Genomic DNA, 70,432 nt, shown 5'->3' with positions numbered 1-70,432 from the left:
GTCCCGTCTTGGCTCTGCAACTGTGCCTTGTCATGCTGCTTATCGGTTGGGCTGGCGGGCGCAGGGACCTCGCGCTGGGTCGTGAGACAGTGCACGTTCCTCTGACCAGGCACGAAGTCCCGCTCTATGTTGCGCGCCGTCTGCTGGTTGCCGTAGATCGTAATAGCGCCTAGCGGACCTGGTATCTTCATACATAGGTACAGTCCGTGGATGGCAGCTTCGAACTTATTGATGGAGCCCCGGCCCATGATGGCGTTGTATGGATATACCATGTCGACAATGTCGAAGGTTACTTGCTCGCTTCGGGCATTGGGTGCTACACCGAAGGAGAGGGGCAACTCTATTTTGCCAACGGGAAAGGTGCCCTTGCCGCCGAAGCCATACAACGGGTTGTCCGAAGGCTTGAGCAGGCTGTGGCTTATACCCATGCGGTCGAAGGCGTGGAGGAAGATGATGTCCGCCTGACTGCCGTTGTCGACTAGGACTTTGTGTAAGTCCCAGCCTGCCACGCTGCAATTGATGACCATGGCGTCGATGTGGGGGGCGCTGCGCAGGTCGACGTCTCGTGCGTTTAAGGTTAGCGGTATGTGGGACCACTTTGTCTGCACGACTGGGCCAGTGACGGCGACATGGTTGATGCTGCGGTAGTGGTCCCGCTTCTGCCGCTTGGTGTCGAAGTCAGTGCTTGACCCCCTGTTATCATGTGAATGACTCCGCGATATGGTTGATCGGCGAAGTCTTCCTGCTTTGGGGCATGGGGGATGTTTTGATGTTGCTGGTGTGGAGGTGGGGGTGGAGGAGGTACGATTTGTACTTCCTGATGGTGTTGGTAAGCGTGGTGCGGTGGATGCGGAGCGGGGGCGTGGATATATGGTGGAGGGGGTTGCTGGTAGTTGTGCGCGACAATTCTGGGGTTGTCGGCTGGCTGCGCCCGTGCCATTCTGTCTCTGGTGGCCTTCGTTTCGGGGCAGTCTTTGGTCTGGTGGGCGCAGTCTTCGCCGTGAAAAAGGCAGTAGAATCGGCGCGGCGGCTGTGTGCGCACTCGGCCCCTGCCGCGAGTTCCATTTCCGCGGCCTTGGGGGGGATATTCCTGGCGGCGAGGGGGGTCAGCAGCGGGATGCTGGTTGGCGATGTTGTGCACTTGCTGCTGACTGCGGCCGTCTCGACCGGAGTCTGGCTGCGGAGTCCTCGTCCATGTGCGGCTGGACTGCGGGGCATCTTTGGGCTTCCGCTGTGACTCGATCTTGCACTGGTGGAGCTCTTCGGATTTGGCATATTTTTCAAAGAGCTGATATAGCTCCTGGAGGTTTTTGGGTGGATCTCTGATACAATGACTGTAGAGGACGCCGGCACGAAGGCCACTGATGGCGTAGTGGATAGCGATCTGATCATCGACGGAGGGCAGCTGTGACTTGAGTGTTAAGAATTTGCGGTAGTACTCCCGCAGAGTCTCCTTTTCCAGCTGCTTGCAAAGCGAGAGCTCGGCCAAGGCGTCGGTGTCTAGACGGTACCCTTGGAAGTTGAGCAGGAACTTGTCCCTGAGACTTCTCCATGAATCAATGGACAGCGGAGGCAATCTGGTGAACCAGGTGAGTGCTGGGCCCTCTAGGGCGATGATGAAAGACTTCGCCATTGTGGCGTCGTCCCCTCCGGCGGATGCAACGGCTACCTGATAACTCATTATGTATTGCGCCGGGTCGGTGCTGCCGTTGTACTTGGGATAGGTCCCTGCTCGGAAGTTTGCTGGCCAAGGTGTCACTTGCAGGTGTGGCGCCAGGGGACTTCGCTCGTCGAGGTAGTTGACCCCTTGGAATGGCGCGCCGTGCTGGAAGGTGTAGTCATGCTGGGGGAAACGCGGGTTCTCTGGCTGCGCTCGGTGTTGCAGGGGTGGGCCATGCTGCAGGCCGAGGTGGCCTTCGCGCGTGTCTTCCGGTTGTGCGCGCTGCTGGAGGGGTGGCTCTTGCTGTAGACCGAGGTGGCCTTCGCGCTGCATCAGCGCGATCTCGCGCTCGAGGTCTTGGGCCTTCTGCTCCTCGTCGCGTATCATTTGCCGCACCTTGGCTAGTGCGGACACACGCTGGCGCTTGGCCTCCAGTATCTCTTTCTGCCTCTGGAGATTGCGGTTCTTGAGGCGCAGGGTGCGCAGCTGTAGCTGTTCTTCTGTTAAGACGCCGAGGACCTCGCCGTCCTCGGTGATATCCGCGCCTTCCAGTGGGGCGAAGCCTGGGGGCGGCTGCGATTGTCCTTCGGGCCCGCAGGTGCGGAAGGTGTCGTCTTCGCGGGTGCGGGGAACATTGTCTTCAGTGGGCTCTTGGTGGGTGGATTGGGTGAGGATGAGGGCCTTGCCCTTTCTTGCGGCAAGCAGTGCTGCCTTCGCAGCCTCGTCAGCCTTCGGGTTAGCTCTCTTGGGTGCCATCGCGGGTGGTTTTGTCGTAGCACGAACGGTGGGCGCCAAATGTTGGTACTTGCTATCAGTCGCAAGAAAGCCAACAGGGGTGAACAGTGTGGACAGTAGGGTTACGCGTGAGATGGCCAACAACTCTCTTAACCCGGGCTCTCACGGGCACTGTGTGGGGGTATTTATAGGTACCTGAACGCCCAGCGCCTTGTGTTAAGGACGCATGTGCCCTCAGCTACCTAGGTTATCCCCAGAATATTCCCATAAAGCAGGGTTACAGACTGTAATTATAGGGATGCCTTTACAAATTAGGCCCGTAACACGGGGCGGCCACGCAGGGCCCGTTACAATGGGCCGGATCGCACGTGGGCCTCTGAGCTGGACGAGGCCGCACTGTGGGATGCCTTCGTCGCCGGTCTTCGTCTGGTGTCGATCGAAGCGAAGGGTGTCCCTGCCTGCTTTGTCTCTGTCAGAGCAGCGGCTAAGCAGCGGAGACTTCGAGCGAAGGGTGGCGTTTCTGCCTTCGCTCCAACAACAACCAATGAGGCAACAACTACAGTTATGTGGTGTAAGTCATAAGGCTCAAGACCAAGCTCTAAGAGGGAGATCAAGGTCACTAGAAGGAGAACAAGTGTCAAAACCAGAACTGGAAGCAGCCCAAAAGAGCTAAGTTCACCTTGATCTTTAGTTTGGGTTGTTCCTATGTTTGGAGATGTTCTATGTGACCTTTGCAGGATGTTGGAGCCAAGTAATGTCAATCTAGATCAAGTCAAGCCGACTTGATGATTTATGAGTCCAACATCAAAGCTCAAGCATGTGAAATGCTATAGATGTAATAATTAAGAGAAGGTATGTTTCTAGACTTAGTACATTGGTTTTTGTGTACTAATATACTTGTCTAAGTGTTAGAAACAGAAGGAAGAAGAAAAGGAAAGAGGTGCAAATGGCTTGGCTGTGTACAGCCAAGACTCAGTTCAGTCTGGCACACCGGACTGTCCGGTGGTGCACCGGACAATGTCCGGTGCGCCAGGTTGAACCCCGGTGAACAGGCCGCTCTCGGGAAAAACCGGCGGCGTACGACTATAATTCACCGAACTGTCCGGTGTGCACCGGACTATCCGGTGAGCCAACGGTCGGCCGGGCCAACGGTTGGCCGCGCGATCTGCGCGGGACACGTGGCCGAGCCAACGGCTAGATGGAGGCACCGGACTGTCCGGTGTGCACCGGACATGTCCGGTGCGCCAACGGCTCCAAGTCGGCCAACGGTCGACTTCGTCATAAAAGGAAAGAAATCGGGCACCGGACAGTGTCCGGTGTGCACCGGACTGTCTGGTGCGCCACCCGACAGAAGGCAAGATTTGCCTTCCTGGATTGCTTCCAACGGCTCCTAGGCCCCTTGTGCCTATAGAAGGGACCCCTAGGCGCCTCAAGCAATATACAAGCGCAGCCAACAAGTGTAGACTTCACTCGAATCAATTCTCACTCTCCCTCCTATGTGTAACTCTATAGTTTGTGTAGAAGGCACAGCTATAAGCCTTTAGAGAGAGGAGAAGTGCTGCTAAGAGCTAGAGCAAGGTCTTGAGCGTATCGTTACTCTACCGAGGTGCTGCCGAGAAGTTTGTAAGCAGCCACGGTGTTGTTGTAACCCATCTTAATAGTGAAAGGCTCTATCTGTCATACTGACAGATCTGAGCAAACGGAGGAAGGAGTTGAAATAGACTCCAAGCCCAGGTGTGGCTAACTCTAACGAGGACTAGGCAAGCATTTCAGGCTTGGCCGAACCTCGGGATAAATCCTTGCGTCTGTGTGCTCTATTCTGTATTGTATCCTGACTCTCTGTCTTACTCGTCTTTATATCTGCACTTCAATACTTATCTGTGGTATAAGCTTTATTTGAAGTGCAGGACATTTTGAGACAGGATCTTCTATTCCGCTGCAACCTACTCGAAGAGTCTTCTCACTCCACTGCGTACTAAGTCTTTGAGTAGAGTAAGAATTTAAGTTTTAAAGTAATAAGTTTTATTCGCCTATTCACCCCCCCTCTAGGCGACATCCAGATCCTGTTCCCGGGTCAAAGGGAACTTTCAAATGTGCCCTTGGGCCATTTCTAAGTGTTTTGGTGATTTAGTGTCCAACACAAGTGCCTAAGTGTCAAATGATGGACAAAGTACAAATCAAGCATAAAGGTATGTTTCTCAGACTTAGTACATTGTTTTAGTGACTAATGTATTGTGTCTAAGTGCTGGAAACAGGAGAAATCGAATTGGAGAAGAGATGGCCTTGTTCAGCCAAAGCCAGCTCTGTCTGGGTGCACCGGACTGTCCGGTGGTGCACCGGACAGTGTCCGGTGTGCCAGGCTGGCTCAGGCGAACTTGCCGCTCTCGGGAATAAATTAACGACGCACGACTATAATTCACCGGACTGTCCGGTGTGCACCGGACTGTCCGGTGAGCCAACGGTCGGCCGGGCCAACGGTCGGCTGCGCGATCTGCACGAGACACGTGGTCGAGCCAACAGTCGGAAGGGGGCACCGGACTGTCCGGTGTGCACCGGACAGTGTCCGGTGCGCCAACGGCTCCAAGGCTGCCAACGGTCGGCTTCGCCAAATAAGGAAGGAAATCCGCACCGGACAGTGTCCGGTGCGCCAAGCGACAGAAGGCAAGAATTGCCTTCCCGGATTGCTCTCAACGGCTCCTAGCTGCCTTGGGGCTATAAAAGGGACCCCTAGGCGCATGGAGGAGTACACCAAGCATTCCTTGAGCACTCTTGATCACTCACACTCCATTCTTGCGCACTTGTTCGACATTCTAGTGATTTGAGCTCCGTTCTAGTGTGCTAGTCTTTTGAGCTTAAGTCTGGGTCTTGTGTGTGCGTATTTGCTGTGATCTTTGTGTCTTGTGTGAGTTGCTAATCCCTCCCTTACTCCGTGCTTCTTTGTGAACATCTTTGTAAGGGCGAGAGACTCCAAGTTGTGGAGATTCCTCGCGAACGGGATATAGAAAAGAAAAGCAAACACCATGGTATTCAAGTGGGTCTTTGGACCACTTGAGAGGGGTTGATTGCAACCCTCGTCCGTTGGGACGCCACAACGTGGAAGTAGGCAAGTGTTGTACTTGGCCAAACCACGGGATAAACCACTGTGTCTACCTGTGTTGATTCTCTTGTGGTTATTGTGTTTCGCTAAGACTCTTCTTTAGCCACTTGGCAATACTGTGCTAACGCTTAACCAAGTTTTTGTGGCATTAAGTTCAAGTTTTACAGGATCACCTATTCACCCCCCCTCTAGGTGCTCTCAATTGGTATCAGAGCCGTTCTCTTCAAGAAAGGGACTAACCGCCCGAAGAGATGGATCCCAAGGGGAAGGGAATCGTGATCAATGATAAGGAGAAGGAGTCCTTCGTCAACGAGCCAAAGGATGACAATCCTACCGACTCGGGCTCGGGCCACAAACGAAAGGATGGGAAGAAGAAGAAGACAAGGCACATCAAGGAGATCGTCTACTACGACGACAACGACGAGTCCACTTCTTCCCAAAAGGACAACGACGACAACGACTACGAGAGAAGGAAACCGGTTAATTCGAACTTTTCTTTTGACTACTCTCGTATTCCGCAAAGTACAAATGCTCATTTGCTCTCCATTCCACTTGGCAAACCTCCTCACTTTGATGGAGAGGACTACAGATTTTGGAGCCACAAAATGCGTAGTCACCTGTTCTCTCTCCATCCGAGCATATGGGAGATTGTGGAAAGTGGAATGAAATTTGATAGCTCGGATAGTCCTATGTTTATCAATGAACAGATTCATAGAAATGCACAAGCTACTACTGTGTTGTTAGCCCCTTTGTGCAGGGACGAGTATCATAAGGTGAGCGGCTTGGACAATGCCAAGCAGATCTGGGACACCCTCAGGATCTCACATGAGGGGAACGACGTCACCTTACTCACCAAAATGGAGTTGGTGGAGGGCGAGCTTGGAAGATTCGCAATGATGAGGGGAGAGGAGCCAACCCAAACATACAACCGGCTCAAGACCCTCATCAACAAGATAAGGAGCTACGAAAGCACACGATGGACGGACCACGACGTCGTTCGTCTAATGCTAAGGTTCTTTACTGTACTTGATCCACATTTGGTGAACAATATCCATGAAAATCCTAGGTACACCAAGATGTCGCCCGAAGAAGTTCTTGGGAAATTTGTAAGCGGGCGAATGATGATCAAGGAGGCGAGATATGTCGACGACGCGTTGAACGGTCCAATCCATGAGCCTCAACCCATTGCTCTCAAGGCAACAAGGAGCAAGGAGGCGCTACCTAGCAAGGTGGCGCAAGTTGAGGCGGCCGGGCTCAATGATGAAGAGATGGCCCTCATCATTAAGCGCTTCAAGACGGCGCTAAAGGGTCGCAAGGGGCAGCCAAGCAAGACCAAGAAAAGGGGAAGCGCTCATGCTTCAAATGTGGTAAGGTTGGTCATTTTATTGCTAACTGTCCCGACAATGATAGTGACCAGGAACAAGGGAACAAGAGGGAGAAGAAGAAGAACTATAAGAAGGCAAAAGGCGAGGTACATCTTGGCAAGGAGTGGGACTCGGATTGTTCGTCGTCCGACTCCGACAACGAAGGATTCGCCGCCACTGCCTTCAACAAGTCATCCCTCTTCCCCAACGAGCATCACACTTGCCTCATGGCAAGGGAAAAGAAGGTAAGTGCTCGTAACACTAGTACTTATGCTTCTTCAAGTGAGGATGAGTCTAGTGATGATGATGAAATAGATTATTCATGTTTATTTAAGGGTCTAGATAGAACCAAGGTGGATAAAATAAATGAATTGATTGATGCTTTGAATGATAAGAATAGATTGCTAGAAAAGCAAGAGGATCTCTTATATGATGAACATGATAAGTTTGTAGAAGCTCAAAAATCTCTTGCTTTAGAAATAAAGAGGAATGAAATGCTTTCTTGTGAATTGTCTACATGCCATGACTCTATTTCTAGTTTAAAAAGCATAAACGATGACTTGAATGCTAAGTTAGAAATAGCTAATAAATCAACATCTTGTGTAGAACATGTTGTGGTTTGCACTAGGTGTAAAGATTTTAATGTTGATGCTTGTAGTGAACACCTAGTTTCAATTTCTAAATTGAATGATGAAGTGGCTAGTCTTAATGCCCAACTTAAGACTAGCAAAAGCGAATTTGATAAGTTAAAATTTGCAAGGGATGCATACACGGTTGGTAGACACCCCTCAATTAAGGATGGACTTGGTTTCAAGAGAGAAGCCAAGAACTTAACAAGCCATAAGGCTCCCATCCCCGCCAAGGAGAAAGGGAAGGCCCCTATGGCTAGTAGTGCTAAAAAGAACCATGCTTTTATGTATCATGATAGGAGACATGCTAGAAATGCAAATAGAAGTTATGATGCTTTTGATTCACATGCTTATGATTCATATGCTATGATTGCTTCTAGTTCTTCCTGTATGCATGGTAGAAATGTGCCTAGGATAAATGGTGTTAATGTTCCTAAGAAAATTAATGAACCTTCTACCATATATCATACGTTAAATGCTTCCTTTGCCATTTGTAGAAAGGATAGGAAGATAGTTGCTAGAAAATTAGGGGCAAAATGCAAGGGAGACAAAACTTGCATTTGGGTCCCTAAGACAATTATGACTAACCTTGTAGGACCCAACAAGAGTTGGGTACCTAAGACCCAAGCCTAAATTTGCCTTGAAGGTTTATGCATCCGGGGGTTCAAGCTGGATTATCGACAGCGGATGCACAAACCATATGACGGGGGAGAAGAAGATGTTCACCTCCTACGTCAAAAACGAGGATTCCCAAGATTCAATAATATTCGGTGATGGGAATCAAGGCAAAGTAAAAGGGTTAGGTAAAATTGATATTTCATCCGAGCACTCTATATCTAATGTGTTTTTAGTTGAGTCTCTTGGATATAATTTGTTATCTGTTAGTCAATTATGCAATATGGGATATAATTGTCTATTCACAAATGTAGATGTGTCTGTCTTTAGAAGAAGTGATGGTTCACTAGCTTTTAAGGGTGCATTAGACGACAAACTTTACTTAGTTGATTTTGCAAAAGAGGAGGCCGGTCTAGATGCATGCTTAATTGCTAAGACTAGCATGGGCTGGCTGTGGCATCGCCGCTTAGCACATGTGGGAATGAAGAACCTTCACAAGCTTCTAAAGGGAGAACACGTGATAGGTTTAACTAATGTGCAATTCGAAAAAGATAGACCTTGTGCAGCTTGTCAAGCAGGCAAACAGGTGGGAAGCTCTCATCACACCAAAAATGTGATGACCACATCAAGACCTTTGGAGATGCTTCACATGGACCTCTTCGGACCCGTCGCCTATCTAAGTATAGGAGGAAGTAAGTATGGTCTTGTTATAGTTGATGATTTTTCCCGCTTCACTTGGGTATTCTTTTTGCAGGATAAATCTGAAACCCAAGGGACTCTCAAGCGCTTCCTAAGGAGAGCTCAAAACGAGTTTGAGCTCAAGGTGAAAAAGATAAGGAGCGACAACGGGTCCGAATTCAAGAACCTTCAAGTGGAGGAGTACCTTGAGGAGGAAGGGATCAAGCACGAGTTCTCCGCTCCCTACACACCACAGCAAAATGGTGTGGTAGAGAGGAAGAACAGGACGCTTATAGACATGGCGAGGACGATGCTTGGAGAGTTCAAGACCCCCGAGCGCTTTTGGTCGGAAGCCGTGAACACGGCTTGCCACGCCATCAACAGGTCTACCTTCATCGCCTCCTCAAGAAGACGTCGTATGAGCTACTAACCGGTAACAAACCCAATGTTTCGTATTTTCGAGTTTTTGGGAGTAAATGCTACATTCTAGTGAAGAAGGGTAGGAATTCCAAATTTGCTCCCAAAGCCGTAGAAGGGTTTTTGTTAGGTTATGACTCAAATACAAAGGCATATAGAGTCTTCAACAAATCATCGGGTTTGGTTGAAGTCTCTAGCGACGTTGTATTTGATGAGACTAATGGCTCTCCAAGAGAACAAGTTGTTGATTTTGATGATGTAGATGAAGAAGAAGTTCCAACGACCGCAATACGCACCATGGCAATTGGAGATGTGCGACCACAGGAACAAGATGAGCAAGATCAACCTTCTTCCTCAACAATGGTGCAACCCCCAACTCAAGATGATGAACAGGAGGCGTGTGATCAAGGGGGAGCACAAGATGATCATGTAATGGAGGAAGAAGCACAACCGGCACCTCCAGCCCAAGTTCGAGCAATGATTCAAAGGGATCATCCCGTCGACCAAATTTTGGGTGATATTAGCAAGGGAGTAACTACTCGATCTCGATTAGTTAATTTTTGTGAGCATTACTCCTTTGTCTCTTCTATTGAGCCTTTCAGGGTAGAGGAGGCCTTGCTAGATCCGGACTGGGTGTTGGCCATGCAGGAGGAGCTCAACAACTTCAAAAGAAATGAAGTTTGGACACTAGTGCCTCATCCCAAGCAAAATGTTGTGAGAACCAAGTGGGTGTTCCGCAACAAACAAGACGAGCACGGGGTGGTGACAAGGAACAAGGCATGACTTGTGGCAAAAGGTTATGCCCAAGTCGCAGGTTTGGACTTTGAGGAGACTTTTGCTCCTGTGGCTAGGCTAGAGTCCATTCGTATCTTCCTAGCATATGCCGCTCACCATTCCTTCAGGTTGTTCCAAATGGATGTGAAGAGCGCTTTCCTCAACGGGCCAATCAAGGAGGAGGTGTACGTGGAGCAACCCCCTGGCTTCGAGGATGAACGGTACCCCGACCACGTGTGTAAGCTCTCTAAGGCGCTCTATGGACTTAAGCAAGCCCCAAGAGCATGGTATGAATGCCTTAGAGACTTTTTAATTGCTAATGCTTTCAAGGTTGGGAAAGCCGATCCAACTCTTTTTACTAAGACTTGTGATGGTGATCTTTTTGTGTGCCAAATTTATGTCGATGACATAATATTTGGTTCTACTAACCAAAAGTCTTGTGAAGAGTTTAGCAGGGTGATGACTCAGAAATTCGAGATGTCGATGATGGGCGAGTTAAGCTACTTCCTTGGGTTCCAAGTGAGGCAACTCAAGGATGGAACCTTCATCTCCCAAATGAAGTACACACAAGATTTGATCAAGAGGTTTGGGATGAAGGACGCCAAGCCCGCAAAGACACCGATGGGAACCGACGGACACACCGACCTCAACAAAGGAGGTAAGTCCGTTGATCAAAAAGCATACCGGTCTATGATAGGGTCTTTACTTTATTTATGTGCTAGTAGACCGGATATTATGCTTAGCGTATGCATGTGTGCTAGATTTCAATCCGATCCTAAGGAGTGTCACTTAGTGGCTGTGAAGCGAATTCTTAGATATTTAGTCGCTACACCTTGTTTCGGGATCTGGTATCCAAAGGGTCTACCTTTGACTTGATTGGGTATTCAGACTCCGACTATACTGGGTGTAAGGTCGATAGGAAGAGTACATCGGGGACGTGCCAATTCTTAGGAAGGTCCCTGGTGTCATGGAGTTCTAAGAAACAAACCTCTGTTGCCCTATCCACCGCTGAGGCCGAGTACGTTGCCGCAGAACAGTGTTGCGCGCAACTACTTTGGATGAGGCAAACCCTCAGGGACTTTGGCTACAATCTGAGCAAAGTCCCACTCCTATGTGATAATGAGAGTGCTATCCGCATGGCGGATAATCCTGTTGAACACAGCCACACAAAGCACATTGACATCCGGCATCACTTTTTGGGAGACCACCGGCAAAAGGGAGATATCAAAGTGTTTCATGTTAGCTCCGAGAAACAGCTAGCCGATATCTTTACCAAGCCTTTAGATGAGCAGACCTTTTGCAAGTTGTGTAGTGAGCTCAATGTCTTAGATTCGCGGAACTTGGATTGATTTATAGCATACATGTGCTTATGCCTTTGATCATGTTCCTTTTGCATTGTGTTGTTTATTTATGGTACTCGAGTTGTACAAGCACTCCCCGGACCTTACAAGTCCATTTGCAAGTGATGCACAAATTTAGGGGGAGATTTGCTACAACTTGACCCTTTGAGACTAACGATGTGCTTGAGTTTGCTTAATTTAGTCTCAAAGGAGGATTGAAAGGGAAAAGGTGGACTTGGACCATGCAAGACTTCCACTGCACTCCGATGAACGAGTAACTTCTTCCAAGTTCATCTTCGTACTCTTATTGCCTTTTACTCTTAGTTGAAGATTTTTGGTGAGGCAATGGGGTTAAAGGGCCAAAATTGATCCCGTTTTGGTGCTTGATGCCAAAGGGGGAGAAAATAAGGCCAAAGCAATAAATGGATCAGCTACCACTTGTGAATTTTGAAAATTAGAGTTAGAGTTTTTGTTTGTCAAAATACTCTTAATTGCTCTTATTGTCAAAAGTTGGTCTCCTGTGGGGAGAAGGTTTAATTATGGTAAAAAGGGGGAGTTTTTGAATCCTTGATCAATTTTTCGTGAAATATCTCTCTTTATGTTTCAACATGTGCGTTTGACTTAGAGATAGGAAATTGAGTTTGATTTGCAAAAACAAACCAAGTGGTGGCAAAGAATGATCCATATATGCCAAATTTGATTCAAAACAAATTTGAGTTCTTATTTGAATTGATTCTGTACTTGTTCTACTTGCTTTATGTTATGTTGGCATTAATCACCAAAAAGGGGAGATTGAAAGGGAAATGTGCCCTTGGGCCATTTCTAAGTGTTTTGGTGATTTAGTGTCCAACACAAGTGCCTAAGTGTCAAATGGTGGACAAAGTACAAATCAAGCGTAAAGGTATGTTTCTCAGACTTAGTACATTGTTTTAGTGACTAATGTATTGTGTCTAAGTGCTGGAAACAGGAGAAATCGAATTGGAGAAGAGATGGCCTTGTTCAGCCAAAGCCAACTCTGTCTGGGTGCACCGGACTGTCCGGTGGTGCACCAGACAGTGTCCGGTGTGCCAGGCTGGCTCAGGCGAACTTGCCGCTCTCAGGAATAAATTAACGGCGCACGACTATAATTCACCGGACTGTCCGGTGTGCACCACCGGACTGTCCGGTGTGCACCGGACTGTCCGGTCAGCCAACGGTCGGCCGGGCCAACGGTCGGCTGCGCGATCTGCGCGAGACACGTGGCCGAGCCAATGGTCGGAAGGGGGCACCGGACTGTCCGGTGCGCCAACGGCTCCAAGGCTGCCAACGGTCGGCTTCGCCAAATAAGGAAGGAAATCTGCACCGGACAGTGTCCGGTGGTGCACCGGACTGTCCGGTGCGCCAAGCGACAGAAGGCAAGAATTGCCTTCCCGGATTGCTCTCAACGACTCCTAGCTGCCTTGAGGCTATAAAAGGGACCCCTAGGCGCATGGAGGAGTACACCAAGCATTCCTTGAGCACCCTTGATCACTCACACTCCATTCTTGCGCACTTGTTCGACATTCTAGTGATTTGAGCTCCGTTCTAGTGTGCTAGTCTTTTGAGCTTAAGTCTGGGTCTTGTGTGTGCGTATTTGCTGTGATCTTTGTGTCTTGTGTGAGTTGCTAATCCCTCCCTTACTCCTTGCTTCTTTGTGAACATCTTTGTAAGGGCGAGAGACTCTAAGTTGTGGAGATTCCTCGCGAACGGGATATAGAAAAGAAAAGCAAACACCGTGGTATTCAAGTGCGTCTTTGGACCGCTTGAGAGGGGTTGATTGCAACCCTCGTCCGTTGGAACGCCACAACGTGGAAGTAGGCAAGTGTTGTACTTGGCCGAACCACAGGATAAACCACTGTGTCTACCTGTGTTGATTCTCTTGTGGTTATTGTGTTTCGCTAAGACTCTTCTTTAGCCACTTGGCAATACTGTGCTAACGCTTAACCAAGTTTTTGTGGCATTAAGTTCAAGTTTTACAGGATCACCTATTAACCCCCCCTCTAGGTGCTCTCACAAAGGGCTCTATCCTTTGCCATTGACATCATCCAAGCAAGCATATGGAGCCACTAGACCATCTATTGAAAGATGGCATAGTCGTCTAGGTCATCCCTCTGTTCCTATAGTAGAAAAAGTTATTCGTCGTTTTAATCTCCCTTGTTCTAGTGAGAAGAATAAACAGTCTGTTTGTGACGCCTGTCAAAAGGCTAAGAGTCATCAGTTACCTTATCCCAAGTCAAGTCATGTGTCGAGTCATCCCTTAGAACTCGTTTTCTCTGATGTTTGGGGTCATGCACCCAACTCTATAGGAGGCAATAAATATTATGTCAGTTTTATCGATGATTACAGTAAATTTACTTGGATTTATCCTCTCAAATTCAAATCCGAAGTCTTTCAAAAGTTTGTTGAATTTCAGACTCTCGTTGAGCGTCTTTTCGATCGCAAAATAATAACCATGCAAACCGATTGGGGCGGAGAATATCAAAAACTTCATTCCTTCTTTGCTAAAGTTGGAATTAGCCATCATATCTCTTGTCCTTATGCACATCAACAGAATGGGTCGGCAGAGAGAAAACACCGCCATATTGTTGAAGTTGGTCTAGCCCTTCTTGCTCATGCTTCTATGCCCCTGAAATACTGGGATGACGCCTTCCTTGCAGCTGTTTATTTGATCAACCGTACTCCTAGCAAAACCATAAATTATGAAACACCTTTGGAGCGTCTTTTTCACCAAAAACCAAATTACTCCTTTTTGCGCATTTTTGGTTGTGCTTGCTGGCCTAACCTTCGTCCCTATAATTCTCATAAGCTTCAATTCCGCTCCCGTCAATGTGTCTTTCTAGGATACAGTAATTTTCACAAAGGTTTCAAATGTCTTGATCTTTCTTCAGGACGAGTCTATATTTCAAGGGATGTCATCTTTGATGAAACAATTTTTCCCTTCTCTCTCCGCCCCAATGCTGGTCGTCGTCTCCAACAAGAAATTTCCCTTCTTCCTCCATCCCTTCAACATTCTGATATTATCACCGGTTATGGGGGCCAACATGTGGATAATCATGTGCCTACATGTTCTACTAACACTACTAATCCATGTGCTTTGAGCTCTCCACCTGTGCAGGACACAACCGGGTCAAATGATGCTTCCGGCCCAAGTACTGAGGCCGAGTCACCTATGCCAGCTCCTGTTGACGATGCTGCCCTGCCCGCCATGCAGTTGGATGAGAGCGCCATACACGATCCGCCTGCAGCCACGGACGCCCCGCCTCTTGGATCCTCTGCACCCGGGGGGGACCAACAGCAGTCGCAGCATATGGAACAGCGGCGCCCGAGTACACGTCTCCAACATGGAATCCGTAAGCCCAAAGTTTATACTGATGGCACTATCAAGTACAATTTTCTTACAACTTCTGGTGAACCACGAAACTTAGAAGACGCCTTGAGTGATAAAAACTGGAAAAATGCTATGGATGCTGAATTTATGGCACTAGAAAAGAATAGAACCTGGCACTTAGTTCCACCTCAAAAAGGCAGGAATATAATTGACTGTAAATGGGTTTATAAAATTAAAAGAAAACCAGATGAAAGCTTAGATAGATATAAAGCTCGCCTAGTTGCAAAAGGATTTAAACAAAGGTATGGTATTGATTATGAGGACACTTTTAGCCCTGTGGTCAAGCCAACTACTATCAGGATTGTTCTCTCTATTGCTATCTCTAGGGGGTGGTCTCTTCGTCAATTGGATGTGCAAAATGCTTTTCTTCATGGAATCCTTGAAGAGGAAGTGTACATGAAACAACCTCCTGGATATGAGGACAAAGAGAAGCCAAGTTATGTTTGCAAACTAGACAAAGCTCTTTATGGTCTAAAACAAGCTCCTCGGGCCTGGTATGCAAGGTTGAGTAAGAAACTTTTTGATCTTGGTTTTAGAAATTCCAAGGCCGACACTTCCCTATTTTTCTATAATAGCAAAGATGTGTCTATGTTTATCCTTATATATGTAGATGACATAATTGTGGCAAGCTCAAAGCAAGAAGCTGTTTCAGCACTACTGAAAAATCTGCAGGAAGAGTTTGCTCTAAAGGACTTAGGGAATCTTCACTACTTCCTTGGTATAGAGGTAAACAAGACACAAAACGGTATACTGTTAACACAGGAAAAATATGCAACTGATTTACTATGGAGGACAAACATGGCGAATTGTAAACCTGAGAGTACTCCGTTATCCACAAGTGAAAAATTACAGGCCTGTTTGGTTTGTGACTAAATGTGCCACACTTTGCCTAAGGTTAGTCGTTCGAATTGAATAACTAATCTTAGGCAGAAAAGTTAGGCAAAGTGTGGCAACTAAGGTAGTGAACCAAACATGCCTTACATCTTCATGAAGGTTCTCTGCTTGGGCCAAATGATGTTACTCACTATCGAAGTGTAGTTGGGGCCTGCAGTATTTGACCTTAACAAGACCAGATATTGCATTTCCAGTAAACAAAGTGTGCCAATTTCTACATGCTCCAACCACATCTCACTGGATAGCAGTAAAAAGAATTTTGAGATATGTTAAATCTAGTATTAGTCTTGGGCTAAGCTTGTGCAAATCTTCCTCCTTTCTAGTGAGCGGATTTTTAGATGCAGACTGGGCAGGATGCCTCGATGACATGAGATCCACCGGAGTTTTGCTATCTTTCTTGGAAATAATTTAGTGTCATGGAATGCAAAGAAGCAAGCTACAGTATCTCGATCCAGCACCGAAGCAGAATATAAAGCTCTAGCTAATGCCACAGCTGAGATCATGTGGATTCAAACTCTCTTGAATGAACTGAAAGTTTCAAGCCCCTCAGTCGCAAAACTTTGGGTAGACAATATGGGTGCCAAGTATTTATCATTTAATCCTGTCTTTCATGCCAGAACAAAACACATTGAGGTGGATTATCATTTTGTCAGGGAGCGTGTCGCCAGGAAATTACTGGACATTGACTATGTTCCCACAGGAGATCAAATTCCAGATGGTTTTACCAAAGCTCTTACAGTGAAGAAATTAGAAAACTTTAAATACAATCTTAACTTGAGAAAGTTGTGATTGAGGGGGCGTGTAAAGCAAAGCGCATGTAACAGATAACGCAGAGTTAGTATATCAATCTTATCTCATATAGTCGGTTGTATTAGAGTTTATCTCGTGTAACCAACTCTACGTGATTATCTGAAACAGACTCATGATTATCCAAATGTAAACCACGACAATGGTTGTTATTGCCCATATATAAACATGCAGCACACCGGCCAGGGACATCACCAATCTCTTCAGCGCCTCTGATATTCTTTACGGTGAGAATGAATGCGAGATGAGAAGCAAAGGAAGTGACCGGCCCCGCCAGCCTCGCGACCAGGTGCACAGGCTGGCCGCTGGCCGTCGGAAGCTGCCTCGCAGCCGCAGCTCCGATCCGGCGAGCCGGTCCGGACACGGCAACCGCCGCATCGAGCGGGCGCCTCTTGGGGGGAGCGTGATGGCGACGGCGACGAGAGGGCTGCCTGCTTGTAGCGTGGTCGACGCGGTCCAGTCAGTCCAGGGGATCGATCGGAGGCCACCGCGCGCAGAGCAGTATGGCACGGAATGAACCAACCCCCCACGCGAGGATTTTGACTTTTCCAACAACCGACGTGCACGCGCTTCGCCGGCTCTCAGTCCCAGGCTGGCATCTGATCGATCGGATTAAGGCGTAATGGGATCGGTTAGTGCCGAGTGGCTCAACAATGGACAGCACAAACAGACATCCGTGAACTTGGGCGCGAGATCAATTAGACTGCTTCATCAGTTCATCTTCAGACCTTCTCAAGGGAGCGTCAATGTTGTGATTTGGCCGACCGTTGACCAGGCCGCGACGAGCCCCAAATCTCTATAACTATTAAGACCCAAATGTAGACTGCCCCCGCCCGCTACCGCACGGCTCCCGCGTGAAACGCCCGCAGCACACACTACGCGAATCCCGCCGCGAAACGCTCGCCTGCCTACGCCGCGAATCCTGCCGCTACCGCACGCCCGCCCGCGAGAACCGCCTCCGCAACACCCTTCCCCAAACCCATTCTCCCCACGCGCGGCGCCTCCGCAACAGCAACCGCCGCGCCCGAGCCCAAACCCAAACCCAACCATGGCGTGCATGCCGGCTGTGTCTGCCCCCTCCGTCCTCGCGCCGGCCCCGGCGTCGACCCGCACCCACCTCTGCTACTCAACGGAAATGCGACGCGGCGCGCTCTCCCTCCGTCCCGCCCGCGCTATCCCCACGTTGAGGCTCGGCGGCCACCGCGACGCCCGTGGCGCTGTCGTCGTCCGCGCCACTGTGGCAGAGGTATTTGTGGCTACGGGCACCTACAGCGCTCCCCGAGGCCAAGCGCGTTGTGACAGACTGCCGGTGTTTCGCTGCAGGGAGCCGTGGAGCTGCAGGCCAAGGTGACGAGCAAGTGCTTCTTCGACGTGGAGGTCGGCGGGGAGCCTGCGGGCCGCATCGTCATCGGGCTCTTCGGAGAGGTCGTACCTAAGACCGTCGACAACTTCCGTGCGCTCTGCACTGGTGCGTACGCTATGGATTGAATTTGAATCAGCGCTGGTCACAATAGTTTTACGAGTCGAATTTACCGAGCATTGCTGCTCTTTTGGTTGCGGCAGGTGAGAAAGGGTACGGCTACAAGGGCTGCTCCTTCCACCGGATCATCAAGGACTTTATGATTCAAGGCGGGGACTTCCAGCAAAACAATGTAAGCATTTTTTACCTCTACGCAATTGGTCTGAATGGCCACTGCAGATTTTGTTAAATATTCCTACAACTGAAGAAGATGTGAGTAGAATTGAAGTTCCTATTCATCATTCAACATAGTAAATCATTGCTGACAAGTAACAATAGAATGAACACCAACATGGATGGAAAACCTGAAAGCAGGACAAAATCAGTTATGATTTTTTTTTCTGCCAAGACATCCAGTCTGTTAAGCTCGGCCAGATAAAGTTATATTGCACCTATTGATTTGCATACTCGCTGCAAGTCTCCTAATAGTTAAGTATCATGCCTTGCTCAAAAATCAGTTTATTAGTTACGGGATCTACTATGGATTTTAGGATGACTATCACCAGTCAATGGCAATCATATGGGGCACATGTTTATTGGCATATGGGTTTAAGATATAGAACTAGAACCTATATTTCCAGTGCATCAAGCCCTCCACAATCCATGGAATTTGTTGAGCCTGTTTGGATCGGATTCATATTGTTTCTATGGACAAGCTTGTGGAACATTGAACATTATCTCATATTCTCATTCAATGTCTATTAGGCTATCACTCTGTACTATAATCGCACTTTGAAGTTAGCATCCAGCTATCTGCATTGGATCACTAATCTGTACTAGACTGCCCCCGCTTGCGAATCCCACCCGCCACTCCGCCTCCCACGCCTGCGAATCCCACCCGCCGCTCCGCCTCCCCCGCCGCGGAACCCGCACCCCGCCTGCGGAGCCGCTCCTCAATCTCCCATGAATAGCCCGCCACTCCTCCAGCCAAATCCTCGCACGCGTCCCTCGTTGTCCCAACTGCTCCATCCGCGCAGGCCATCCGCATGTCGCGCATGGCGGTCGCACCTCCCCCTCCACGCCGGAGCACGCGCCCAACAGCGTTCCCCTCACCTAACTTTCATCCCCAACTATCCCGCCCGTCGATTTCGCCCCATTCGTGCAGGCCAGCCACGTGCCGAACAACCACCCCGCCAAGCGCAAGCCCCGCCGCCGCCTGGAAGGAGGAGGACAAGCCCCGCCGCTGCCACCCTCGCATTGCCAGCCCCCGCCCACCACGCCCACCCCCGCACCGCAACTCCCACCGCGCCCGCCGCTGAGGCAGCGCGCGCCCCCTCCTCAACAGACGTGCACGCCAACGCTCCTCCGTTCCATCCCACTGACCAGATCCACCACAGCCTCACACGTCTAGCCATGCCAGCGCCGCCGCATTCAAAGCTACCACAACGTGTGTTGTGCAGATTTGGGCAACCGCAGCTGGGCGTTCTTCGTCAACTGCGACTTCCTCTAACTTGCAGACCTGGCCAACCGCGTCGTCGGCGCTGGTGCTGGCAGCATTGTTGTGACTTGTGTTAAGCACGAGTATCAGCCCGCCGAGGTCACCAAGATGGATGGTGCCATCCAGAGAGTGTATACGCGCAAGAACTGGTCCTCCATGGTGCTCTACAACTGCAGCCACCCCAATAATGTGGTCCCGCTCACCTCGGAGATCGTCAGCGCCCAGACCGGCACGTTCCTCCACCTCCTGCCTGGCTCGACGATGACGAGATCAGGGAACTGTCCTTCGCCTGAAACTTCCTCATCGGTCACAACTAGATTGACTCGGCTGATCTGGCCACACGCCCCAGGGCCATCCACTATACCTCTGACGGTTTCAATTTCTGGTTAGTACAGAGCAAAGATAGGTAGCAGTACTCAGATAGATGTCTCCATGTTTTTTGTTCTCTGATAGCATTTTCCTATATAGAAGCACACTCAGGCTCTAGACGCTTCATAATGCACTCTGTTCATTCTTCTCAAGCACTGGCCTCTTTTTTGTTTGACTATAAAATGTTATTAGTTTATCTACCTTTTGTCCATCAGACGTAATACTTGACAACTGTGTTCTTACCATTTTATTCAAATCTCCAAGGAGCCATCAACTTCCTTTATCTGCTTTACAGATTTACTACCTTGTCATTTGCATAGTGGCAAAGTTGAGCGTTGATTGTTAATATAGATTATTTATTCATGAACTTCAATGGTTAAAGTCTAAATCCAAACTTCTAATTCTTAACATCATTTCACAGTAATGATCATTTACTACCTTGTCATGTTTTTTGTTGAAGGTTGTGTGGTTTAGATATGCTTGTTTGCTCGTGTGTGGACTAATAATGGACTGAAATACTAACAACTACACTAGCTGATAGGTAGTTATGAATTTGTGGATAATCTGTTTGTTTTGTTAATATGTTATTACCGCCAAACTGTTTAATGATTTCAGTGTTCTCTGCATTGTCATATGTCAAAAATTGATTGGTGTCTGTAATAGGGTAGTCAGGTGGTGGCTATAATTTATTTTTTTGCTATAATTTTTTTTCTTGCTATATCTTCCTTTCTATTTATTAACCAGAAAATTTAAAAGCCGACAAATATGTATCCTAATTAATCTAAATTTAAACCTCACTTGTCGGCATATCTCGATGTGAGCATTCAAGATTACCCTTTTCAGAATCATAGTTGGCAGTACCATTTCTGTTATAATATCCTTTGTGTGGAAATTAAAGTATGCTCCCGAAATTCCCAAATTTGAGCGCAGTTGTTATAATCTGCAGGTGGCCGTGTGCGTCTGGGTTGTGCTCTGTCGGCCTGGCACCCATGCGAGTAGCGGTGCAAGCAGCGGTAGTAGCCCTGCTGAGCCCAACTCCTGCCTCTCTGATCGCGGTACGCTACCTACGCTTGATATTGTTTGTGGGTTGAAAATTCAGCGATTATTAGGCTCTGCTCGATTCGGTGCTTCGTTGTGTCCATGGGGGGTTTTGAGCAGGGCCTCTGGAGACTTTTGCGCAGCGAGGAGGTCGGCGCTGGGACTTAGATTCATGGTGCTCCTAATACACGTGTTGTTCGTTGGCGCTGTCTTCATCTTGTCTCCGGTCTCACCATTCCCACTTTATTCTCTGCGTGTTGCTGCCTGTTCCAGGGCGACGGTGGGCATGCTGCTCGGCGGCGAGGACATGCACAGGTTCCCGGTGCGCTCCCCGCGGATGGACCGCGACGACCTCATCCGTAGTCCCGCCGCGCGGCGGATCGTGTCCAACTACTTCGGGTACCCAGAGCACACGCCGCCATTATTGGCACCCCTGCTCCGCTTGTTCCGTTTCGTTTCCACTAGCCGTTCAATAACGTTGCCTCGCCATCGATGGACCGAGCAGCATGTTCGGGCCGATGTAGGACGTGCGCATCCCGTACCAGCAGAAGCGCATGTTCGGCTTCGTCACCTTCGTGTACGCCGAGACGGTGAAGGCCATCCTGAGCAAGGGCAACCCGCACTTCGTGTGCGACGCGCGCTCGTCAAGCCCTACAAGGAGAAGGGTAAGGTCCCCGGCAGGTTCAGGTCCGTTCTCCCTTCTTCTCTGTTGCATTGCCCATTGCCTGTCTGCATGCATCGCATTCTCATCCACATCCGCACTTCTCTTCAGTCACATTGCAATTGCACTGCACGTTGGGTTGCGTTGCTTGTTTGTTTCGATAGCTTCAGTTGCCACCTAAAAAAGCTTCTTTTTTCGATTTTATCATTTTGTCTGGTTACAGGAAGCTGCAGCACGCGCACCATGGCGGAGCCGAGTTCGCTGGTTGCGCGTCGCCCACCGGATTGCTGGATTCCAGGGACCCCTACGCCCTCCTGCTTCTTTCAAGTGCCCAGGTAAACGTTCTCAGCAACTAGCTTAAATCTTTTCTACGTGTTGTTTCTCTTATTGCAAGCAATTCATGTGGGGTGAGCAAAAGAAATCAAAGATTATTGTTTTTTTGTTGTTACATCTGTTCGGAATTTCTCTAGGTTTTCTCCTGAGCATGAAGCCATTGGGCTATGATGTGTGAGGTGCACAGAGCAAAAAAAAGGGGAGGGCCCCCTCCATTCCTCTAATCTGGGAGTAAGTGTCAACAACAACCCTCCTTGTGCCTGTCTTTCTGATAGTGTTGTAACCATTAATAATAAGCTAGCTGCTGCTCCCATGACCATGATGCATGTTTATGCCAGCATAGATCCTGAATCATGATGGTCATAATCTGTGTGTTGACGGGCTGTTGTGCGCAGGGGAATACTAATATGGCTACATGATGGCTGGCCCCATCAACCGTGCGTAGAGAAGCTTTGACAAAGAAAAAAGAAATACCTTTGGAGAGGTGTAATCTTCTTCAGAGTGGGAGAAGGAGGGGACAGTGAAGACAGCAACAGAGAAGAAACAAGTCCGGGTTGTTTTTTTAGCTCTTAGGCCTATGATAAGTATATGATAGTAAGTGAGTGAGTAGTAGGCATAATTAGTAGTAGTAGTAGTTAATTAGTAGTCGTTTATTAGTAGTTGCTGCCAGTGTTAAGAAGGTGATGAAAAGACACACTCCGGCTCTCTTCTATGCTCGTTTGTGGCATGGATGGATCTCTCACTGTTGCTATGATATGTTGTTTGATTTACAATATCGTGTGTATAAATATTTCATGTTTTTTACTTTATTTGATTTGCGATACCACACATATAACGATTTCATATGTTTCCCGTGGCAACGCACGGGCATAGACCTAGTCTAACAATAAAGCCCAACCTGGCCCAAACTTACTTCCTTTACCCTAGACCGAGTTGAACCGATATCATAAAAAAAAGACACCCTGCGTCATTTACCGACCACCGTCCATCCATGGATGCAGCCGAGGGCCGAGGGGCAGAGTGGGCCGAGGGGCGTGGCAGGCGGTGAGCACGCCGGTGGTCGGGACGGTACGGATCTCGTGATCCATGGCCTTCGCGGGATGGCGCTGCTCCCTGCTTATGACACCTCCCGTTCACCGGCAGCGAATCGGGGCTTGGCATTTCCCATCAAGCATTAAGCAGTGAAGCACCCCCCCTCGTTTCCACCGGCAGTCCGGCAGCGAGCAGACAGGTAAGCTATGGCATGCGCTGCTGCACCAGTAATCTCGAGATTCGTTTGCTTTTCGAAGCTATTGGCGATTTGGCATTGGGGAAATCGAGAGACGTTGAGATATTCCAAGTTGTTTTCCACTGTCACTCTCAGTATCTAGTTTGGGCGAACTTCGCCGAGCAAACCTGTGTGCTGCAGTTTTTATTTAGGTCTTTTATAGTCAGGAGAAGGATAACCCTGCTTAAAGAAATCCCATGAATTGGTTATGTCACTGAGATATCCCAACGCATGTCATTGTGTCCATTCTGTTTGTTTGTTTATTTTTTTTTACAAATTGTTATTACCATGTTAATTGAACATATCAACAACTCCACCATCTGTGGAATTCCTGCGGAATAGCATTCTCAGAGTGAATGCATTTTATTGGACTGGACTGCCCCCCCACCCAAAAAAAATTATTGAAAGAAGCCATATGTAGATACTGACAAGGGAAACGATTAATCACAGAACCAAACTCTGCAAAACTGTATGTGGCAATTGCGTCTAAAATTCTGGAACGTCGTCCTTCTCGTACCAAATTCACAAGTTTGATCAAGTTCGCATGGGAGGACCCTTCCTTTCGGATGCTTGCACAGGCCATATTCTTCCAAATAACTGCCCTCGCCTTGATATCCTCATCTCTCAGCAGCTGCACAACCTTTTCCCTTCTCAGTCATCGGAACAAAAGTTTCTTGCCTGTCTTCCACACATTGCACACGGATCTCTGGTTGCAGGACTGGTCAGGACTCGGGAAAGTAGGGGCAGCACAAGAACGGGACACCATGAAGCACAGTTTCCACCGTTGAGTTCCACCCACAATGTGTCATGAAACAAGCGACTGAGTGGTGTGACAGTACCCTTTGCTGGGGAGCTCGAGTCACCATTAATCCCTTCCCATCGACACTTTGCTTGAATTGATTGAACCAATTCGCATCAAATTTTTTTGGTGAAGTTTGGCCGAACCACCCATATCAATGCCCAGCCAGATAACACAATTCTATTGGCGAGTTCATGAAATCTTGTTGCATCAAAGACAGTAGAGCTTCCCAATGCCACATATATGACAGAGCCTAGGGCTTGCGTGTCAAACCAGGTGAGGCAGGCTTTACAATCAGCGCTACCAGTGGGTGATGCATTGTGTAGGGTGGAGAGCCAACACTTCAGGTTCTACTTTTCTGAATGTGTTGCAGATGATGGCCTCGGCGAGCGCTAGCCGCTATCAATTGGTTAGTCCTAGTAGTGACCTTCTGTACGGTCACTCTGCACTTTCTGGGGTGCTGCCAATGCTGACTCAGGGGATCTCTGTTGAATCAATGAGTGGCTTCAGTTGGATCATCCCATGCATTTTCACATTCCTTGCATTAATTTCAATGGTCCTGCATTGGTCACTGACATAGTATGTAAGGAGGAGTATGACAGTATGGAATAATTTATGCTAAAGATGTTTTGATTCTTTCTTACCACTTTCACCAATAACACCATGCTCAATCAGTTTGGGCAGTTTCATCTCTAGTGCAGACACAGTTGCTGAGTAAGTTGAGAACGAAGCAATACATACTCCCACTGTGTTGGTCAGTTTATATCACCCAACTCATCGACACATCTGCTATCACCCATTTTATCTTCTTGATTCTGATCATTCCTCAAGGGGGCTGAGCATGGCAGCCGATAAGCCCCCGTCTGTCTTGCCAATAGCCCAATATCCTCATGGAGATCATGTGTACATCAGGGATTGCTTCTTTGTTTTGCATGGACTCGAAAATACAATCATGGTTAAACTCGGTGTTTATGAAGTCAATCCTGAATCCGAAGTCAACTAGCCTATGGGACAACTCTATGAGTGGAATCACTACCGGAATTTTACTTTTTGCCGAGTGCCACATTCTTTGCCGAGTTTTTTTTTTCGGGCACTCGGCAAAGAAGCTATTTGCCGATGGCCACGCAAAAACCCTCGGTAAAAGAAAACACTCGGCGAAGAAACTCTTTGCCGAGTGTCTTTTTTTGACACTCGGCAAAGGGCTCTTTGCCGAGTGTCACAAATACAACACTCGGCAAAGAGCTCTTTGTCGAGTGTTTTTTCTCCAACACTAGGCAAAGACAATTTTAAAATCACATTTTAAAGTAGTAAATTAATTCAAATGAAAAGGTTTTCAACTACAAATTTGTATAACTCATCATAATGTACAATTTATATATTGAACATTTCTTCATATGACAAAATAAAAATAAATTTGTTCATAAAACCTATATCTCTCTCGTAGTTTATGAAACTACGAGAGAGACATATAAAATTTGTGCATATTATTAGAACCATCATGTGCGATAAACAAATGACCAAACAACCAAAATAAACTTTGTAGATCTTGAGAAGTTATAGAAGTTTATAGTTGACAACTTTTTCATTTGAAGTCATATTGTCAACGAAAACTACGTTTGAATTTTAAAAAATTTAAAATTTGAATTTTGAAAACAACTTCGAAAGAAAAAACCACCAACATGAAAGTTGTAGGTATTGAAGAGTTATGAAACTTTGTAGTTAACAATGTTTTGGTTTGAAATCATCTTGTTATGCAAAACTATGTTTGAATTTTGAAATTTGAATTTTTTTAACTATCTCGGATGGAAAAAACACCAAAATAAAAGTTGTAGGTCTTGAAATGTAATGAAACTTTGTAGTTGACAATTTTTTGATTTGAAATCATCTTATCATTGAAAAATTCGTGTGAAGTTTTCAAATTTAAAATTCAAATTTTGTAAACGGTCTCAGATGTAGAAACTATTAAAATAAAACTTGTAGATCTCAAAAAGTTATGCAACTTTATATTTGATCACATTTTCAAATGAACTCATTTAGTGCCTTAAATAATCAAATTACTCTCGTTTTGTTATAGTACATGGTGAATGAAAACACAATATAGACATAATTGGTGTAGTAGTGTAGTGGTATAGGAGGGTATGCGCAAGAGAGGTTGCGAGTTCGAATCTTATAATTTACAAAACATATAAATTTAATTCAAAATAATAGTGACAAATGATATGGTAATGGGTAAGGTAATAGGTAGGGTTGGAGAGTTGTTCTTAGAATTAAAAAAATTGTTTTGCTAGGTAGGGTTGGAGAGTTGTTCTTAGAATAAAAAAAATTGTTTTGCTGTTTTTTTTAATTTTTTTCGATTATTAATTTGCCGAGTGCTTTTTGACACTCGGCAAAGTCTTTGCCGAGTGTCCGAAAAAAGTACTCGGCAAAGAACCCTTTGCCGATAAAAAATTTGCCGAGTGTTATACTCGGTAAAGGCTTTGCCTAGTGTAAAATAGCTTTTGCCGAGTGTTTTAGACACTCGACAAAGAACGCGATTCCGGTAGTGAATAACACGACCTTGTGCAGGCAAGGGTAGCACCATGACATGAGGTTTAAGAGCAGCAGAAACCATGAAGATGAAGGTTGTTTCTGTTGTGGCTACAAATAGTTTGTGGGGTCAATGCGAGCTGCTTCTTGTGGGTATGTATAACCAGATTGGTCCATCGGGTGTGCATATAAATGGTACCAAAGTCATGGTTGTTGCATCAGACCATACATCAGCAAATTTGTAGCCTGCTGAATATAGGTCTATCTTTTCCAAAGAAAAGGTTATCGTTATCTTCACAATCATTCAGTCCACAGTTGACCACTTTGTTTTCTCTATGGTAAGCAAAATAACCACATATATTCGCTTATATGCACGTGGCTGAGATGCTTCCTCCTAAACTCTTCTACTAGTTTTGGTTGTGTCTATCCATTATATGCATAAAAAGTTTCACTAGATTCCAATAGTTTCAAAGATATTGGCCCTCTATAAAAAGAAAATTGCAATTCTTCCTTGGAATTTCACCAACTAATGGCTAGTTTGGGAACCTCAATTTCTCAAGGGTTTTCTATTTTCCCATGGGAAAATGAACTAATTTCTCTTGGGAAAATAGAAATCCCTTGAGAAATTGGGGTTCTCAAACTAGCCCTAAGGTGATGATTCATCTGAAAAATAAGAACAATTTTTAGAACCGCAATTTCTTGGATATTGGCTATAAGCCTATAACTTCAAAGTTCAAACCACCATATGTCTGACACCCCAATATGTCCAAAAGATAATCACGATCATGGTTAACATATCACATTCTGTTTGGGAACTTTTTCTTGTTTTTTGATGTTTAGTACTCCATCTCTTGAGGAGAAAGGTCACGCTGATTTGCATACTCCGCTGAAATAGTAACAGAATCAGGCGGTGTCTTGGAAATAACTTCAGTGCCATGGCCTGGTCTCATGGAACATCTCCATTATTTCCAGTAAGTCTGCATCTATTCGTCTGTGGAATTCCTTATACCTAATAATTAGTTATTTGAGATAGTGACTCTGAATCATGAACATTATTCCTGGTACTCTGGTGAAGTTTGCACTTCTGCTTGTAGGGCTTTGCTGGCTCAGTTTTAGTGGCTCTGCGTCAGGCATTCAGCATTCCTGTGCTTAATTTAGTTATTCGTTATTCTTTGCTACTTCCTTAGGCACTATGCACACATAGAGATTGTTTAGAAAACTATTCAGATTGATATACACAAGGCACTTTCTTAGATATAGCTAGGTGTCACTTTCAGTATGTGGCCCATGAGGTGACAGTGCATTTGCTAGTAACACCTACGTGGAATCTGTTTTAATTCTCCATGTCTGTCTATCCAACTTTGAATACGACTTTGCGGACAACTATATTTATCTTAAATTTTATTGTTCCTTCAGCAGGTTTACAAGCTTGAGCAGATCCTGATGCGAGGACCCTCCATCTGTGATACTCTCGCACGCTGCTCTCTTCAAAGAAAGTGCCCTCGCTCTGATCGTATCATCAGCGAGCAGCTGGTTGACTTTGTCCCTGATCTCCTCCTTGGTGAAGACGCCCCGCTCGTTGGCACGGATCCTCAAGCCCGTGCCCCACACGTCGCAGATGTACTTCTGGTTCAAGAACTGGTCGGCAAAGTATGGCCAACACAGGAACGGGACGCCGTGACGCACCCCTTCCATGGTCGAGTTCCATCCACAGTGCGAGATGAAGCATGCCACCGCAGGGTGCGAGAGCACGCGCTGCTGGGGAGCCCAGCCGACGACGAGCCCCGTGTCTCCGACGCGGCACCTGAACTTGTCCAGCCAGCCTTGGTCGACGCCGTTGGCAAAGTTCGGCCGGACCACCCACAGAAACGGGCGTCCCGTGAGCGCCAGCCCGTCGGCGAGCTCCTGGAGCCTTGCGGTGTCGAAGACTGTGAAGCTCCCGAAGGCCACGTAGACAACTGATCCGGGGGGCTGGGCGTCGAGCCAGACGAGGCAGGCCCTGTCTTCGGGCCAGAGCTGGCTGGCCGAGGTCGACCTTGGCGCCTCAAGGGGGCCGACGGCCAGCGCGGCCGTGGGGAGGAGGGCCAGCACCTCGGACTCGATAGCATGGAACGTGTTGCAGACAATGGTGTCAGCGCGCGCCAACGTTGGGTTGCTCTTGACGATGCCCTTTACCATGATTCTTCGTATCTCGGGGCTTCCATCAAACTTACTCCATGGGAGGTCGGCGGCGTCGATGACTGGCATGTTGGGGCTCAGCTTGATCTTCTCATTCCTCCTCACATCCGCTGCGCACGGAAACAGCGTGTCCAACATGAATTCTGATCTGCAGGTCTGGAGACGACACGGGTGTTTATGGTGTTCGGTTCGCTCTTACCACTTTCATCAATGATGCCATCCTCAATCATCTTGGGAATAAGCGTCCTCAGCGCGAAGACGGTGGCCGAGTAGGTCGAGAACAAGGCGACGCGCACGCCCACCGTGCCGGCCAGGTCCAGCACCCAGTTCATGGAGACATCAGCCACGACCCACCGAGTCCTCTGAGCTCTGGCCAGCTCCTCAAGGCGGCCGAGCATCGCCGCCGGCAAGCCCTGGGCCAGCCTAACGATGTCCGCGCGGTCGCCATCGGGGCCCATGCCGTCCGGGAAAGAGACCAAGTGGATCCCGGCGTGGGCAGCTGCCCTGGTCTCTCCTCCTCCTGCCGCCAAGGCCGTGACGATGCGGGCGTGGTTGAAGTCCGTGTTCACGAAGTCGACCTCGAAGCCATGGTCGACGAGGCGGTGCGACAGCTCCATGAGCGGCATGACATGGCCCTGGGCAGGGAAGGGCAGCACCATGACACGAGGCCGGGGAGGAGCCGCGGCCATGGATCGGAGGCTGGTAGCAGCTAGCGTGTGTGCGCTGGACCGCTGGTGCTGGTGTGGTATACGGCGGCACCGCACCTGGGTTGCAGCACTGTCAGATCTCAGAGGTTGCTGTTGGCTGCCTGCTGCTGCTCCTGTGGGTATCGATAAGTAAGAGAGAGATAGAGTCGCCCCGCCCGGTGTTCTCAGGTACAAGAGCGACCGCATCGATGCAGTCGCGTCAGGTCTCACATCAAAAGAATCCGTCTCGTGCTCGTCTGACTGCATCAGCAGGTCTCACATCAGCCAGCAACGAACGATTGGCGCTCGTCTGCTTGCCTATCGGTTTCTCTGATTTTGTCAATCGTTCATATCGATGAATTTCCAGCCACGTCGATTGTCGAGTCCTCGTGTCTATTTGTGGAGCAACTTAAATTCTATACTCCTACTTGAGTTCGGATATAGACGAACAATTCCGTGAAAGGGGTTCATGTCTAAACTGTACGTCTAACTTTTGACAAGATGTGACAGACACATAAAGTGTGACAAGCAAAAATGAAATTACACGTGCCACAAAGTTTAGAAAAAAAAAACAGAGAAAGAACAAGAAGAAGATGGCGGTTACATATTATAGTTAAGAGCATGTTTGAGAGAGCTTTTAAACCGGCTCTGCCTCCTACAGGAGCTCTCCCTTGAAAAAGAGCGCTTAAAAGCCGGAACCACTTTTTATAGAGAAGCCCAAGCAAAAAAAAAAAAAAAAACCCGGCTCCTAGCAACTCGCCAACTCCTCCCTTCACTCCCTATCCTGCCCTTCTCCTACGTCCCGCCCAGCGTCCGTCGCCCTACGTTTGACGTCACTGGCCCACGCACGGACATTGTCTCTTCGCCTAGTGTGCACTGTCGTAGTCCTGCACCAGCCTTCACCGTCACACGCCTCGTAAAGCTAGGCTTTGATAACATCATATTTCATAATAATTTGATCATCTATTTTCATTGCATTTACGTGCATCGTGAAAATGGTTACACATGGACATTATAGACATTTGCTTTATACTTCAAATAAAAATATAGGAGAAACCATTTTACCAAACGATTTGTTACAAAAACATTGGCTCCTATGGAGGAGCCGCTCTTGTTGAGGAGCTTGAGCCGGAGGAATTGGATCCCTGCCAAATAGGCTCTCTAAAGCAATGGACCAAACACACAACACATGTCTAAAAATTGTTCTATCATAAACCAAACAGGTCTAAACTAGATAAACTATATGACAAAAAAGGGATTTGCTCATTTAGGGCTTGTTCGGCTAGCTCCCAATCCACATGGATTGAGTGAGATTGAGTGGGTTTAAATCTCAACTAAGTCAAACCCTTTTTAATTTTTTTCCAATCTCATCCAATCCATGGGTAACGGGATTAACCGAACAAGTCCTTATTGGTTTATTCTCTATTTCCCTGGGACAGTATTTTGTACAAGGGCGTACAATGGCACCGGAGGCAATATTCTTTCCCTGAAATTGAAGACAACGAGCTCGGGCATGAATCTCACCGCCGTGAATCCGAGTGTTTAATCTAGAAATGCTCGTCCGATGGTAACTTTACAATGCTCAATATGGAAGTTTACAAATAACTTTGTATCAACAAATTGCATTCCCGCAGTTTATACTTTGTGCTCTACAGTTCTAACGTCAGCACATCCCGTGTAGTGTTTGGTGGCAATTGGTTTCTTGTCTGGAACTTCCTCTTTGCACTTTGCCGGGTTGAGAGATGCTATCCGTTGTCACTTTTTAGAACATTCTCTGCCTTTAAATAAATAAATTGATTTTAGAGTTGTCTTAAATTAATTTTTATAATTAATTTAATTTATAGAAAAGGCTATAACTGCAAAATTTAAGGATCAAACCATATTAAGATTATGCTCTATTTCTATTTATTATTAAACTAAAATTAATTAATGATTCAAACATGAAGAAGCATTTGAACTAACCAGTAATAAGGGAACAAGTTTCACAAAACTATTAATAGAGAACAAGTTTCTCAAACAAATTGTGAAGAAGCATTTAAAAGCTACCCGTAGGAGATCTTTCGGGCAATATTAATAGAGAACAAGTTTCACAAAACTAATTATGAATCACACGAAAATGCTAAGTCCATGTTCTAAACCTCTAAAACTAATAGTTAACATCTAAAATTAGTTGAGAGGTTAAGAATGTGTCTGTAAATGGACCAACTAATTGTTAGTTTATATCTCTCAAATAGCTATTAGTTGTTGGTTGCTTCAATTCAACTAAAACTAGTAATAAGACAAACAATTAGCTCCAGAGATTTGGATCAGGGCCTAAGTCTAGCAAAATTAGGAATTATAAGCCTTAGCGGGTGTTTGAAAGCACTAGAGCTAATAGTTTGTCGGCTAAACAATTACTAGTGGAATTAGCTAGCTATCTATTAGCTAATTTGCTAAAAATAGCTAATAGCTAAATTATTTGGATGTCTTCAACTAATTTTAGCAGCTAACTATTAGTGCATCTAAACACCCCCTTAGCCACCTCGCCCCTGCTAGACACCATATTCGTGTCTTTTCCTTGATTTTGACCACTCATGCCTTCTTCAAAAAATTGTTGCATTTCGCTCGTTCCATAACTCTCAAGCAACAAAAGGTCACTGAAACTGCATCCACCCGTTGTGTATATAACCAATGGGCGAATGCAGGGTTGTGAATATATAACCAATGTGAGGTACATTGAAACTGCATCCACCTGTTGGCATTCATTATGTAAGACTATATCCAGCAGGTTATCCATTCCTATCCTACCTCCAATTCTCCATATTTAAGTTTCATTCTGCAAACAGTGTAAAACATTGTTTTAGCCTTTTGGGTGACCATATATTAGTGAACTGCTGAAGACGATATAAGAGTAAAATACGTATGCGGTTCTCGAATCTAGCCATATTATGTCACTTTGGTATCTAAACTCTCACAATCAGTGAAAATGTGTATTGGACTTGTCCGGTCCATCCAAAATCGAGTTTAAGCATCTGGTTTAGATATCCACGTTGGTGGTATTTAGATGGATCAAACCCGATTTTAGATGTATCGACCAAGTTTTAGTACCGTTTTTTTAAGAGCTCGGGGACGTAACACAGCGTTAGGTCCATCCACGAACAGATAGCAAACCAAATCCTTTTGTTATATCCGCAGTGCACCAAGTGGGCTGCCTGCTGTTTAATTTTCATGATGGCAGATAAGGCAAACTCGTTGATTAGGCTAGCCGCTCTTGTGCAGGTGATCCGCTGTGCAGAGACGTTTTTGAACGATAAGCTATACGAAGAACCTATTTTTTTTAAATTTAATTCAGCTGAATTCATTTATTCAGTAATGGGGGAAGCATATGGCATCGCGCTGGCTCTCTAGTGATACAGTTTAAAATGTGAACAATCCTTTCTATTGTCGCCTGAAACAATGCATGTCTGCACATCTACTTTTATTTTCTTCACGTCTGTGCTACTGATGAATATATAACCACTCAACTTCTGAAAAACATTTCTGACATGCTGTAGGCTATTTCTCTCTCAGCAGATTCACTAACTTGAGCAAATCCTGGTGCGAGGACCCTCCGTCCGCGACGCTGGCGCACGCTGCGCTCTTCAAGGCCACCGTCCTCGCCTTGATCGCCTCGTCCCCAAGCAGCCGCGCCACCTTGTCCCTGATCTCCTCCTTGGTGACAACGCCCCTCTCGTCGGCGTCGGCGCACACCTTCAACCCGACGCCCCACAGGTCGCAGATGTAGCTCTGGTTCAGGAACTGGTCGGCGAAGTAGGGCCAGCAAAGGAACGGGACGCCGTGCCGCACCCCTTCCATGGTGGAGTTCCACCCGCAGTGCGTGACGAAGCACGCCACCGAGGGGTGCGCGAGCACGCGCTGCTGGGGAGCCCAGCCGACGACCAGGCCCCTGCCTTCTCCAACGCGGCGCCGGAACCCGTCGAGCCAGCGCTCGCCGACGCCGTCGGCGAAGTTCGGCCGGACCACCCACAGGAACGGCCGCCCCGTGAGCGCCAGCCCGTCTGCCAGCTCCTGGAGCCGTTCCGCGTCGAACACCGTCAGGCTCCCGAACGCCACGTACACGACCGAGCCGGGAGCCTGCGCGTCGAGCCAGCGGAGGCAGGCCTCGTCTTGCGCCCAGAAATGGCCGGCCGCCGCCGCCGACGACACCGACTTGGGCGCCTCCAGCGGGCCGATGGCGACCGCCGGTACGGGGAGGCGGGCCAGCGCCACGGACTCGACCTCCTGGAACGTGTTGCAGACGATGGTTTCGGCGAGCGATAGTGTCGGGTTGGTCGTGAGCGTGCTCTGGATCATGGCTCTCCGTGACTCTGGGCTCTTGCCGAGGCTGGTCCAGGGAAGCTTGGAGGCGTCGATGGCCGGCATCTTGGAGTCTAGCTGGACCCTCTCGTTCCTTCTCACGTTCCCTGCGAACGTAGCACCATCATCACGTACGTTCTGATCTTACGACGACGTGGTTTGCTAGAGTAATGACGACGGCTCTGGGGCTCTGGGCTCTTACCTGTTTCGTCGAGGATGCCATCCTCTAGCATCCGGGGAAGTTGCATCCTCAGCGCGAAGGTGGCGGCCGAGTAGGTGGAGAAGAGAGCGACACGCACGCCCACCGTGTGGACGAGCTCCAGCGCGAAGCTCATGGACACGTCGGCCACCACCCACCTGATGTCCCTGGACCTGATCGTCTCCTCGAGGCCGCCGAGCATCGCCGCCGGCAAGCCGTCGAGCACCTTGCCGATGTCCGTGCGGTCGCCGTCGGGGTCCATGCCGTCCGGGAAGGAGACCAGATGGATCCCGCCAGCGGGGGTCGCTCCTGCCATGGTCGCGAGGATGCGGGCATGGTTGAAGTCTGTGTTCACGAAGACGACCTCGAAGCCGTGCTCGACGAGCCGGTGGGAGAGCTCCATGAGGGGCATGACGTGGCCCTGCGCGGCGAAGGGCAGCATCATTACACGAGGCCGATGAGGAGCCGCCGCCATGGAGCAGGGTGGCTGAAGACACTCTTGGAGTTTGACGTGCTGGTAAACGGCTGCTGGTCGGCTACAGCTACAGGGCGATCGTGAGCTCCGAGCTGCACTGTCAGTGTCACTGCTCAGAGGTCGTGTCGCTTGCAACGGCCCACTCCTTGTGGATAGGAGGTGCATAAATAGCCGCCTGTGGCTGAATAGGAAGGCGAACTCATCGACACAGATGCGTCATGCCTTGCATCAGAGGAATGGACTAACGTCTAGCGCTATCTTTGCGCGGCGCTAGAGAACAAGCCATCGGAACTGTACCCCAAAAAAAATGTCAACAGGATATATTCCCAAAAAAGAATTTGCAGTATTCTAAATAAGTGCAATTATAGCATTAAAAAATTGTTTCTCAATGATTGTACTTTTAGTCCACGAGTAAAAATGTATTTTCGATCCCTAAACTTGTGCTATTGTATCAACACGATCCATAAACTTTTAAAATATATCTCTTAAAAGTTCAATATCTATTTAGGTATCTGTTACGTCCAAACAAATCCAAACAGACCTAATAAGAGATCTTTCCCTTCTTCATCCTCGAGCCGACACAGGGGAGGGGCGCACGTCCGAGAGAAGAGCGGAGCTCTCTGCGTAGTCACGGACGGTTTGGTGCCTGAGGACCAAGGTCCTATACTCCTATTCCATACGAGCAGGTTCCAGAGATTGTTTAGTCCAAAAATATGTCAACAATGGCACAATAAGTTCACTTTCTTGAGAGGTCAGGGATTGTTTGCAAGTCTGTGGCAGTGTGTGATTCCATTAACCATGTGGATTGAATTATTTAAAGATTGGAGTTTGGATATGAGGATGATGATGGGTTTTCGCCAAAACGCCGTTTTGGTCAACTAACTATTAATTCTATTGCATTTAAACACCCTCTAAGTTGCTGGAGATAATCTTAGGCTTTGTCTTTTAGGTTATCATGTTTGATTATTTTTGCTAGCTTTCCATTTAATGAACCGTGCGTCTATAATGTTTTTAAGCCTGGTTTCCCTCACAACCCGGTCGTTTTTATTCTTTGAAAATTAAAAGATAGAGCTCCTAATATCGCATTTAGAAAAGGCCCTAGGACAATTTAGATTGGATTTTCCCCTGGAATATTTTCCACGGCAATTCATGGCATCAAGCGGCAGTACAAAACGTTGTGCTGGTAGCCATAGCGCGAATGCCTCGATGAATGAGGGGCTGGCGGCCGGTTCTGGCGTAGGCGAGCAGCACTGACGAATCAAAGAACTGTCGAAGCTGTGCTGTGCTGCACAAGGCAGCGGTGGAGAAACGCAGTCTGTGGAGGCAGAGAGAATGGCTGGCAGTTGACGGAAACTGACCATCAGTTTGCAGCAGATGTTGAGCGCATGACGCCACAGACTGCGTGTCTATGATGGTACACCAACCAGTTCCGGGCGGGAGAGCATGTGAGTTCCCCTGACCGACTGAGAATGATGTCCCTTTCACATTAGGCCATCCACGGATGTTTTAGCAACAAGAGTTGTTCCGTTTTGCTCAAACGAGCCCGTCTTCAAACGCTTTTCACAGAATTAAAGGTTTCTTCTGAACTTCGCTCGGACCCCGTCGTGCTGCAACTGTTTGAATTTGTAACCCGCCAGTCCGCCGCTACACTCTGAACCTGACACATGCCATTGCTTTGCTCGTGCGTGTGAGACACTGGGATTGTGCAAATGCGCTTGACTACCAAACGGAGGAGCTGCCGTATTCAGCGAGAGCCGAGAAGTGGGGACTAGTTCTATTCGGCTGCTGAAGAAGTCGTGTTGACCCTGTACCACACATGGGATGGAGTACAAATAGATGCAGGATAGTGTTAGATTCTACAGTACAAATAGATGCCCGTCTCGGGCCTCTACCCGATGCGACCCTCGCTGCCCAACCGCGCGGCGGTTCTCCTCCGGGCTTCCCCGTCCGCGCAACCACTACTTGGGCTGACGTCACTGCTTCCCCGTCGGCCTCGTCAACGCTCGTCACGGCCATCGCCACTATCCAGACGGACATGGAGGCTTCCCACGACCGCGAACACGCTGCGAACCTCGCCCTACAGCAAGAGCGTGCCATGAGCGCCGCTCTGACCGCCCAGATGGCAACCGCACAGCGACTCCTCCTCGAACATCCTCCGGTCGCCGCGAAGGCACCTCCGCCCACTCCCTGAAGCACCCCTCGCCCCTGGTCTCGACACCGACCACATCGTCGTCCACCACACGCAGGCTACCGGTCTCCACAACATTCGATCCCTCGTGTCCATCGTGTTGGACCCGTCGTCTTCCCACTACCCTCGCTGCAGGGGGAAGGTCCTCCTCACCCTGCAGCGCTATGCTCTCATCGACCATGTCCTCGACAACATCGTCGCCCCGCCATCCCTGGCCTGGTCCCTGATGGACACCGTGGTGCTCTCCTGGCTCCACACACCATCACTGTCAAGCTCCAGGACATCATCCGCAACCAGCCGAACACGAGCCGTCAGGCGTGGCTCGCTCTCGAGGAACAGTTTCTCGGGAACCGGGACGCTCAGGCTCTTCACCTCGACGCTCAGTTCCACCAGTTCTTCCAAGGGGACCTCTCCGTGGGGAGTACTGCCGCCAGATGAAGGGCCTGGCAGACTACCTCCGCGATCTCGACGAATCGATGGTGGACCGTACCTTGGTGTTGAACCTCCTGCATGGTCTCAGCCCCTGCTACGGCTACCTGAAGGTTCTCATCAAGAGATAGTACCTTTTTCCCACTTTTCCATGCCGTGCGGAATGAGCTTCTCATCGAGGAGCTCACAATGACGACCGAGGCCCCTACTCTGCCCTCGACACTCTACAGCGCCAACCCTGGTGCTCAGGCGTTTTCTGGGGGACAGGGCCCCCGCACTCCGTCGACCGGGGCCCCTACTCGACCGCCTGTCACGCTCCCTGTGGCCCCTCGTCAGGCTTCCACCGCCGACGACAGTCGTCGCCCCCGCAAGGGCGGAAGTGGGGGTGGTAGCTCCTCTCGTGGAGGTTCTACCGGTCGGGGTGCGGCCATAGTTGGCCGTCGTTCTACAACCGCTGGACCGGCACCATCTCCATGTGGCCGGGACAGGCCCCCGGTGCCTCCCGTCCTCCAGCGCCGGTGCTAGCTCTCCTGATGACGCCACCCTACGACACCCCTACGTCGCCTGCCTACGGCATGCCTCCGTATGACGTGCCCCCGACGACATCGGCCCCGCCTCAGCTCCCGCCTACGAGGACCCCCACCACGACTACCTGGTCCCCGTTTGCTGGAGGCTGGGACCCAACCTCTCTCGCTGCCGTGTACAACACTATGGCGTTAGCTCCACCATTCTCTGACTGGGTTATCGACTCCGATGCATCCTACCACACCACCCCCACCGCAGGCATGTTATCTCGCTCACACCCATCCCCTTCCACACACTCTACCTTGATCGTCGTTGCAAACGGTTCCACTCTTCCAGTCACCTCAGTAGGTGCCTCAGTACTCCCTGGCCTGTTCTATCTCAACGACATTCTCGAGCCCCTCACATTACTCACAATCTCCTTTCTGTCTGTCGGTTCACCACCGACAGTTCTTGTATTATTGAGTTTGACCCTTTTGGTTTTTCTGTGAAGGATCTAGCCACCAGAACCCCACTCGCCCGATGTGACAGCGTTGGGCCCCTCTATACGCTCTAGGTTTCTTCCACTAGCGTGTCTCCACATCCCGCCCTGGTCTCCACCACTTGTCATCGTCGTCTCAGCCACCCAGGACCTGACATCATGACCAAACTTTCCACCACTTTAGCTTCTTCTTTATTAGGGGACATTTTGAGGGCCTCTGTAATGCTTGTCACCTTGGCCGACATACTCGTCTACCTTTTCCTACATCTTCTTCTAGGGTTGAGCAGGCTTTGACCTGGTTCATTGTGATCTCTGGACCTTCCATGTGCTCAGACTCTCTAGATACAAATACTATTTGGTAATTTTGGATGATTTTCCCATTTTATATGGACTTTTCCTTTTCGGTTGAAGTCCGACACTTTTACCACCCTCACTCACTTCTTCGATTGGGTCTCCACCCAATAACGTTGCCTGGTCCGTGCACTGTAGTGTGATAACGGTTGTGAGTTCGATAACCGCGCCTCTCAGTCATTCTTCCTCACCAGTGGCTTTCAGTTACGTCTCGTGCCCCTACACCTCTGCCCAGACGGTCGGACCGAGCGCATGATTCACACCGCCACCAATATGATCCGCTGCCTCCTCTTCCAGGCGTCTCTCCCTGTCAGCTACTGGGTAGAGGCCCTGCACACCGCCACCCACCTCCTCAACCGCCTTTCATCAAACACGGTGAGCCATGCCACCTCCCACTTTGCCCTGTACGACACGACCCCCTCCTATGATCACCTTCGAGTGTTCGGTTGTGTCTACTATTCCAACACTTCCGCTACAGCTCCTCATAAGTTGTCTCCACGCTCCACTCGTTGCCTCTTCCTTGGCTACTCCCCTGGCCACAAGGGGTATCGCTGTCTTGACCTCAGCTCCCATCTCATCATCATCTCTCATCACGTCGTTTTCGACGAAGATGTGTTTCCCCTTGCTGGCTCCTCCCAACCCAACCGATCTCGACTCCGTCCTTGAGTCTGCCCCGAGTACCCATCCCTCCCAGGCACCTCGCCTCGCACCGTTGCCCGCACCTTGCGCGTCTTCAACGCCCTCGTGCTCGGCCCCATCAACCCCATCCATGCCACATGTGGTTTCGACGCCCCGCTCGCACGTCTGCCTGCGCCACGAGCGGCACCATCGACCCTGCATGCGCCATGCGCGACCCCGGTGACTCCGACCCCGTCGACGAGCGGGATCCGCTTCGCTGACCCTACCCTCTGTTGGGAATAGTCCCACATTGTCTGGTGAGAGTGGAAAAGCATGGTTTATATGGTTCAGGGTGCAACCCCCTATCAGGCTAGTTTTTTGGGGGGGAGTGTTGGCCCAAGAGACCTAAAGCCCGCTGCTATACGTGTGGGCGCGTGTGTCGCGGCCCGACAGCCTGGGTGGGCGCGCCGTGTGTGCGGGCGGCCCCGACGGACATGCCATGTGTCGGCGGTCCGGTTCTAACAATTGGTATCAAAGCCAGGTTGGCCCAGTGCATTATCAGACAAATGTTGGCTCACAATGTGTGAGGGGGAGATTGTTGGGAATAGTCCCACATTGTCTGGTGAGAGTGTGAAAGCATGGTTTATAAGGTTGATGGTGCAACCCCTATCAGGCTAGCTTTTTAGGGGGAGTGTTGTGTTGGCCCAAGAGACGGAACCGGACCGCCGATACATGGCGTGTCCGTTGGGGCCGCCCGCAAACACGGCGCGCCCACCCAGGTTGTCGGGCCGCGATACACGCGTTCGCACGTATAGCAACGGGCTTTAGGTCTCTTGGGCCAACACTCCCTCCAAAAAGCTAGCCTAATAGGGGTTGCACCCTCAACCTTATAAACCATGCTTTCACACTCTCACCAGACAATATGGGACTATTCCCAACAATCTCCCCCTCACACATTGTGAGCCAAGATTTGTCTGAGAATGCACTGGGCCAACCTGACTCTGATACCAATTGTTGGAACCGGACCGCCGACACATGGCGTGTCCATCGGGGTCGCCCGCAAACACGGCGCGCCCACCCAGGTTGTCGGGCCGCGATACACGCGCCCGCACGTATAGCAGCGGGCTTTAGGTCTCTTGGGCCAACACTCCCCCCAAAAAGCTAGCCTAATAGGGGTTGCACCCTCAACCTTATAAACCATGCTTTCACACTCTCACCAGACAATGTGGGACTATTCCCAACAATATACCAATTGTTGGAACCGGACCGCCGACACATGGCGTGTCCGTCGGGGCCGCCCGCACACACGGCGCGCCCACCCAGGCTGTCGGGCCACGACACACGCGCCCGCACGTATAGCAGCGGGCTTTAGGTCTCTTGGGCCAACACTCCCCCTAAAAAGCTAGCCTAATAGGGGTTGCACCCTCAACCTTATAAACCATGCTTTCACACTCTCACCAGACAATGTGGGACTATTCCCAATAATCTCCCCCTCACACATTGTGAGCCATGTTGTCTAAGAATGCATTGGGTCAACCTGGCCTCTGATACCAATTGTTGGAACCGGACCGCCGACACATGGCGTGTCCGTCGGGGCCGCCCGCACACACGGCGCGCCCACCCAGGCTGTCCGGCCGCGACACACGCGCCCGCACGTATAGCAGCGGGCTTTAGGTCTCTTGGGCCAACACTCCCCCTAAAAAGCTAGCCTGATAGGAGTTGCACCCTCAACCTTATAAACCATGCTTTCACACTCTCACCAGACAATGTGGGACTATTCCCAACACCCTCATCTACCACCACCGTGGGAGCGCTACTCCATCGGCGCCCACGGACCAAGCCCTAAGGCTGTCTCCAACAATAGCCAATAAATTGTTATGTCCGCTACATATAGCGTTTTCTTCCGCCCTGGCTCCGCCCAACAATAGCCGGTAAAAGGTTCGCTAAAATTTACAGGGTGCTCGCCGTCCGCCAAACATAGCGGACGAGCGGTCGTCCTCTATACGCAGTTGTCCGATGTTTGTTTCTTCCTCCGGCTTTGTTTAGTATTTTTTCGCTGGACGGTCGGCCCATGTTGCTTCCTACGCCTTTGTTTATTATTTCTTTGGACGATTGACGCATATCTACAGCTAGGGATGGCAGTGGATAAGGTACCTAGTGGGCACACGAAGCCATACCCATACCCACTAGGAAAAAATTGACCCATACCCATACCCACTACCCATCATGGGTACAAAATTACGCCATACTCATACCCACCATGGGTAGCGGGTACCCATCGGGTACCCATACTCATTAACATTACGATAGACATGATTATTTGAATCGCAAAAATAAGTACCAACATAACAAATGTATCAAACCTAACATAATTTTATCACATGTTCAACAATATTCAACATTAAATGGCAATATCATGCCTTCAAATCACACAAAACATAGCATTGATTCTACAAAACTGTGGACAAAATCATGCCTTCAAATCTAATTGTTCAATACACAAAACTTAATATTTGAATATATAAGACTTCTAAGCTGTTGGAGCTTAAGGGCATCCTTCTCTTCCAATTCCAGTCTTGTTGCTCAGAGTAAAAGCTTCTACAAAGCAGTATATTAGCCTGGTGCGTGGACGGCGTGGTGCCCTGGACCCCTGGTGGTCGCGTTACGGCGTTAGGGTCTTAGGGTTAGCAAATAGCGAGAGCAAATTTATTTTATATGAGACATAAATCCGGACCCACGTGTCATATATTAGCGGGTTTCCCATCGGGTAGCGGGTATAGGGCAACATAGAACATACCCACGCCCACCGTACCCGATGGGCATAACAAATGACCCAATAAAATACCCATGGGTATCAAAATCTACCATACCCGTGCCCTAATAGGGTTTTTGCCCATCGGGTTTCGGGTACCCATTGTCATCCCTATCTACAGCGGCACAGAACGTGACAACGAACAAATATATAACAGAAATTTCCAATAATTTGTTAATGATACTATTGAAAGATGAGTAATTTGGCTATAAATTTTTTGGACAAGGTTTTTTCTTTCATAAATTAACGTGTTAAATTTTTTTATAATAAAAAGGTGAAAAGAAAACAAATAAAAACTAAAGAAATGAGAAAAAAAGGTCTGTTGTAGTTTTAGAAGATCAAATTTAGGGGATGTTGTTGGAAATTGAGAAGATATAGAGAACATAATTAGTGGCAGTCAAGACGATTTTTGGGACCTTAAAAAACCCATTTTTTCAACTCAACGGCAGTCAAGACGATTTTTGGGCTTAGCGGCTGATGAAGATAATTAGCAGCCCGCGGTGGTGGTAGACGATTTTTTTTTGGGTTAGCCTGTCTCAAGCGACGTCCTTTACAGTACACTCTAAAAAATTATGTATATCTTCTTAATCTCCAACAACGTCCTCTAAATTCGGTCTTCTAAAACTACAACAAACCTTTTTTTTTCTCATTTCTTTAGTTTTATTTGTTTTCTTTTCGGGTTTTTTAAGATGGTGCTCTCGGTTTTGCTGATGTGCTTATTTTTATCCTTCATCGTGTTTTTTCTCAGTTTTGCCTTTGTGTTCTATAGCACTGGAAGGACAAAACTGAGAAAAAAACACGACTAAGAGCATCTCCAATAGACTCTTCATTTTTGTCTCTCTATTTGACTCTCTATTTACCTTTTCATAAAGATTATGCTCTATTTGTAGTATCTCTATTCCAACAGATTATTCATCTAGTTTGACTAGTCAGGTGGCTAGCCAAATTTGGGTAGTGAGGGAGCAAATTTGGAGAGTCGGATAGATTGTCGAGTCAGATAGCTAGTCTGTTGGAGAGTTATTTTGTTGTTGAGTAGCTAAAATTTAGCTTGACTAATCATTTTGCTGATCTCTTGTAGATGCTCTAATGGTAAAAATGAGCACACTAGCAAAAGTGCAAAACCGAGGGCACCAACTTAAAAAGATCTTGTAGTGATTCCTGTCAGGATATATTATACATGTTTTTTAATTTTTCAGAACATCGAAACAGGATTTTTCACGGTGCAGACCTTTGTCCTGGCATCGCGATTCGCAAACACAACAGTAGCCCCAAAATTGCAGCTTTAGCTCTCCGATCCTCGCACAAGGCCCAAGAACTGCCTGAGATTCCGGCGCGACGAACCTCCATCGCCGACTGCCCGACTGGCGAGGTCCCGCAGCGCGAGCGCCCTCGCCTTCGTCTCACTGTCACGGAGCAGCTCCTCGATCTTGTCCCGAACAACGTCTCTCCCCACGAGTCCCGTTCCGTGCGCCGCCCCTGGCGGCAATGGAACCTTCAGTCCCGTCCTCCACACGTCGCAGATGTAGCTCTGGTTCAGAAACTGGTCGGTGAAATACGGCCAGCACAGGAGGGGCACGCCGTTCCGCACCGCCTCCATCGTCGAGTTCCAGCCGCAGTGCGTCAGGAAGCAGGCGACCGCGTGGTGCGCCAGCACGTTCTGCTGCGGGCACCAGCTCACCACGCGCCCGCGCGGCGCGGCGCGGCGGCGGAGCTGCTCAAGGTGCTGCTCGCCCGTCGACCCCGGCCTGACCACCCACAGGAACGGCCGGGAGGTCAGCAGCAGCCCCTCGGCCAGCTCGACTAGCTGCGCGGCGCCGTAGGCGGCGAGGCTGCCGAACGCGACGTACACGACGGAGCTGGCCGGCTGCGCGTCCAGCCACGCGGGGCAGGAGGCGTCTTCGGCCCAGAAGCAGCCGACCGGTTTGTCGGAGGAGAGCGGGCCCACGGGGAAGACGTCGGGGACGAGCGCCAAGGCTCCGGGCTCCAGCTCTTGGATGGAGTTGCAGACGATGGTCTCGGCGAGGTGCGTGGCCGCGTTGTTCCGGAGGATCAGCTGAAAGATGATCGGCTTCCCCTTGGCGTCGGCGGCACGGTTCCACGAGAACTCCGAAGTGTCGATGGCCGGCATCGCCGGAGCCAACTGGAACGCGCCGCGCCGCTTGGGCCAGCCTCTCTCGTCAAGAACGCCGTCGCTTATCATCTCAGGAATTCTGATCCTCATCGCGAACATCGCCGCCGACGATGGGCAGAACCCGGCGGTTCGGAGGCCGTGCTTCTTCGCCACAGGGAAGGCCCACGCCATGTTCACGTCGGCGATCAACCAGCTGACCTTCTCGCGCTCTCGTCCATCGGCGTTGATGCTTGTAATGAGCTTCTCCAGCTCGCCGGGCATGACCTTGGAGAACGAGTCGGTGAGACGGCCGAGGTCCTTCCGGTCTTCGCCGGTGCCCAGGCCGTCCGGTATGGACACCATGTCGACCCCGCCGAGTTCTTTGTCTCCGGTCGCCAAGGCACCAAGAATGAGACGGTGGTTTACCTCGGTGTTGACGAAGGTGACCTTGACGCCGTGCTCGATGAGGCAGTGGGAGAGCTCCATCATAGGGATGACATGGCCCTGGGCGGGGTAAGGCAGAACTAGAACACGAGGTGCCGCCATGACCATGAGGAAGGGTGGGGAGCTTGGATCTTTGGAACGGAACCAAGATGTCGCATGGTGCCAGAAAGCTCTGCCTGCGATTGATACTGGTTCAAGATTCGCAAAGAAACAAAAGGTCGTACATCACCGATCACAAGAATAGCTCTATCCACTTCGTCGGCTCATGGTCATGGATAAATAAAACAGGAAACTGAGATCCGCAGATCTCGGGCTATATGACATCTAACGTGGTTTGTCTCGTGACACTCGAGTGTAGACGGCTACAATAAACAAAGGCACAAATCTTTTCAGATAAAGATAATGCAATGTTTCAAGACTATCAATTTATCAAACACTGGGTTCTCATAACCATTTAATCAAGATCAAATGAACTAAGTAAAAATTATTAACATAATACAAAAAATATTAAATAAAATAAACAAAATAAATAACCAGAATATTTCTATGGAAGACAAATTGAATGATTTAAAAGACAAACCAAATAAAACATAGATAAAATAAGAAATATATTATCCAGATCTTTCTAAGGAAGACAAATTTGAAAATTTTAAAGAAAAAGCAAATAAAACAGACAAAAAAAATCAAAGGCAAAATCAAACAAATTAGTCAGCAGATTGTTTTTATGGAAGGCAAATTGAAACGTTTCAAAGAAAAAACATACAAAAAAATTAAAAACAGTAAAGGAAACAAATTATCAAGATTATTTTTATGGAACGAAAATTAAAATATTTCAAACAAAAAGACTTAATTTACACATAGTCAACAAATAACTTAGGTCCAAATAGAAAAAGTAAATATGGAAAATGAGATGTAACAAATAACTAAGCCTCATGATGCACTAGATGGGCGGCTGAATATATACCTTGTGATAACATTAGAATGTTTATAACGTATGGGCGTATGGCAGCGCCAATGCCCTATTGCAGAGTGCACTATAAGTAGGGATAACAATAAACTCTAAATTTCATAATATATACTACTCTATTAAGAGAGCAAAGAGTGCGTCCACACCCTGCTGCCCCCGCTCCCGTCTCCCGCCGTGCCCCCGATAGACCCCCCATCAACGCCAACGCGGCGCCCCCGTCATTGGCCCGTCCACCATTCCCCCCGATCCGCACGGGCACGAACGCCATCCCCGCGCAATACCATCGCCGCGACCGCCCTCTCTGCGAGACAGCCGCCGTCCACCCCAACCACGAGGCCACGAGACCCTAGGCGACGATCGATGAGGCATCCACGCTTCACTCGCGAGTCGCGACTCCACATCTGCTCATGTCGTCTCCGCCTCCAGGTGACCCGCCTCCCAGTTTCTCGCATCCATGTCCACACCACCGCACCGGCCAGGCCGTCGCGCCGCCGCCAGTCGATTGCCCGTTTGTTACGGCTGTGACCACCGCCCACCAGCCTCTCCGCCTCTGCGTATGGCCACGCTTGAGCGGCTAATAAGCCCAGCAGCTGCTACATCACCACGCTCCTGTAGGATCTAGGACACCGGCTAGAGGGGGGGTGAATAGACGGTTTTGACTAAAAACAACAATACTAAATAAATTTAATCAATACAACAGGAGGAATAAATTTACTAGTGTCAATAAGTAAACAATGTATGAAAGACAACTACGGAGATTGAATACTTGAAGAACAATAAGCAAATCACTAATCAATTGCGAGGCAATAAGTAAATGCTAGAAGGAATAGACACCGAAATTTATCTCGTGGTATCGGTGATTTGCCGATCACCCCTAATCCACGTTGAGGTGGACTTCAAGCTCTCACTTGCTCCTCTATCAAGACACGACTTGATCTTTGAGCCAAGTGGACAAGAAATCACTCAATACCTCGATTCCACTAATGTCACCTTTGCCGCTCCGGCGAGGTAGGCGCGAACCCCTCACAATCAACACCGCGGCTTCTCCACAATCTTCTTGGAGAGCTCGACGGAGACAATCACCCGAGCCGTCTAGGAGGCGGCAACCTCCAAGAGTAACAAGCCAACGACGCTTGCTCGGTGTATCACCTAGTGCCTCAAGAATCACCAAATGATGCAAATGCACTAGAAATCCTCAATCTCTCACTAGAATGCAATCTCAAGCAAAGAGTGTGAGAGAGTGAGTTGGAGGATCACAAGTGAGCTCAATGTATGCAAGGAATGGCCAAGAGAGGTCTCACACACGAGCTACCCTTCTATTTATAGTCCCCCATCTAAAACCAACCGTTATGCACAAAAGGGGGCAGTTCTGCGCACACGCGGACCGTCCGCGCCCTAGGGTCGGACGGTCCGCCGTACACCATAACGGCTATAATGACCGTTGAAACATGTCAGAGCAGACTCAAAAGGTGGGTCCGGACCGTCCGCCCATCAAGGTCGGACCGTCCGTGACCTGGCAAGTTCAAACACCCGAGCCTCGGATCAAACGGAGTTAACACACGCGGACCGTCCGGCTATAAATCCCGGACCGTCCGCGACCTGAGACAGTACTGTCCGGACTGGTCCCCCGGACCGTCCGTAGTACAAATCTATAAAAACACACAGTCCCTGTCCAAAACGAGTTAGACACATGCGGACCGTCCGCGCCTCACAGGCGGACCGTCCGGCTATAATTCAGGGACTGACCCGAAGCCACCTTCCTCTGGTCAGGACTGCGGACGGTCCGGCCCTAAGGCCCGGACGGTCCGCAGTGCAAAAGAGCATAGAGTCAATACAAATGGTCAAACCTCGGACCCTCTGAAGGATCGCGGACGGTCCGCCCCCAAGGGCCGGACAGTCCACGCGACCAAGACTTCTCAAGTTTCAAACAAGCTTTTGAATGAACTTTTTAACTTACGAAATGAGAAGCGCTGTTAGTCCTCATGCAAATGCAACTACTTGATGCTCTATGAGGCACTAAGTTTTACACAGGTCTAAGTCATTGACCCCTCTTAATAGTACGGCTATCTAGCCTACTAATCCGGTCAGGTATCTTCTCTAAACTCCTCAAGACCGGCAAAAGTAAAACCTATATTATACCTTTGCCTTCATCTGATCCACAACCAATGCGTATGACTCTTCAACATTTCATTTCTATGTGGTCCAACCCTGCATTCTTATTACTCCAAGAATCGTTAGTCCACAAGTAGTTGTCATTAATTACCAAAACATTATCAAAGGGGCCTAGATGACTCACAGCTCCTCTGAGACAAACAGAACACCATACGCATCAGGGTAAGCACATGCATCACCAATTTCTGCTTCTGTTTTTGTTTTTGTGCGTTAGACATTCATTCGTCGGAGAAATGGGGGTTGCTTAGGATTTCGTGGTGCTCTGCCAGCTCGAGCAATCTAAGCAATATACATGGCCAACCAACAGCAAGGAGGTGGCTGCACAGTTCATATAAATCTAACTCATTCTTCTACACTGAAGCATGTGTGGTCAAGGATCTAGCTGTGTCAGTTAATATCATAATTTGGAGTCATGGTGGAACCTTGTTTGGTAAGATACTACTAAGATGAGATGATTTAATCAGTGTTTTGTTGTCCTTTTATGACTGCAGATCTCTAATGTATTTATCATTATAATAGGTGTTGTTTATTCAAGGCATACTGTACAAATTTATTCCTGTAATGATGGTGATGATATTAGACAACACTTGGAGGTTTGACGTATCATAGTTTTTTCTACCTCATAGTTGTTTGGTGTGATATCACATTTGCAGCTATGTATAATTACATTTGGAGATGATAAGGCAATTAAGGCGAGTCTTTGTGATGGTTTAGCTCTTGGACTAATCATTTTATTCAGAATACTCTTGAGTCAAATAAACACAAAGCGTGGCATGAAGCTCTGAATATTGTATATTTCTAGGTATGGGAGGCCACTAGCGGAGCTAAGCAATTTACCTAGCAACAAATACAGATCTTCTTCCAAGCTGAGATTTACTCTCTCGACTTCTCCTTTAATAATTGTGTTCAGTTTGCACCAATTGACACAAGGAGAGCTCTATACAAGGTGCTTTCTTCGAACTCTGCATGGGCATCTAAGATGGGTAGTGATATTTGTGAATGTGTGGGGAGTTGCTGTCATATATTGGGCAATCTTAAAGAAACAATAAAAATAAAGCTTGTTTCTAAAAGAAGATAATAAAGAGCCCTTCAGAATTTATATGCTATGCCTTTGCACTAATGTGTTACTGGACATGTCTTTATCCTGAGATATACAAGGAGGAGCTCCTTGTTGGTGTTAACACGATGCTCAGGGTTGCCGAAGAGATTCTAATGTTGATGATCTTTTTGGTGTGGTTTGGAACTGCAGATTACATGGTGGCGTTGCACTTGAGTTGTGCGCCACAGTCTGGCTATCAGCGAAGTGATGGATGCAGTGCGTGAAAAATACGCATCTAGCAGAAACGCGCAGATGGAAAATGTCAATGCGGTGCCACCAAATCGCAGGGATGAGACCAATATTAACTATTTGGTTTTAGGAGTAGCTGTTGGAGTAAAAAATGTTGAGTCCTAATCCCTAGAAATCAGTTCCTAATTTTTTAGGTCCCAATTATAGAAGTCCCTCTTGGAAATGCTCTAAGGAGAAGGGTTTTGAGGCTGATGGTGAAACTTATCATGTGCTGGTGCAGGGATTTGGGAGGCATAGGAAAAGAAAGGGATGGGAGGTTGTGTTGGATGAAATGCTTGATTTAGAATTTATACCAAATACTGCCTTTTATAATAGGCTACTTGGTGGCTTGCCGCTTGCGTAAGTGAAGATCTTTGTGGTTACAATTACAAGAGAGCTTCTCGGGGCATGCGAAAGCACCAGACTGAAAGTATTTTGCTAGGTGGCGCTACATGGAGATGCCTCGTTAGGATGTTCCTTCCTATTGTTTTACTTGCGTGCAATCTCTCAACATATTAAATGCTTTATATTATCTCCCTTGATGTTTTTAACTATTATGTGGTCTTGAAAGTTAGGAAAAATAATCAATACTCAATGAAGACATAGTGATTGGGATATAGGTCTGTTCTGTTTTAGGGCACAATATCTCTACTTCTATTAGGGCATGTTTGGGTAATCTCGGATTGGAGTGGATTAGACTGGTATGAGGTGTATTGAAGTGTAATATAAACTAATTTTTCTCTCAATCCCTTTAAAACACCACAATCCACTGCAATCCCTCCTTACCCAAACAAAGCCTTAAGGGGATAAGGGAGGCATCCACAGGGGTGAGGTCGTGCCCCCCTCGTCCTTGGCGCCCCCTTGCGCGAGATCCGCTCTGCGTGCCCCCCCTGCCGAGGTGAGCTCCAAATGCCTGCCCTCCGCCTCTGATCCGTGTTGCGGCTCTGCTCCGACGCATGCACGTTTTGGCACTCAGTTTCTGACCAGGGATTCGTCTCCGCGCCTGCGGTTTAGGTTGGGGCTATGTTGTAGCGATGGGTCTCTGGAGGCGACTTGCAGCTCCGTTCTGCGTGGCTCTGGTTCTGGTCTCAGGGAGTCACTTGGGAGGGGTTGGTCTCTTCGGCTCCGCTGCTGCTTTTTAGGCACTGCTTTTTTTGAAGCACACATTGCTGTAGCTGAAACCTCCGTAATTTCTTCACCAGTTTTCTTTAATCTCTTGTTTCAATTATAGGTGTACACATCAACTGATTTTTTATTTGCTTCTATTAGTAAACTTAATTTCACAATCAACCTTGTAGCATCTTGAGATTTTGTTGTTTATTTCTTGTATTAGATATTCTTCTGAGTATTGGAATAAGGTCAATTTATCATTTTTCATCAGTAACTTCCTAAGAGGCTGCTTCTTACATACAAACCTGAAGAATCAGAGGAAATTCTTGAGCCTGCTCCTCTCGAAGAGGAAATGGCACCAGTTGAAGATCTTGTTCTTGTACCACCTATTAATGAAGTTGTTTCACCTCCTCCCAAGACTGAGGTGTCCCGATACTGGTGACTTACTGGTCGGAAAAATAACACATTAATATTATGGTCTAAATCTTATGTGCTTGATTCTAAAATCTGAAGTTGTGTTCCTGGTGTGGAAATAGAGTTGTTGGGCTATTTGTGTGGGGTGGGGGTTGGCATGTTCGGAGCTGTTTCTGGTTGGAACCAGTGATTTTGCTACTCTTTTTTACGGATATTTGAGTTCGGAGTCGGAGCTGTCGAATTTTGAAACAGGGAGTGGGTTTACATGTAATGTTGGCAAACGGGGTCTGAATTATTAATAAAGACAAAGAGTTTCACTAATATTTTCAGTTCCAATCTCTACTTCTAATTATATATATTTGTGAGATAGAATTATGCAATGTATACTCACATAATATTTTTCATTGCATTTTCTTATTTCCATCACGATTTTGTATGTCGTGACCACGAAAGACTAGATGTTTTCTTAGAGTTTCTAAACAATATAGCTCTCTATTGCTATGACTGTGTGCGTTGTGCGCCGTCGCAACGCACGGGCAATGAACTAATATAAGATTTAAGTGTCGGATCAGATTATAATTAGTCTCTATTTTTATTTTTTAAAATAAAATTTATTTAAAATTTACCATTTTGTCAAGAAGAATTTAGATTGCGATCAATTAGCACCCCTAACCGTAAGAGGTGCTCCACCACTGTTTACAATCAAGGAGATTAAGGGGCTATTTGGTTCGTAGCTAAATGTGTCACACTTTACCTAAGGTTAGTCGTTCGAATTGAAGAACTAACTTTAGACACAAAAGTTAGGTAAAATATGACAAGTTAGCCATCAAACCAAACAAGCCCTAAGTGCACCAACATTTACAACGCCAGGACACTGGACACGATGCTCCCAGTCTCCCGGTTCTCATCATTCACTGAGCAGATTCACGAGCTTTTTGAAGTTGTCGTTCGAGGACCCTCCTTCGGCGACGCACCGGTGGGCTTCGTCCTTGAGCACCCGCGCCCTGTCCTTGATGTCGGCGTCGCCGACGACCTGCTCCACCTTGCTCCTCAGCTCCTCCCTGCCTACGATTCCGTCCGCGTCGGGCGTCACCGCCAGCCCGGTCCTCCACACGTTGACGATGTAGCTCCGGTTCAGGTACTGGTCGCAGAAGTAGGGCCAGCACAGGAACGGCACGCCGTTCCTCAGACCCTCCATGGTCGAGTTCCACCCGCAGTGCGACACGAAGCACGCCACCGCACGGTGCGCCAGGACCTGCCAAGATGAAGAAATGAATATCACTCTCTGATCGACTGTTCATGTGGCCAGGGGCTCCATCGATCGAAGTTAGGGGTGACCTGTTGCTGGGAACACCAGCTGACGATCATGCCCCTGCCGGCGACGCGCCGCTGGAACTCGTGGAGCCACGCCTTGCTGAGGCCGGGGGTGAAGTCCGGCCGCACCACCCACAGGAACGGGCGGCCGGTGAGCTCCAGGCCCTCGGCCAGCTCCTCGAACTGGCGCGCGCTGAAGATGGTTATGCTGCCGAAGGCCACGTACACGACGGACGACGCGTCCGGATGCGCGTCCAGCCACTTGACGCACCGCTCGTCCTCCGGCAGGTAGTGGCCCACGGGCTTCCGGAACGCCCCGTCGGCGGACAGCGGGCCGATGGGCAGGATGCCCGGGAAAAGCTTGAACGCGCCGGCCTCGGCCTCGTAGAAGGAGTTGCTCACCACCATCTCCGCCAGCTCATCGTTCAGCTTGTTGTTCCGGGTCACCAGCTCGAAGATGATGTGCTGCCCCTCGGGCTCGCCGGCGTTGTTCCACGACAGCTGCGACGAGTGCAGCGGCGGCATCCCCGGGGCGAGCTGGAACGTCTCCTGACGGACTGGCAGCCCTGCAGAAAGGCACGGGCACGTCAGAAACTCAGAATAATGGACTGGACACTGGAGCACACTAAAAACTCTGTTTGTTCGGTTATTCCTAATCCACTGTATTGGGCGTGATTGAGACAGATAATAATTTGCTATGGATTTAATACACATGGATTAGCAACAAAATGAACATGCCCTTAGTGAACATATATTACATGTAGCAAGTCTTCTGCTCGTTGCTGTCAAGATACGATTTAGAGTGGTCTCTAAAGAAAATCTTAAACGGATAGATATTCATGATTTGAATTTAATTACAGGACAAAAAAATATATGCAACCCACCTAATCCATGTATATTGGATAGAATTGAGTAGGATTAAATCTATAAAAATATCTACTATTTTTTTTTCTAATCATATTTAACCTATGTGGTGTAGAAATAACGGAACAAAGTCTAACTCATTTATTTATAGGTGGGTCAAAAATCTATCCAAACCCACCATGCATATGCACAGGCCATCAGCTCGGGAATCTTGAGCATGAAGGCCAAGCACGGTGATCTCCATGTCGGCGCGATGAGGCAGCCTGGCAATCTGGAATGTGGCGCGACTAGGCGTCCACGAGCTTGTTGATGATGTCCTTGCGGTCGTCGTCCTCGTCGGCCTGCCCGTCTCGGATGGACGCCAGGTGGATGCCGTGCCGCCGCCTAGCTAGCGCCGCTACCACCAACGCGTGGTCGACCTCGGTGTTGACGAAGGTGACCTCGAAACGAAGCCTTGGTCGACCAGGCGCTGGGAGAGCTACAGGAGCGGCGTGATGACGTGGCCCTGGCACGGCATGGGCAGCACCAGGACGTGGCCCTTGCCCATGTCTCGCTCACTCTCCGTCTCTCCCTTCTCTCTGTGAGGACTGAAGAGGCGACTTGGCAAACAATGCATCTTCACAGGTGGGCGGAGAAGACAGGGTACCAACGAACAAGAGTGGAGAACTGGAGATGGCAACTCCCCGGCCGTGGCCCCGTGGCCGTGGCCCGTGGGGAATTCCCCAAACCGTACCGGCCACCCCGGGATAGGAATGGGACAGGCCGGATTAATTGTCCTGGACTGATCATTCAGCGCATTGCGTTGATTTTGATTTCGATTCCCGCAGTTCAAATCTGACGACTTCAAACGATAAGTGTCGCTGAAAGTGACGTTTTTGTTTTGTTCGAATTTAAAATATCTTATGTTTCAAGAACTTCATATATAAAAGAAGATCTTCAACGTTTATAACACCAAATATATCTGCTATAATTTTTGGTATTTTTTTATAAAATTATGTAGTCATTTTTTTATTTTGGTCTTCTTATCAGTGAGATGGAGAGGTATTATAATTACTGTCGCTTGGCCCAGAGTCCCAACTCCGACACACATTTGTAATCACGAAAAAAATATACTAACATATTCTACTTTTACCCTACAAAGAAAATCATTCTCAAGAAGTCAATTAGTCTTAATCTTGATCAAATTTTTTAATATTTATGATATACAGTAGGTATTATTAGATAGATAATAAAGTATATTTTTATAAGATAAATATAAATGAAGAAACAAATATTAAGACTGTGTTCTATAACTTCAGTAAAATTTATGAGTTTGCCCCCTTTGGAAGGGCTCTCTCGGTGGCTCATTTTCTGGCTCTTCGTGAAGCCGTACCAAACGGTCTTAAAAAACGGCTCCTCACCGAAAGCCATCGAAGAGCAAGAGTTGTTTTGCTATTGGGAGCCGAAGCACGAGAAAACAAGCTTCTACCGGCTCCTTCTATCCGGCACACAATAATGTTTCATGAAATTACAGTTTCTGCCACTGTCTCTTTGTGAGAAGTTGTTTTGCCAAATGAATTACAAAACGGCTTTGGCTCCTCTAGAGAAGCCAAGAAGCCAGAGGAGCCAGAGCCGAAGCCGTTAGGAGCCCTGCCAAAGGAGGCCTTACTTTAAACCTAGGATGATATTATTTTTGGACAAATGAAGTAGTTTTGATAAACAAAAAAACATATGCACATAATTTCTAACACAGGTGAGTATTGGATGAAGTGCCTACATGATATGTGAATACAGAAAAGGATTATGACGGAAAATTTGAACAAAGTATTCTGACTAGAATTTGTGAAAACAAGATTGTGACTGAAAATCACAGGAGAAGAAAAAAAATGGAAGAGGCCTCCAGCTCTCCACGCTGTGGGGATGTAAATTAAGGATGACGAGGAAAGAAAGTGAAAGATAAGGGCTTTGATGTGTATGTATACCCCATATTATTTCTTTAAAGATAATAGTAGATATGTATGTATATATTTATTTACTTATTAGAAAAAGCAAGTGTCACAAATAAACTATACAGTAGATGTTGCAAGTCTGCCACTGGTTGCTGTTGATTAGAGACTATATATACTATACAGTAGATCAGGTCTCAAAATAAAGAAACCTTACACTGTTGGGGTTAGCTTGATTCTGCGCGTTTTATGTAACTACTGACCGATTAAAGGTTCACGTGGATTTCTTATCGACATAATATACACTAGAGATTTAACGAGCAGGTAAAAAAGATGGGGTTACCCTTATCGTCGAGGAGCCCGTCCTGTATGAGCTTGGGGATCTTGAGCATGAAGGCTAAGCACGCGGTGGCCGCCGGCCAGAAGGACACGACCCGGATGCCGAGCTTCTTGGCGACCTCGAACGACCAGCCCATGTTGGTGTCGGCAACGAGCCACTTGGCCCTGGGCCGCCCGGCGGCCTCCATGTCGGCGAGGAGGCGCTCCAGGTAGCCCGGCATGTGGCGCGTGTAGGCGTCGACGAGCTTGCTGATGTCCTTGCGGTCCTCGTCGTCGGCCAGCCCGTCCGGGATGGACGCCAGGTGGATGCCGCCGCCCAGCGCCGCCACGCCGCCGGAGGCCTCCAGCGCGGCTACCACGGCCGCGCGGTCCACGTCGGTGTTGACGAAGGTGACCTCGAAGCCTTGGTCGACCAGGAGGTGGGAGAGCTCCATCAGCGGCGTGACATGGCCCTGGCATGGCATCGGCAGCACCAGCACGTGAGCTTTGGGGGCCATGGCTAGCCTACCTAGCCTTCCTTCGCCCCTCTGCCTCTCTCTGGTGCTACAAGAGAACGTTAAACAGTGGGGTGTTTCCAAGCCCGAGAAGATAAGCTTATTATATATGTGTGAAAATGAGCACGGGATTTTTCTGCCTCGCCGGCCAACACTTCCACGTTGCACCACCTCCCTCTCGAATCATGCAATGGAATTGAGCAAAAGGGGTCAACTCAGTTACACCGACTACGTACTCTTCAGTAGCAGGTCACATGGCGACAAAGAGCTCAGTTGTACGTATACACATGATGTGTGTAGGTATTCATCCACATATATACAAACAAGATGAGGAAAGCACATGCGACGAACTTAACTGGAGCCACTGGCATCGGTGTCTTTCCATGCCGTAAACTTTTCAAAGAACATGTAGTGTAGTCTGTTGAAAACTGCAACCATGCGATGTGTAGTCCACGATGAGCCATTTTTTAAAATGTGTGGTAGTGCGCTTCCAGTCTTTGCGCAGATGATTCTCAATTTATAAAAAAGAAGAAGCTGTTTTTGTGTGTACTGGGTCACTTATCTTGTGATTGGTAAGCTGCACACATTCATCTAGACCGAACGCATGCATTGACTAAGAAGCAGCCACTGTTTGGTTAACTGCATAGAGTGAGATTGAGGCTGCACCCGCAGATGCAACGTAGATAAAAAAACGTATTCCTGGTTGCATGCGCGGATACGCTGGGATATTCCGTTTCTCACTGCCCAGGCTCGCCAGAGCCAGGCGCCGCTCGGCCGCGTAACCAAACAGTCGGTTAAGGTAGGTGATGTATAAAGTATGTAGGTGACCGGAAACTGTGTTTGATTCAGTCAATGCGAGATTCATCTCAATCTTGATCGAAACGGTGTTGCTGTTTCTCCTCCTTTCTCGCTCTTCTTCTCCTTATAGCATATTCGAGAGAGGACTTAAGTCTTGTCCTATATTCAAATATAAGAGTTAAGATCTTAAAATAGCTTCTAATAAAGTTGCTATTTTATAAATTTTCATCAAATGAATATAGCACCTGAAGTCACAGGTGCTAAATATAGCACCCCAGTTTGTGCACCTAATCTCACGAAGTTAACTACCACTTGGGTTTATGAATTGTTGTTGGAGTTAAGAAAAAATTGTTGATCCAATTTAACTTGAATCAGGTTCAATTTAGCTTTTGAGGCCCCAATCAAAATGATATATAGTAGGCGAATTACTAATCACAAAAAATCCCAAAAAACAACAATTTTTTTATCAGGGGAACACCAACCCCCACCATTGCTGTGTCCATCACCCTATTATTTTTCACAATTTTTTGAACTGAATTCACGTTTTTTGTGACCGGTCGATGAGATTCAAACTTGCAACCTCTCTCGCGTGTGTAACCTTCTATACCACTCCACCCTCTATATCACTTGTGTATATATTACGTTTTTATTCCCCACGTATTACAATAAAACGGGAGTAAATCGATTACTTGAGGCACTAAATGGAATAAAATAAAAATTTGTTAACTACAAAGTGGCATAACTATTTGAGACCTACAACTTTCATTTTAATAGTTTTTCCTCCGAGATGGTTTACAAAAGTTGAATTCTAAATTTGAAAACTCCAAACATAGTTTTATATGATAATATTATTTCAAATTTAAAAGTTGTAAACTATAAATTTAAATGAATTTTTGATACCTATAACTTTCATTTTGGTGATTTTTTCATCTAAAGTCGTTTGAAAAAATTGAATTTAGAATTCAAATATAGTTTTACATGATCAAATGATTTCAATCAAAAAGTTATCAACTGCAAAGTTTCATAACTTTTCAAGATCTACAACTTTCATTTTGATGGTTTTTTCATCCGAGGTCGTTTAAAAAATTCAAATTTTAAAATTCAGACGTAGTTTTCATTGACAAGATAACTTCAAATCAAAAGGTTGCAAACTACAAAACTTTATAACACTTCTCATGATCTATAAAGTTTATTTTGGTTCTTTGGTCATTTTATCATCCAACATGGTGGTCCTAACATTCTTCACATCTTATACATACAAGAGAGATATGTAAGTTTTGTGAACAAGTTTATTTTACTTTGTCATATGAAGAAATGACCAAAATAAAAATTGTACATATTGATGAGTTATACAACTTTGTATCAAAATCTTTTTTCATTTAAATTGATTTACTGCTTCAAAATGTGATTTAAAAATTATCTTTGCCTAGTGTAAAAAGAAAACACTCAGTAAAGAAATTCTTTGCCGAGTGCCAAAAAGAAAACATTTGGCAAAGAAGCTATTTGCCGAGTGTCAAAAAAACTCAACAAAGTAGCTCTTTCTCGAGTGTTTTTTTACCGAGTGCACAAAGAGCTTCTTTGCCGAGTACCCGAGAAAAAACACTCGGTAAATTACTTGTCACTTGACAAAGACTCGTTTTCCGGTAGTGTCGGGGACCATAATTAGGGGTACCCTCAAGGCTCCTAATTCTCAGCTGGTAACCCCCATCAGCATAAAGCTGCAAAGGCCTGATGGGTGCGATCAAGTCAGGGATCAGTCCATTCGAGGGACTCGATCACGCCTCACCCGAGCCTAGCCTCGGACAAGGGCAGCCGACCCCGGGGAATTTCCGCCTCGCCCGAGGCCCCCCTCCAGCGGCAAACATATTTCCGGTTCGCCCGAGGCCCTGTCTTCGCCAAGAAGCAACCCTGACCGAATCGCCGCACCGACCGACCAAATCGCAGGAGCATTTAATGCAAAGGTGGCCTGACACCTTTATCCTGACGCGCGCCCCTCAGCCAACAGAGCCGAAGTGACCGCCGTCACTTCGCCGCTCCACTGACCGGTCTGACAGAAAGACAGCGCCGCCTGCGCCGCTCCGACTGCGGTGCCGCTTGACAGAGTGAGGCTGACAGGCAGTCAGGCCCGTCCGTAGGCACCATAGGAAGCTCCGCTTCGCCCGACCCAGGGCTCGGACTCGGGCTAAGCCCCAGAAGACGGCGAACTCCGCTCCGCCCGACCCAGGGCACGGACTCGGGCTAAGCCCCGGAAGACGGCGAACTCCGCTCCGCCCGACCCAGGGCTCGGACTCGGGCTAAGCCCCGGAAGACGGCGAACTCCGCTCCGCCCGACCCAGGGCTCGGACTCGGGCTAAGCCCCGGAAGACGGCGAACTCCGTTCCGCCCGACCCAGGGCTCGGACTTGGGCTCAGCCCCAGAAGACGACGAATTCCGCTCCGCCCGACCCAGGGCTCGGACTTGGGCTCAGCCCCAGAAGACGACGAACTCCGCTTCGCCCGACCCCAGGACTCGAAATCCGCCCTGGCCTCAGCCAACGGCCTCCGCCTCGCCCGACCTAGGGGCTCGGACTCGACCTCGACCACGGAAGACGGACTCGACCTCGACCTCGGAGGAGCCTCCACATCGCCCAACCTAGGGCGCGGGCCGGCCACGTCAATGGGAGGCGCCATCATTACCCTACTCCAAGCTGACTCAGGCTACGAGGAACAAGACCGGCGTCCCATCTGGCTCGCTCCGCCAGATAGGCGATGATGGCACCCCGCACGCTCCCTGACGATGGCGGCTCTCGGCCCCCTTACGGAAGCAAGAGGACGTCAGCAAGGACTCGATAGCCCCGACAGCTGTCCCTCCGCCAGGCTCCAGCGCTCCTCCGACGGCCACGACATCACACAAACCGGGCGCCAAAATCTCTCCGGCCGCCACGATGGCGTGTACTTAGGGCGCTAGCTCTCCCCCGCTAGACACGTAGCACTCTGCTACACCCCCATTGTACACCTGGATCCTCTCCTTACGCCTATAAAAGGAAGGACCAGGGCCCTCTTAGAGGGGGTTGGCCGCACGGGGACGAGGACGAGACAAGCGCTCGCGCAAGGCCGCTCGCTCCCTCTCCCGTGTGGACGCTTGTAACCCCCTACTGCAAGCGCACCCGACCTGGGCGCGGGACGAACACGAAGGCCGCGGGATTTCTACCTCTCTTGCCCATCTCCGGCCACCTCACTTCCCCCCTTCGCGCTCGGCCTCGCGCCGACCCATCTGGGCTGGGGCACGCGATGACATTTCACTCGTCGGCTTAGGGACCCCCCGGTCTCGAAACGCCGACAGTTGGCGCGCCAGGTAGGGGCCTGCTGCGTGTTGACGAACAGCTTCCCGTCAAGCTCCAGATGGGTAGTCTCCAGCAACCTCTCCAACCCGGGACGGTGCTCCGTTTCGGGAGTCTTGAGTTCGTGTCCCTCGACGGCAGCTACGACATGATACTCCTTCCACCGCCGTGCGACAGCGACAATGGCGGCCGACAGCCCGCCCGCCGGCGGCGGAATCGACGACGTCTTCCCCGCGTGGTGGAAGAACAACATTCGAGCTCACCCCGTCCTCTCCCCCGCCGACGGAGGAGGAGGCGGGGCAACCAAGGCCAAGCAGGAGGCAGCGCCTCGTCGGCTGTCGAGCGAGTCGACGGCGCCAGCGCCCTAACGGGGGGCGCGTCGGGCATCGACCTCGCATTTGAGACGAGGACGAGCGCCGTCTCCACGCAACGCGCCGATTCCGGGCAAACGGACGACGCCAGTGCGCTCACGAAAGGCTTGCTGGACGTCACCCTCGTACCTGAGACGACGGTGCGGTCAGTCCCCGACGTGACTTCATCGCCGCCCGTCGACCAAGAGAGCCATCAACCACCGAGGGGCGGCGAATCCAGGGAGAGCTCAAGAATCTCCTGGAAGGTGCCGCGGTCCGGCGGGTCGAGAGCTCCGCCTCCCGAAGGCAGGGGCACCCCTCGGAAAATCGTGCCGCGACTTCCCGATTCATGCGGGAAGCCTCGGTCTACACCGGACGCACGCGCAACACAGTGCCTGCGGCCCCGGGACGCCTCGGCAACGAGCACCATCACCGCGACCGTCGGGCCCACCCCGACGAGAGGGTGCGCCGAGGCTACCACCCCAGGCGTGGGGGACGCTACGACAGCGGGGAGGATCGGAGTCCCTCGCTCGAACCACCCGGTCCGCAGGCCTTCAGCTGGGCCATACGACGGGCGCCGTTCCCGACCCGGTTCCGACCCCCGACTACTATCATGAAGTACTCGGGGGAGACGAGACTGGAACTGTGGCTCGCGGACTACCGTCTGGCCTGCCAACTAGGTGGAACGGACGATGACAACCTCATCATCTGCAACCTCCCCCTGTTCCTCTCCGACACCGCTCGCGCCTGGTTGGAGCACCTGCCTCCGGGGCAGATCTCCGACTGGGACGACCTGGTCCAAGCTTTCGCCGGCAATTTCCAGGGCACGTACGTGCGCCCCGGGAATTCCTGGGACCTCCGAAGCTGCCGACAGCGGTCGGGAGAGTCTCTCCGGGACTACATCCGGCGATTCTCGAAGCAGCGCACCGAGCTGCCCAACATCACCGACTCGGATGTCATCGGCGCGTTCCTCGCCGGCACCACCTGCCGCGACCTAGTGAGCAAGCTGGGTCGCAAGACCCCCACCAGGGCGAGCGAGCTGATGGACATCGCCACCAAGTTCGCCTCCGGCCAGGAGGCGGTCGAGGCTATCTTCCGGAAGGACAAGCAGCCCCAGGGCCGCCCATCGGAAGATGCCCCCGAGGCGTCAACTCAGCGCGGCGCCAAGAAGAAGGGCAAGAAGAAGTCGCAAGCGAAACGCGACGCCGCCGACGCGGACCTTGTCGCCGCCGCCGAGTACAAGAACCCTCGGAAACCCCCCGAAGGTGCCAACCTCTTCGACAAGATGCTCAAGGAGCCGTGCCCCTACCACCAGGGGCCCGTCAAGCACACCCTTGAGGAGTGCGTCATGCTTCGGCGCCACTTCCACAGGGCCGGGCCACCCGCGGAGGGTGGCAAGGCCCGCGACGACGACAAGAAGGAAGATCACCAGGCAGGAGACTTCCTCGAGGTCCGCGACTGCTTCATGATCTACGGTGGGCAAGCGGCGAACGCCTCGGCTCGACACCGCAAGCAAGAGCGTCGGGAGGTCTGTTCGGTGAAGGTGGCGGCGCCAGTCTACCTAGACTGGTCCGACAAGCCCATCACCTTCGACCAAGCCGACCACCCCGACCACGTGCCGAGCCCGGGGAAATACCCGCTCGTCGTCGACCCCGTCATTGGCGACGTCAGGCTCACCAAGGTCCTCATGGACGGAGGCAGCAGCCTCAACATCATCTACGCCGAGACCCTCGGGCTTCTGCGTATCGATCTGTCCTCGGTCCAGGCGGGCACTGCGCCTTTCCATGGGATCATCCCCGGGAAGCGCGTCCAGCCCCTCGGACAACTCGATCTTCCCGTCTGCTTCGGAACACCCTCCAACTTCCGAAGGGAGACCCTGATGTTCGAGGTGGTCGGGTTCCGAGGAACCTACCACGCGGTACTGGGGAGGCCATGCTACACGAAGTTCATGGCCGTCCCCAACTACACCTACCTCAAGCTCAAGATGCCGGGCCCCAACGGGGTCATCACCGTCGGCCCCACGTACAAACACACGTTCGAATGTGACGTGGAGTGCGTGGAGTACGCCGAGGCCCTCGCCGAGTCCGAGGCCCTCATCGCCGACCTGGAGAGCCTCTCTAAGGAGGTGCCAGACGTGAAGCGTAATGCCGGCAATTTCGAGCCAGCGGAGACGGTCAAGTCCGTCCCCCTCGACCCCAGCAGCGACGCCTCCAAGCAAGTCTGGATCGGCTCCGGGCTCGATCCCAAATAGGAAGCAGTGCTCGTCGACTTTCTCCGCGCGAACGCCGACGTCTTCGCGTGGAGTCCCTCGGACATGCTCGACATACCGAGGGATGTCGCCGAGCACTCGCTGGACATCCGAGCCGGAGCCCGACCCGTCAAGCAGCCTCTGCGCCGATTCGACGAAGAAAAGCGCAGAGCTATAGGCGAGGAGATCCACAAGCTAATGGCGGCAGGGTTCATCAAAGAGGGTATCACCAAATCAAGATGAAAGAGTCCGACCAGCTCACGACTTCTTTCATCACACCCTTCGGCATGTACTGCTATGTCACCATGCCGTTCGGCTTGAGGAATGCGGGCGCGACGTACCAGCGGTGCATGAACCATGTGTTCGGCGAACACATTGGCCGCACGGTCGAGGCCTACGTCGATGACATCGTAGTCAAGACAAGGAAAGCCTCCGACCTCCTTTCCGACCTTGAAGTGACATTCCGATGTCTCAAGGCGAAAGGCGTCAAGCTCAATCCCGAAAAGTGTGTCTTCGGGGTGCCCCGAGGCATGCTCTTGGGGTTCATCGTCTCCAAGCGGGGCATCGAAGCCAACCCGGAGAAGATCGCAGCCATCACCAGCATGGGGCCCATCACGGACTTGAAAGGCGTACAGAGAGTCATGGGATGTCTTGCGGCCCTCAGCCTTTTCATCCCGCACCTCAGCAAAAGGGGCCTGCCTCTGTACCGCCTCGGGGCGAATAACGTTTCCCCCGGAAAGCCTTCTCCCGAGATCTGCATCAACCCTCCGTCAAGATCGACGACGCGCCCAAGCCTGAGGCACCCTCGGCCCAGCCCGAGGCACCCTCGGCACAGTCCGAGGCACCCTCGGCTCGGTCCGAGGCACCCTCGGTTCGGCCCGAGGTACCCTCGGCCCCCGAGGGCGAGACGCTGCACATCGAGGGGGAGCAATGTGGGGTCACGCCTGATCAAAACTGGCAGACCCCGTACCTGCGATATCTCCACCGAGGAGAGCTACCCCTCGACCGAGCCGAAGCTCGACGGTTGGCGCGGCGCGCCAAGTCGTTCGTCTTGCTGGGAGAAGGGAAGGAGCTCTACCACCGCAGCCCTTCAGGCATCCTCCAGCGATGCATCTCCACCACCGAAGGTCAGGAACTCCTCCGAGAAATACACTCGGGGGCTTGCGGCCACCACGCAGCACCTCGGGCCATTGTCGGAAATGCTTTCCGACAAGGTTTCTACTAGCCAACGGCGGTGGCCGACGCCACTAGAATTGTCCGCGCCTGCGAAGGGTGTCAGTTCTACGCAAGGCAGACCCACCTGCCCGCTCAGGCTCTGCAGACGATACCCATCACCTGGCCTTTTGCCGTGTGGGGTCTGGACCTCGTCGGCCCCTTGCAGAAGGCACCCGGGGGCTACACGCACCTGTTGGTTGCCATCGACAAATTCTCCAAGTGGATCGAGGTCCGACCCCTAAACAGCATCAGGTCCGAGCAGGCGGTGGCGTTCTTCACCAACATCATCCATCGTTTCGGGGTCCCGAACTCCATCATCACCGACAACGGCACCCAGTTCACCGGTAGAAAGTTCCTAGACTTCTGCGAAGATCTCCACATCCGGGTGGACTGGGCCGCCGTGGCTCATCCCATGACGAATGGGCAAGTAGAGCGTGCCAACGACATGATTCTACAAGGACTCAAGCCTCGGATTTACAACGACCTCAATAAGTTCGGCAAGCGATGGATGAAGGAACTCCCCTCGGTGGTCTGGAGCCTGAGGACAACACCGAGCCAAGCCACGGGCTTCACGCCGTTCTTTCTAGTCTATGGGGTCGAGGCCATCTTGCCCACAAACCTGGAATACGGTTCCCTGAGGACGAGGGCCTATGCCGACCAAAGCAACCAAGCTAATCGAGAAGACTCGCTGGACCAGCTGGAAGAGGCTCGGGACAAGGCCTTACTACACTCGGCGCGGTACCAGCAGTCCATGCGACGCTACCACGCCCGAGGGGTCCGGTCCCGAGACCTCCAGGTGGGCGACCTGGTGCTTCGGCTGCGACAAGACGCCCGAGGTCGACACAAGCTCATGCCCCCTGGGAGGGGCCGTTCGTCATCGCCAAAGTTCTGAAGCCCGGAACGTACAAGCTGGCCAACAGTCAAGGCGAGGTCTACAACAACGCTTGGAACATCCAACAGCTACGTCGCTTCTACCCTTAAGATGTTTTCAAGTTGTTCATATACCTCGCTCCCATGCAAAGTTTAGTCATCAAGGAAGGGTCAGCCTTGCCTCGGCAAAGCCCGACACTCCCTCGGGGGCTAAAAGGGGGGAACCCCCTCTGCGTCGAAATTTTCCTCGAAAAAAGATCTTTTCCGCGAGAATGTCTTTCGTGCTTTTCGACTACTTCGAAAGTGGATCCTGAAAACGACGGAGTACACGTAAGCAGCCAAGGCTGACCGAGCCGAGGGACTCCTACGCCTCCGGGATACGGACACCTCACTCATCACCTTCTGCAATAAGTAACTCACGTTCGGATAAGTGATTCCGCGGACCGAACAAGTCTTCACGTTCGGAAGCCCTTCTGTCGGAGCGATTCTTTGAGCCTTCTCGACTGCGTCGATGACAGAACCCCATGGGCGGGAAAGAGTGCGCGTAAGCGGCAAGGCCGACCGAGCCGAGGGACTCCTACGCCTCCGGGATACGGATACCTCACACATCACCTTCTGTGAGAAGCAACTCTCGCTCGCACAAACAATTCTGTTACCGACAAAAAGGTCCAGATACTTGAAACAAGAGGAAAGGAGACGCGACTTTACAACACGGCAAGGGTGTGTTTTGGCCTCGGCGGCCGCAGAAAACACACGCTACAAGATAATCCGATCCTGCAAGCTCGGATCTTGACGGCTAAAGGGAGCAGCAGCACCCTCGGCGTCGACAACACCTTCGGCGAGGTCCGACCTAGCCTCGGACGGCGACGCGGTCCAAGGGTCTCCGCTCTGAAGGATAACGTCATCACCAAGCCCGGGCCATCGCCGCCAGGGTCTTCTCCGAGAATCCGGCCCGAGCAGGCGGCTCGGCCGGTCACCCCGGGGCCTCGGCCAGCTGTCCCCCAAGGACATCAGCCCGGCCCGAGGCCTCGGCAGATCAATTCCGGCGTCGGTCCCGCTAACGGACGACCCGGCCAGGCTCCGGCCGACCAGGTCTTCTTTTTGAGCCAACTCTGCCTCTGTTCGCGCTGACACCGCTACCCCTAGCCTCGGCTCATCGAAGAGCGGCCGAGGGGTTCCTCTAACTAAGCAAGGGAAGCCTCGGACAATAAGGCTGACCGAGCCGAGGGACTCCTACGCCTCCGGGATACGGATACCTCACTCGTCACCTTTACACGGGGCGACTCACGCTTGGTGAAGCGGTTCAGACAACCAACAGGCGAGTCTTAGTGCTCGAAAAGGAGGAAAAACACGGCTCTGTGCCAAAATTACATACATGTTCAGGCCTCGACAACCACAATGAACAAAAACACTGGCATTCGAAGTGCCATTACAAACGGAACTCCGGTTCCACCTCCGCGGGTACGAACAACCCCACTCGATGGGGGGGGGGGCCTGCGGAGCAACAGAAGACCGACGAACGGCGCGCCGTCGCCCGCTCCGGCAGCAGCGACGACGACGACTTCTGCTCCGGGGGGCCGAACAGCGGCAGCGATGACCTCAGGGCAGATGCTGCTGCCAGGAGGCCCCCGCCCATGCCCAAACTCGTGAGGCAAGGACGGGCAGAAGGCCGTAGAGTTGGAGGTCGGTCCGTGGGCGGCCCTGGCTGTCTCGTCGGCAGAAGAACCTCTTCCAGCTGCCGTGGCGGAAGCCGGCGCCGAGAACGGCTCCGAAGCCACTCGGGTCCGAGAGCCAGGCACGCGGCAGCTGCCAGCGCCACGGACGACAACCGCCCTTCCCCCCGATCACTGAGGGAAGGAGCGGGCCACCGCCCACGCAGGGGCCGACCCCAACTCGGCACACTCCCCTCCCCAGCCCTGGTGATGAAAATCCTTGAGGCTGAGGGAGGGGCAGAGGCCGTGGCCCGGTTCGCTCTCCCCCACCATCGAACTAGAGGTCACCATCTTGGGTGACCGCCGGCGGAGGGGTGCAACCAGGCTGCATGATGAAAATCCTTGAAGCCGAACGATGGCTGAAAGGTACCAACTTCCGTGGAATTGCGTTCCTCCAACGACGAGGCGGAAAGACGGCGGGTATCCCCCATCCGGGGGCTTGGAAGGTGGAAAGACACGATGCATAGGGGAGCGCGAAGACATGGTCGCCTTCCAAGAGGGTCACCCTCCTTTTAAAGGCGACTCTCCCTACTTGCGTCCCCAGCGGTCGTGGGCTGAGTCTTCTCCAACACGCTCCAAGGTCCTCCCCTACGGCGCGGGGGCTGGGTCCCACACGTCATGCAAGCCGACCCAGAGCAGAAGAAGCCAAACCGCCGTGCGCGGTGCATGCAACCGCCCAGCGGTTACAAGCGGCTCTCCACTTTTGCCCAGACCAGCAGGCGAAAGGGCGGGCAGCCATGCAGGCGGCATGCAACCGCGCCAAGTAGGCGCACTTCTCCGACTCCCAACACGCCCAGCATGGAGGCCCAGGCCCATGCGTCAAGCAACCGACGCGCCGAATGCTTCATGCATGCAACTGCACCGCCACTTGTGCCACCACCGCGCCTCCTCGACTGTGGAACCAATACCGCAACTCGAGGCGACCCAGCGCACGACCCAGCAGCGCCAGCCTGGCGCGACGGTCAATGCGGCAAAAAATGGGCGGACAGTAATGGCGGTGGCAGGCGGGCAGGAGCAGCGATCACGTCGTCAGCCAAGCTTACGTCCCATCCGGGGGCAGCGAGAGAACCCTCTCTCACGGCGTGAAGACAACGCACCCGTGTTCCGCTCCTCGAACGGCTCGCGCACGCGCAACGGCCGCCCCGCGAACCACTCGCCCCGTCGCATTAACTCCGCGGCGGGACAGGCGGCGCCTCTGGCAGGAGAAGCGAGCGATGCTTCGCATTCGCCATAATGACCGCGTCAAAAAAAGGTACGCCGCGTCGTTCGATTTCGTATCCTTTTCCTTTTTTCCTCTTTCTCTCTCTTGCAACAGGGACCGGGAAAGGGGGATACCCCGAAAAGGATCCTTCCCCGTGAAGGAACCAGGCTCCGAGCCTCCCTACTAATCAGAGGTTCGAAGGCTGGCCCCTCGGAAGGGTTCAACATCCGCCTCAGAGCACGTGGGCTCCACACCCACTACTGGTCAGAGGTTCGAAGGCCAGCCCCTCGGAAGGGTTCAACAGCCGCCTCAGGCTACTCGGGCTCCGCGCCCACTACTGATCAGGGGTTCGAAGGCTGGCCCCCGAAGGGTTCACAGCCGCCTCAGACACAGAGCGAGGGATGACCATGGGTACGTTCGATACATAACCAAGGCTCGGGCTGCGCTCCCGAGGTACCCTAGGACATTTCCGAGACCAGCGGGAACGATCTTGTAACGGAATCCCATCAGAGGGAGGCATCGAGCCCTCGGACCCCGTCGCCAGGGGACCGGGTCCGGCAGATCACCCGCAGGTACTTTTGGGCGCGCCTCTGGGCCTCTAGCTGACCCCTAACGAATGGGGCACGGACGTCCGCTCGGATCACCCGCCTGCAGCTCACCGGAGACACCATGTTCGGCGCCCACCGAGGGCAACAAGGCGCTCTCCCCCCTCCTCCTTGCGGAAAGGTGACGCAGGGGCATATGTAAAAAAGTCGAGTCTGTCCCTGATCGCCCTCTCGCCCTGTGCAGAGGCTCGGGGGCTGCTCTCGCAAACCCGGCTCCGGCCAAACCGTTGACAGCTTCAACATACCAGCCCGAGAACTTGGGACCCGACCGTACACCCGGGCTACGACCAGCTCGCATGAGGGAACGACCAGACCAGCCGAAGCATTGCGCGAGGCATTAAGACGTCGGAGGAGTCAAACCACTCCTCCGAGGCCTCGGGGGCTACACCCGGCGGGTGCGCTCGCGCGCACCCGCCAGAACGAAACACAACCGAGAAAGGCTGGTCCCCTTGCAAAAAAGTGCGACGAAAGCCTCCAAGCGAGTGCTAACACTCCCTTCGAGGCTCGGGGGCTACTGTCGGGGACCATAATTAGGGGTACCCTCAAGGCTCCTAATTCTCAGCTGGTAACCCCCATCAGCATAAAGCTGCAAAGGCCTGATGGGTGCGATCAAGTCAAGGATCAGTCCATTCGAGGGACTCGATCACGCCTCGCCTGAGCCTAGCCTCGGACAAGGGCAGCCGACCCCGGGGGATTTCTGCCTCGCCCGAGGCCCCCCTCCAGCGGTGAACATATTTCCGGCTCGCCCGAGGCCCTGTCTTTGCCAAGAAGCAACCCTGACCGAATCGCCGCACCGACCGACCAAATCGCAGGAGCATTTAATGCAAAGGTGGCCTGACACCTTTATCCTGACGCGCGTCCCTCAGCCGACAGAGCCGAAGTGACCGCCATCACTTCGCCGCTCCACTGACCGGTCTGACAGAAAGACAGTGCCGCCTGCGCCACTCCGACTGCGGTGCCGCTTGACAGAGTGAGGCTGACAGGCAGTCAGGCCCGGCCGCAGGCACCATAGGAAGCTCCGCTTCGCCCGACCCAGGGCTCGGACTCGGGCTAAGCCCCGGAAGACGGCGAACTCCGCTCCGCCCGACCCAGGGCACGGACTCGGGCTAAGCCCCGGAAGACGGCGAACTCCGCTCCGCCCGACCCAGGGCTCGGACTCGGGCTAAGCCCCGGAAGACGACGAACTCCGCTCCACCCGACTCAGGCTCGGACTCGGGCTAAGCCCCGGAAGACGGTGAACTCCGTTCCGCCCGACCCAGGGCTCGGACTTGGGCTCAGCCCCAGAAGACGACGAATTCCGCTCCGCCCGACCCAGGGCTCGGACTTGGGCTCAGCCCCAGAAGACGACGAACTCCGCTTTGCCCGACCCCAGGACTCGAAATCCGCCCTGGCCTTAGCCAACGGCCTCTGCCTCGCCCGACCTAGGGGCTCGGACTCGACCTCGACCACGGAAGACGGACTCGACCTCGACCTCGGAGGAGCCTCCACATCGCCCAACCTAGGGCGCGGGCCGGCCACGTCAATGGGAGGCGCCATCATTACCCTACTCCAAGCTGACTCAGGCTACGAGGAACAAGACCGGCGTCCCATCTGGCTCGCTCCGCCAGATAGGCGATGATGGTGCCCCGCACGCTCCCCGACGATGGCGGCTCTCGACCCCCTTACGGAAGCAAGAGGACGTCAGCAAGGACTCGACAGCCCCGACAGCTGTCCCTCCGCCAGGCTCCGGCGCTCCTCCGACGGCCATGACATCACACAAACCGGGCGCCAAAATCTCTCCGGCCGCCACGATGGCGTGTACTTAGGGCGCTAGCTCTCCCCCGCTAGACACGTAGCACTCTGCTACACCCCCATTGTACACCTAGATCCTCTCCTTACGCCTATAAAAGGAAGGACCAGGGCCCTCTTAGAGGGGGTTGGCCGCACGGGGACGAGGACGAGACAGGCGCTCGCGCAAGGCCGCTCGCTCCCTCTCCCGTGTGGACGCTTGTAACCCCCTACTGCAAGCGCACCCGACCTGGGCGCGGGACGAACACGAAGGCCGCGGGATTTCTACCTCTCTCTCGCCCATCTCCGGCCACCTCACTTCCCCCCTTCGCGCTCGGCCTCGCGCCGACCCATCTGGGCTGGGGCACGCGACGACATTTCACTCATCGGCTTAGGGACCCCCCGGTCTCGAAATGCCGACAGGTAGTGTGTAAGCCCCTTCCCTAGGTGTTGCGCTCTTGCTCTACCACTGTCAATAGGGCGTGTTGGTTCCATGCTTTCTAGCGATGCAAAGTTAGCCGTCCAGGTTAAGACAAGATCATTTGCTCCATAGTTGGAGTCATTGTCAACGTGTCATATGCAATTTAGGTTGATGGTGAAGAGCACGTCACATGTGATCTAACTTGAAGTCCATTTCATTTAGCTTATTACAGAAGCTCTCCTTTGTCTCTTTGAGGAGCATAATATCATCTGATCCGTCCACTTGGTCGGGTCACAAATAATTAGGTGTAAATGTTGTTGAAGAGGGTGACCTTGCGGTTGCTCGTGGACCACCAATCTTTCAACTGCTTGGGCGTACGGTGGTAAGGAGGTTCGGTGGTAGAGTTATAAATAAATGATATTTGGCCCCAGAAGGCTGGTCTCCTTTTGCTATTGCCCCGAACATGGTCAACAGAGTGCAATAGCCACATGTGGATCTATAAATTTACGAACTCCAAAAATTGTTGTCAATTTAAAATTGTGTTCAAAAGTATATGTGTACTTACAAGTCTTGCATTCTCCCTTTTGCTCGAGTCTCTTACTCATTAGAACTTTGATGCACTTGAGTATGAGGACTAGTTGGAGGTTGCATCATTGTGGCTGCTTTGGGGGCACAACTGTAATTGTAGGAGGACAAAAAGGAGCATAAGAACCATGTGAGAGGAGCACCATATGTAGAAGGAAACAAAGGAGGAACATATAAAGGAGCACCATATGATAGATAAGGAGGAGCACCATATGGACATT

General features: G+C 50.4%; 4 protein-coding genes and 2 pseudogenes across 5 annotated transcripts; 1 reads left to right on the top strand and 5 right to left on the bottom strand.

Moving 5' to 3' along the window:
* The first annotated feature begins 17,315 nt into the window (after positions 1–17,315).
* Positions 17,316–18,069, top strand: LOC100284126 (peptidyl-prolyl cis-trans isomerase; annotated as a pseudogene). The gene is made up of 2 exons (NR_148408.1): positions 17,316–17,884; positions 17,980–18,069. The product of NR_148408.1 is annotated as a peptidyl-prolyl cis-trans isomerase (transcript).
* A 5,246-nt stretch (positions 18,070–23,315) lies between these two features.
* On the bottom strand, positions 23,316–24,530 carry LOC109942348 (DIMBOA UDP-glucosyltransferase BX9-like; annotated as a pseudogene).
* A 3,208-nt stretch (positions 24,531–27,738) lies between these two features.
* On the bottom strand, positions 27,739–29,780 carry LOC100384802 (UDP-glycosyltransferase 83A1). The gene is made up of 2 exons (XM_020546947.3): positions 28,744–29,780; positions 27,739–28,654 (listed from the first exon to the last, which is right to left on the bottom strand). Exons 1-2 carry the CDS (start codon positions 29,495–29,497, stop codon positions 27,768–27,770), a joined length of 1,641 nt encoding a protein of 546 aa, XP_020402536.1. The 5' UTR covers positions 29,498–29,780; the 3' UTR covers positions 27,739–27,767.
* A 2,768-nt stretch (positions 29,781–32,548) lies between these two features.
* On the bottom strand, positions 32,549–34,362 carry LOC100274523 (UDP-glycosyltransferase 83A1). Its single transcript, NM_001317058.1, has 2 exons — positions 33,768–34,362; positions 32,549–33,672 (listed from the first exon to the last, which is right to left on the bottom strand). The coding sequence occupies exons 1-2, from the start codon at positions 34,237–34,239 to the stop codon at positions 32,765–32,767; spliced, it is 1,380 nt and encodes a 459-aa protein (NP_001303987.1). The 5' UTR covers positions 34,240–34,362; the 3' UTR covers positions 32,549–32,764.
* Positions 34,363–42,788: 8,426 nt separating this feature from the next.
* LOC100383681 (uncharacterized) lies at positions 42,789–44,497 on the bottom strand. The gene has a single exon (NM_001176320.2). The coding sequence runs from the start codon at positions 44,300–44,302 to the stop codon at positions 42,923–42,925; it is 1,380 nt and encodes a 459-aa protein (NP_001169791.2). The 5' UTR covers positions 44,303–44,497; the 3' UTR covers positions 42,789–42,922.
* Positions 44,498–50,986: 6,489 nt separating this feature from the next.
* LOC100382376 (UDP-glycosyltransferase 83A1) lies at positions 50,987–55,597 on the bottom strand. The gene is made up of 3 exons (NM_001175121.1): positions 54,631–55,597; positions 51,523–52,064; positions 50,987–51,439 (listed from the first exon to the last, which is right to left on the bottom strand). Exons 1-3 carry the CDS (start codon positions 55,121–55,123, stop codon positions 51,092–51,094), a joined length of 1,383 nt encoding a protein of 460 aa, NP_001168592.1. The 5' UTR covers positions 55,124–55,597; the 3' UTR covers positions 50,987–51,091.
* Positions 55,598–70,432: the final 14,835 nt, after the last annotated feature.

The sequence above is a fragment of the Zea mays genome, chromosome 1 (genome assembly GCF_902167145.1).
Source record: "Zea mays cultivar B73 chromosome 1, Zm-B73-REFERENCE-NAM-5.0, whole genome shotgun sequence".
In the NCBI taxonomy this organism is placed as follows: Eukaryota; Viridiplantae; Streptophyta; class Magnoliopsida; order Poales; family Poaceae; genus Zea; species Zea mays.
This window is presented reverse-complemented; position numbering and strand designations above follow the sequence as displayed.

Excerpts from the sequence above, each read along its gene's own strand:
- LOC100384802 (XM_020546947.3), bottom strand. The coding sequence starts at position 29,497 with ATGCAGTCAGACGAGCACGAGACGGATTCTTTTGATGTGAGACCTGAC. Across the intron at positions 28,655-28,743 it reads TGGCATCATTGATGAAAGTG|CGGATGTGAGGAGGAATGAG; the intron begins GTAAGAGCGAAC and ends TTCCGTGCGCAG.
- LOC100274523 (NM_001317058.1), bottom strand. The coding sequence starts at position 34,239 with ATGGCGGCGGCTCCTCATCGGCCTCGTGTAATGATGCTGCCCTTCGCC. Across the intron at positions 33,673-33,767 it reads TGGCATCCTCGACGAAACAG|GGAACGTGAGAAGGAACGAG; the intron begins GTAAGAGCCCAG and ends CTACGTTCGCAG.
- LOC100383681 (NM_001176320.2), bottom strand. The coding sequence starts at position 44,302 with ATGGTCATGGCGGCACCTCGTGTTCTAGTTCTGCCTTACCCCGCCCAG.
- LOC100382376 (NM_001175121.1), bottom strand. The coding sequence starts at position 55,123 with ATGGCCCCCAAAGCTCACGTGCTGGTGCTGCCGATGCCATGCCAGGGC. Across the intron at positions 52,065-54,630 it reads CGGGCTCCTCGACGATAAGG|GGCTGCCAGTCCGTCAGGAG; the intron begins GTAACCCCATCT and ends GCCTTTCTGCAG. Across the intron at positions 51,440-51,522 it reads GCTGGTGTTCCCAGCAACAG|GTCCTGGCGCACCGTGCGGT; the intron begins GTCACCCCTAAC and ends TCATCTTGGCAG.